Source organism: Lissotriton vulgaris, chromosome 2_1 (assembly GCF_964263255.1).
Source record: "Lissotriton vulgaris chromosome 2_1, aLisVul1.2, whole genome shotgun sequence".
Taxonomy (NCBI): Eukaryota; Metazoa; Chordata; class Amphibia; order Caudata; family Salamandridae; genus Lissotriton; species Lissotriton vulgaris.
Genome location: NC_141687.1, coordinates 1,588,969 through 1,661,057, shown reverse-complemented (window position 1 = coordinate 1,661,057; position 72,089 = coordinate 1,588,969).

Below are 72,089 nucleotides of genomic sequence, written 5' to 3'. Positions count from 1 at the left end.
AAGTGTTGTAGTGTTTGCGTAGTGTAGGGTCATGCTGGGGGTAGTGTTTTAGGGTTTTGGGTAGTGTTGTAGTGTTTGCGTAGTGTAGGGTCATGCTGGGGGTAGTGTTTTAGGGTTTTGGGTAGTGTTGTAGTGTTTGCGTAGTGTAGGGTCATGCTGGGGGTAGTGTTTTAGGGTTTTGGGTAGTGTTGTAGTGTTTGCGTAGTGTAGGGTCATGCTGGGGGTAGTGTTTTAGGGTTTAGGGTAGTGTTGTAGTGTTTGTGTAGTGTAGGGTCATGCTGGGGGTAGTGTTTTAGGGTTTAGGGTAGTGTTGTAGTGTTTGCGTAGTGTAGGGTCATGCTGGGGGTAGTGTTTTAGGGTTTAGGGTAGTGTTGTAGTGTTTGCGGAGTGTAGGGTCATGCTGGGGGTAGTGTTTTAGGGTTTAGGGTAGTGTTGTAGTGTTTGCGTAGTGTAGGGTCATGCTGGGGGTAGTGTTTTAGGGTTTAGGGTAGTGTTGTAGTGTTTGCGTAGTGTAGGGTCATGCTGGGGTGTAGTGTTGTAGGGTTTTGGGTAGTGTTGTAGTGTTTGCGTAGTGTAGGGTCATGCTGGGGGTAGTGTTTTAGGATTTAGGGTAGTGTTGTAGTGTTTGCGTAGTGTAGGGTCATGCTGGGGGTAGTGTTTTAGGGTTTTGGGTAGTGTTGTAGTGTTTGCGTAGTGTAGGGTCATGCTGGGGGGTAGTGTTTTAGGGTTTTGGGTAGTGTTGTAGTGTTTGCGTAGTGTAGGGTCATGCTGAGGGTAGTGTTTTAGGGTTTAGGGTAGTGTTGTAGTGTTTGCGTAGTGTAGGGTCATGCTGGGGGTAGTGTTTTAGGGTTTAGGGTAGTGTTGTAGTGTTTGCGTAGTGTAGGGTCATGCTGGGGGTAGTGTTTTAGGGTTTAGGGTAGTGTTGTAGTGTTTGCGTAGTGTAGGGTCATGCTGGGGGTAGTGTTTTAGGGTTTAGGGTAGTGTTCTAGTGTTTGCGTAGTGTAGGATCATGCTGGGGGTAGTGTTTTAGGGTTTAGGGTAGTGTTGTAGTGTTTGCGTAGTGTAGGGTCATGCTGGGGTGTAGTGTTTTAGGGTTTTGGGTAGTGTTGTAGTGTTTGCGTAGTGTAGGGTCATGCTGGGGGTAGTGTTTTAGGGTTTAGGGTAGTGTTGTAGTGTTTGCGTAGTGTAGGGTCATGCTGGGGTGTAGTGTTGTAGGGTTTTGGGTAGTGTTGTAGTGTTTGCGTAGTGTAGGGTCATGCTGGGGGTAGTGTTTTAGGATTTAGGTTAGTGTTGTAGTGTTTGCGTAGTGTAGGGTCATGCTGGGGGTAGTGTTTTAGGATTTAGGGTTGTGTTGTAGTGTTTGCGTAGTGTAGGGTCATGCTGGGTGTAGTGTTTTAGGGTTTAGGGTTGTGTTGTAGTGTTTGTGTAGTGTAGGGTCATGCTGGGGGTAGTGTTTTAGGGTTTAGGGTAGTGTTGTAGTGTTTGCGTAGTGTAGGGTCATGCTGGGGTGTAGTGTTTTAGGGTTTTGGGTAGTGTTGTAGTGTTTGCGTAGTGTAGGGTCATGCTGGGGGTAGTGTTTTAGGGTTTAGGGTAGTGTTGTAGTGTTTGTGTAGTGTAGGGTCATGCTGGGGGTAGTGTTTTAGGGTTTAGGGTAGTGTTGTAGTGTTTGTGTAGTGTAGGGTCATGCTGGGGGTAGTGTTTTAGGGTTTAGGGTAGTGTTGTAGTGTTTGTGTAGTGTAGGGTCATGCTGGGGGTAGTGTTTTAGGGTTTAGGGTAGTGTTGTACTGTTTGTGTAGTGTAGGGTCATGCTGGGGGTAGTGTTTTAGGGTTTAGGGTAGTTTAGTTGTTTAGTGTATGCTAAAGGCATATTCGTTCTAAAAGTTTTCGTTATTTTAATTTGCGGCCTAATAGTACATGCAGGATTTTTTTTGCGGACTGATGGTATGCGGGATTTCGTCATATATTCGCTAATCATACTTTCTATGGCAAAATGAACCCCCTCATTTTGTTCCTTTTTAAATTAAATGTTTTAAGAGTTACCACTTTATTCCAATCAAGATGGCTTCAGGTGTGCCATACCTTTGTAATAAGTAGGACTGTTAGCACTCTAGTTGTTCTTTAGAACACTCTGGGACAATCTGTCATTGGGCTATAGTTGGGCTACATCTGGCTGATATTTGGGCTACATTTGGTTTTTTGTCTCTGGTGGCCATCTTTGGGCTACATTGGGCTACATTGGGCTACATTTGGGCTCCAACATATATATAGCCCAATGTAGCCCAATTTATATTTTTCAAAGTAAATTTTCGTAAAAACCACTGGAGCCTATATCTTGAGACATAGCAAAGGCACATCGGGCTACCAGTCCCTACAATTTTGCCAAGTTTGGTGTAAATCCATTCAGCCGTTCAGGCTAAAAGTGAGGCCAACCGCCCTATGGAAAATTGCATGGGAAAAACACGTTTTGGGACCCCCCTTTTTTCTCGGCCCCCCCTTGACGAAAACCCCCCAAATTTTCAGGGGCTGCTCAGAAACAAAATGTTCCATTTTCCTGAAAATTTCAGCCAATTCTGTCCTCATAAGCCAAAGTTATTCGACATAGAATTTTCAAAAATCCCATAGGAAAAAAATCCTAACTATATATACCTACTGGCTATCGCCAGTAGGTAATTACCTACTGGCGGTCGCCAGTAGGTAGTTATAGTTAGGATTTTTTTCAATGTTAAATCTCAAAATTCTATTTGGAATAACTTTGGCGCCGGTTGACGAATTTGCCTGAAAATGTCCTCAAAATGGCCTTGTCAAGCTCCGGTCCTTCCCTGGAAGTTTGGGGGGGCTGCGTCAAGCGGGGGCCGAGATAAAAGGGGGTCCCAAAACACATTTTCCCCATGTTAATTTCCATAGGGCGGTCGACCTCACTTTTAGCCCGAACGGCTAAATGGATTTCCACGAAACTTGGCAAAATTGTAGGGACTGGTAGCCCGATGTGCCTTTGCTATGTCTCAAGATATGTGCTCCAGTGGATTTTGAGTAATTTAGGTTCAAAAAAATATATATATCTGTAAGCGTGCCCCGGTACGCGCACCGGGGAGCGCACCGGGCGTGCCACGCGACTTGCGCATGGAAAGCTGATTGGCTGTTGGGTGTCTGTAAACATTCTAAACAGTCCGGAGCGGCCGCCATCTTGTGTCTCGGTAAAATCGAGACATGAGAGGTTGCCAAAACAAAGGGGGAAATTACCATAAGGGGTCAGAGTAGACCCTCCCTGACCCCCTAGGTTTGATGTGGGGGTTTTAAAAGGGCCCCGCAGGGCCCAAAAAAAGTAAAAAAAAATTCGTTTTTTTTTGCGGGGGAGCGCCCGGTACGCGCACCGGGAAGCGGACCGGGGAGCGTACTATGGGGAAAAAAGAATGAAAGACTTTTCAAATATTGTATGTTTATTAATTGTTCTTTTTGTTGTTTTTTTTTGTTTTTTTTTATTTAAGTACCAACATGTAGGTACCAATGCAGAGTCTAACATTTTATATACACTGTCTCCTTTGTAGATATCTTGCATGTTGTTACAGAAGTTATTGTGGTATATGGAATTCATACCATAGTCTGTCAGGAAAGCAGAAACAATATGGAGGCAGGAGATGATAAAGAGATGTTCAATACACATTGGAGATAATATAGTGGGAGAAAGGAAGTAACTATGAGCAAACTTACTATGTAACACAAAAAGGTTGCACAGTATATTTTAAGTCTCACTTTATATTATATCTTTTTGGTTACTATTTCATAATTTACATATAAAAAAGAATAATGTCTCAAACAATTTAAACTTTTTAAATTTAAATTTATTGTTGTGATTTTTCAAAATCTAAAAGTATTTGCAACATTAATTTATCAGGTATGTCCTCCTTTTCATTCCATGATTCAATTTCTTCAACACATTTAATTACGTCTTGGTCTACAGTGTCATCCAAAAAGTCTATTTCTTCTTTGTCTTCCTTAGTATTGTTTTCCATATTAATTTGAAATGAAATATTAATTTCATTTTGTTGTGCTTCCATTTTCTTGCTGTAAATTGCATAAAAAATAAATATATCAGTAGAGATAGGGCACCGTTGGGTTTTAGTTCAGACAGGTACTTGTGAGTTTTTAACAGAGAAGTTTTCTTTGGGCAGTGTATGGTATCAGGCTGGAAGTAGAACTATTAAACAGTGCCTGTGATGAAGCCTAAGTAAATTCATAATTATACCAGAGAAGCCTAACTCAATCAATAATTTAAATAAATAAGCCTTTCTCAATGTCTAACTCTTACAGAGGGACAGTATATAACTATCTGAAAACGTTTTCCCAAATTAACTTAAAGTGCATAACATAGTTCTCCTTTCAAATTAACAACTTACCTTCTTCAAAGTAGTTGAAGTTTTCTGTGAATTTTTTTTCCAAATGTACCTTAGGTAGTGTTAGTCAAAATGGCTGTGTTTCCCTCTCATTTTTCATATATATTCATGTACTTAACAAATCAAATGTCAGCACATAAAAGTACGAAATGTAAGTAACATTTTAATTGGTTGAATATTCAAACAGTTTCATATGTGTTTCTGTCATGTAATTTACCTCAGGATATTTAGACAGGGCTACAGTCCAAATGGCTCAATGGAATACCACCAAATTTGGGTAAATGTTAGGGACTGCTATGTAGTAGGGCCTATTCTATATTTGGTGTAAGTGTCTCCAGTGGTTTTTCTGTAAATTACTTTCCCACCTTTTTTTTGGAAGCGCTTACCGGTGCGCGCCCCGGTACGCGCACCGGCAGCGTTACGGGAGTCCTCCATTTTGTGTTTCGGTAGAATCGAGACACAAGATGGAGGACGAACAACATTGGGAATGGGTAGAAGGGGGTACAGTAGACACTTCCTGACCCTCTAGGTTTTCTGAGGGGGGCTTAGGACGCTCATGTAGGCAAAAAATAAAAATAAAAATTTAAAAATTTCTAGGGGGGAGCGCCCGGTACGCCCACCGGGGAGCGTACTTTGGTGAAAAAAAGTGAAAAAAGTTTGAAAAAGATAAACGTTTTGAATGATCAGAGGTAGGGTAGCTCTGAAAAGAGCTTTTGGGTTTTCTGGCTGATTTAGGTAGCTACAAGTAGGTTCCAATGCACAGTCCTAAATTCAGGAGGATTATTCTATTCCCCTCATCTGAGAAGTGCACACCATCTCCTCTGTAGATGTCTTGCATGTTGTAACGCAAGTTGTTGTTGTATATTGAACCCATTCCAAAGTCTCTCATGTAAGCAGAAACAGATTTATTCACATGTTTCCGTGCTTTCTCAAATTGTGGACAAAATTGGTTGGACCAGTTCCATTTCTGTTTTTGGCATATATTGGAATATACCAAGGCAGTTTGTGGAAAAAGTGTTATCAATTGATCAAAGGTGTCCTTTAAAATCATTTCCACCACAGTGCACTATTAAGAGGTCAGGGTTTGGCAGATGCAAAAAGGTTTTCACCAATGGTATCAATTGATGACATCTCAGTCCTCTCTGGCCAATCCACTTGATTTCCACATTTGATAAATCAAGGTTGTGATAATTTCTGCTTGCTGCATACCTTTGAGCCCAGTGGATGTAGCTATGTCCAATAATCCATACAGAATACATGATGTGAGAAGGTTCAGGTGCAGTCAGATGAAGTGTGGGAATGAAATGGCAGTTGGAACAGTAGGAGTTTACAAAAAAAATAATTGTGGAGTTTCCCTGCTGTTGAATCACAAGCAATGATTGGTGGATTCAGTTAGTTGAAAACAGAAAGTTAGGGTGCAAGGTTGTGTTGTGTGTAAGAAGCAATTTGAATGGTTAAGAAAAAGTCACTAAAAGCAATAATGCCCTGGATAAGCTGGTGTATTGAGAGGTCAAACATCCTTGCTGACTTAATTTGCAACATTGTAGAATAAACTTTTGAACCTGAGAGTTCAGCTAGGAGGGAGTTGCTATGGTAACAGATTGAAAGGTCTGAGAGGGGGAAGGGTGTTGGTTTGAAAATAGTGAGGGAAGACTTTTGATTGTTTGAAATAAGGCATATGTGTGTAAAGTTAGAGATTTTCTATGCCAGTCTTGGTTTCAGTGTATTGAGTGCACACCTTTTGCTCTGCTAAAGAAAAATTGGTGTGTGTGTCTGACACTGTTTTCAATCTCCCAAAGCATTTGTAAATGTAAGTAATGATTTATTTAATTTAGATAGAGACTTCTTTGCTCTATGGATAATATTTGGAAGTAGATAGTTAAGTTTCAGTAGTGAAATTGAATGCTTGTACATAGGTCCTGTGTTGTGTTCCTAAAATGTTATTCAAAAAACGATTTTGGGGGCAAATCAATGGTATTTTCATTTGGCCCTTATTTATGATTGCCTTGTGCTGCTGGTACATCACTTTAAACATGGGAAAAAAGTGACGCTCTGGTGACACAAGGCCTTCATAAATAAGGTCCTGAGTTTTTTTGTTGTTGGTTAGTGTGTTGCTTTTTGATAATGCTTGTTATCAACATTTGCAAGATAGAGGATTAGTATTTTGTGAAATAGTGAGGTTTCAAAAGTGATATTGAGTGGTTGTACATAGGTTCTGCGCAGTGTTTCTTAATTGTTATTCCAAAAACGATTTTGGGGGCAATCAATGGTATTTACATTTAGCCGTTATTTATGATTGCCTTGTGGCACTGGTGCGTCTCTTTTAACATGGGACGCACTGGTGGCGCAAGGCCTTCATAAATAAGGCCCTGAGTTGCTGTGGTATAAACTTTAATATGTTGTAAATTAGTGTTTATATTGTTTTCTTTTTGTCATTACTTTGTTGTTTGCTAATAGTGGTCTTTAATGTGTTATTTTTTTCAGAACCACAGATTGAAATCAACATTTTAAAAGCAAGCAAAAATGCCATCAAGGCAAAGGAATCGAAAAATCCCATACATAAAAGAACAAAATCATCAAAGGAATTAAAAGAATCCTCTACAACAAGTACTTCAAAAAACACCAGAAAAGCTCCTGGTAAGACAATTAAGTCTTTTCTTCACAATTTATGTAGATCAAAAAGTAATGTTAATGTTAATAAGAAGATCCAGAAGCAGAGAACAAATCTAAAAAGGAAAGAGAGGCCCTCAAAAAATGTCTCTATTGCAGCAGGAGATAAGACTATGGTTAGCAATAGAAGGTTAAATCAATTTAGGGACATTCGTAGACGAATGTTTCGCAATAGGGTAGTTTTAAATTTGCTAAAAAATGAAAAGAAAGGTAAACAGAGAGCTGCTTTTTACAAGAAAAAGAAAAGTGTAGAGAAGATTGTTGATCAGGCTTTTGAAGTTAAGAAAAAAATATTTATTTTAGTAATCAATAGAATTAGGATACTTAATAAGGCAATTGATGTTTTCAAATCGAACAGTAGATGGAAAAGAATTATTAATCGGACTAATTTTTGTGAAGTATTTTCTGGAGAATGGATTCATAGTTCAAGTTCTGAGCGATTTTTTAATGAGGAGAGTTACTTTCAGGAAAATGATTTGGTGCATGCAGTTGACACCAGTGGTCGAGCATATGAGGTGAAAGATGGTTGTGTGATGGAAAAAGAGAAACTTGTGTCTAGAGATGCAGAAGAGGTGTTAGCTGATGAAGTTTTAGGGAGACGTACTAAGGGTGCAGTGTACATATGGAAGTGCAGTAGTATTTGTAGTGTGCGACAGGATTCAATCGATTTGCTTCGAAATTTCTTACGTACATATAGTAAGAAAAGTCTAAAACAAAAAATGAAGATTTTGAAAGAGTTACAGCCTGATTCATCAAGCCGAAATCGGCTCGCAAAGGGCCAGATTCTGAGAATCTGGCCCTTTGCGAGCCCTATTTTTGCATTTGGGATTCATCATCCCAAATGTAAAAATCGCTATTTAGAAAATCGCAATTTTGCGAGGAATAGCATTTAAGGAATCTCTATTAGAGATTCCTTAAATGCTATTCTTGAAACATTTTAAAATTGCGAATTCGCAAATTTCGGCCGCTATTTACCGTAAATAGCGAAAACTTAGAAAAATGCTTTTAAAAGCATTTTTCTAAGTTGCATGTTGCACACACACATGTCCTTTGGACATGTGTGTGCGCAACACCTGTTTCAATTTTCATTTAAGGGGTGCTACAGGGTGTCCTTTGGACACCCCTGGCACCCTTTAAATCGCTATCTCATTTGCGATTAGCTAATTGCTAATCGCAAATAAGGAATACTCCCCATTCATTCCTATGGGCCTTTTGGCCCATAGGAATGAATGGGGAGTTATTCCTTATTTGCGATTAGCAATTTACTAATCGCAAATAAGGATTGTGTAGGAATCGCAAATCTTTTTGCGATTTCTACATGAATCCCGTTTTTGCGAGTCTGTAATAGCGATTCCTTATGAATCGCTATTATAGACTCGCAAAACGGGTCTATGATGAATCAGGCTGTTAGATCCTTGCAGAGTGAGAGAAAGCACAGGTTTGCATGGGCATTCACTGGCTTGTCTTTCTAGAAAAGTATGTCAGAGTGTTTTTCATCATTTTAGGATGTTAGCAGTGCATCATAATAAGGTGAGGAAATTAGTGAGAAGGTTGTATTATGCGAAAAGTCCAGCACTTAAGCTTAAACAGTTAAACAGTGCTCTTTTGCATGGATCTGAAGTGGATGTGAAGACTATTTGTGAAGAAATTGAGTTTTGTTATTTTGGGAACAAAGAGGACAGTGTAGAAATGGATATAGTAATGGATGATAATGTGGAAGACAATGGACAGATTTCAAGTACAGAAAAGTTTGACGAGGAAATTATCAAGTTTAAGGTGAAATCAAGTGAAAGGCCTAATTTAACTTGTGTGTGTTGTCGACGGACTCATTATAAGATTCAGACTAGGTTAGTTGATTTATATGCAAAATGTGAATTGGAAAATAATAGTGAATGGAAGGATTTTGTAAGTTATTTGTTGGTGGAGAATTCTTTTGAATTGAGTTTTGATCAGCGTATTTGTAATTATTGTTTGAAAAAATTAAATGAAAATAGAATGCCTTCTAGAGCTGCTCATAATAATCTTCAGTTGATAGATATTCCTTCTGAATTGATGGATTTAAATACTTATGAATCAATTTTGATTCAATGTGTCCATCCTTTTCAAGCTATTATTCGCAAGGAGCCTAAGATAGGGAAATTACCTCCTACAGATTTACAAAGAGGATTAAAGGGAAGAGTTGTTTATTTGCCTCTAGATGTCAAGAAAAATATTGATACAATTGGTGTAGAAAGAGTAGAAGAGGATCCTCTGGTTATTCTAGTTATTGGGGTTCCAACAAAGAGTAAGAAAATCTGGCAAGATTTAGTGGATGTTAGGAAAGTCAAAAAGGCAACGTTGTATTTGGTCAAAAACAATGAGTACTACAAAGATGTAAGTGTTGGAGCAGAGGAAACAGCTACAGAAGAAGACAGTGATTGTTCAGTTGGCGAAATTGAAAAAGTTGATGTGTCTAGAAGTGAAGAAATATATGAACATTATACTGTTCATCCTTTGCATTCCAAAGAAGTAATGGGGAATGCAATTGACTTGTTTCAAATGAAAGCAGCAAAAGGAAGTCCCATTAGTGTATGGGAAGAAAGTTTGGAAGCTCGTTGTTTTCCACAGTTATTTCCAACAGTTCGTGGTGGACGATATGACGATCGACCAGTTCAAATTCCTGCAGCTGAATACCGGACTTTAAGATTATATGCTGAAGATCCAAGGTTTCGGCAATGCATTCCGTATTTGTTTCATCTACTGTATGAAAGTGATTTGTCTGGACTTTCTTATGCAGTTAATCATATATTGAAAAGTGGAGCTCATCTGCAAAATGTTTCAGCAAGGGACTTTATGGAGAAAGTAAATCTGCAAGACAGTATTTTTGAATCTCAGCTAATCAATCTCATGGCATGTCAGCGTGGAACAAATGGGTATTGGTTCCGTCGTCATGGGGAATTGAAATGTATGCTAAGCAACTTAGGAACTCCTACTTGGTTCCTCACTCTTAGCTGTGCTGAGTATGCATTGGACGACTTACTTCAATTTCTACGAGAGGCAAATGGAAACATACAAAATATAGAATTGAAAACACCTGGAGAACTGTGTTCTTTGGATCCAGTGAATGTTTGCAGATATTTTAATCATAGATTTGAAGCTATGATGTCTTTTATTACCAACAAAAAAAATCCTCCCCTTGGAGAGGTTTTGGATTTCTTTTGGAGGGAGGACTATCAAGCGAGAGGTGCTCCTCATATACATATGCTGTTATTGATTAAAGATGCACCCAAATTTGGATTAGATTCGGATGAAACAGTGATGAGTTTCATTGAAGAGTATTCAACATGTGCTGTTCCAAAAAGTACTGAAGAAAACAGTTTAAGGCAACAAGTTTTACGTTTTCAATCTCATCGTTGTGGAAAGTAGTGTCGTCGAAAATTTAAAAACAAGGAAAAGTACTACACGAAATATCGTTTTGCGTTTCCACGATCAGTGATTTCTAAGGGAAGAGTAAATAATTTGATGTCATCTCTACGACATACTGTGACGAGAAAATCCCCCTAAAATACATATAATTTAAAAAGGAAAGAAGAGTCCAAGTACATCAACGACTACAACCCAGTGATTTTGTCCATGTGGAATGCTAACATGGATATTCAGTTTGTTGCTGACAACTCTATTGCTGTGGCTCGATATATGACATCTTACATCACAAAAAAAGAAAAGACAGAACTGAAGGAAATGTGGGAGGACATTTCACATGAAAAGAGTCTAAGCAAGAAATTATACAGTTTCAGTCTGAAGATGTTGTCGCATCGAGAAATTGGAGCATATGAATGTTCTGATCGGTTATCATCAGCAAGTCTCTATGCCAAATCAAGAACAATCATTTGGGTGAGTCTAGGTCTTGCTGCAACACGAAACCGAGTTTTGAAATCTGTACAAGAAATTGAATATTTGGCGGAGAAAGAACCAAACAGTACAGATATTTTGAAGACAAATATGTTGGATACATACTATCCAAATAGAAGTACTCACCTTGAGAACACTTGTTTGTATGAAGTTCTGCAAAACTACAGTTATAAGAGGAACATCACAGAAGATATCAATAATGGAAAATATGCACTCATTGGCTATGAAGGATGTCTAGTGAAGCAGAGAAAAGGCCATTTGATTAATCATCGAAAATTGAGTTGCGAAGCTCCAGACAAAAGAGAATTTTACTATTTAGCTCTTTTGCAACTCTTTAAGCCATGGCGTACAGAAGAGGAACTACTTGTAGATTTTCTCTGTTATGAAGACTCTTTTAATGCAACCAAGGATACCATAGAATGTCCTGTTTTTCCAAATTATCTGCAAATGTTGAACGAAGAAATAGAGCAAGAAACCACAATTGCTGAAGAGATTGCTAGAGACAGTTCTCAAGACAGTCAGAGTTCTACTTCATTGAGTCAGGATCCACTAGAAGGACCAATTATCCAAAATGAAGCTGCAACTGCCATGGATGAGGTAGAAAGAGCTATGGAACAAGCTCAAGAGGATGGAGTTAACTTAGAAGATTTGGTAAAGCAACTAAACGTTGAGCAGAAAAAGATATATGATGAAGTCACAGAACAGATTGAACATGGATTCAGACATGAGAAAAAAGAGTGCTCATGTACATCATTTGAGCCTGTCCGACTGTACGTAAGTGGAGAAGCGGGGACAGGAAAAAGTTTTCTGATTAAAGTCATTTCAACTTATCTGCAGAAAAGGACTGATTCACCGCTGTCTTGTGTTGTAACTGCTCCAACTGGTCTGGCAGCACATAACATTAAAGGGATTACTCTACATCGTTTACTGATGCTGCCAGTTGAGCATGATAATAAATTGCATTACAACAAGTTATCTGGAGATGCGTGTTCTGAAGTTTCAAGAGTCTTGAAGAAAATGAAACTTCCTATCAATGATGAAGTAAGCATGGTCTCAAATCTAATGCTTGCTTTTGTGCATTTGAGAATGCAAGAAATTCCTAGAACAGAGTATGATGTGTTATTTGGAGGAAAATACATTATTGTTTTTGGAGATCTATTGCAGTTGACTCCAGTAAAAGGACAACCAGTGTTTAAAATGCTCACGCATGAAGATACCAGGAAGTCCCTTGGAAGCATTGGAAAAGTTAATATATGGTTAAATTTTAAATATGCTGAACTGCTTCAAAATATGCGACAGGCAAAGGATGAAGATTATAAAAATATTCTACAAGATGTAAGAATTGGAAAAGTAAGTAAGCTTGGGAAAGAAGCTTTACATGCTCGATTAATTTCAAATTTGTATCCAAATGAAAACATTCTGCCAGAGAATATTTTCAAAAAATTGACTGAGAAGAAATCTGGGATATGTTTGATGCCAACTCTGCAAGAATGTTCCATCTTCAACAACAAAATGTTAAAGTTAGAAAATGAAGAGATTTTGAAAATGGAAACAATAGATAAAATAGAGCATATTGGTGCAACAATTGTTTTGTCAGAAAATTTGAAAACAAAATTGGATTCATTAGAGAAAAGTATTTCTAAAACAGCTGGTTTTGAAAAGACTCTGAATGTGTGTTTAAATTGTCGTATCATTTTGAGAAGGAATTTAAATGTTGAAAGAGGTCTGGTAAATGGAGCAATGGGTCATGTTGTTGATTTTGTGAATTATAGAAATAGAGATGGAATTGAATTTTTAAAAATAAAATTTGATGGTATTGAGCAAGTACAACAAATCAGTCATTGTTCTGCTAGATTTTTACTTGTAAAAGACTTATATGTTCGCCGAAAACAGTTTCCTGTTTGTTTGGCATATGCAGTAACAATCCATAAATCTCAAGGTTTAAGTGTAGATAGTGCTTTGGTGAACATTGGAAGATCTGTGTTTAAAGAGGGTATGGCATATGTGGCATTATCCCGAGTCAGAACTTTATCAGGATTGTACTTGATTGAGTGTGATGAGACAAAGATTTGTGCAGATCTAGATTGTGTTAAAGAATACAATAGGTTAAGAAGAGAGTATGCTCCACATTTGCCTCAATATCCTCTGTTTGAAAAACGTGTGGTAGGCCGAAAAAGAAGAAATGAGAATAATTGCAGTGAGGTAGTAGCAAAAAGACAAAAAGTAGATGAAACTGTAATTCAAAACAGAAACAAAAAGGATTGTGATGAAAATGTTGTTGGATTTCAGTTAGAAAATAGTTCTGGTGTCAACTGCTATGCTAATGTAGTGGTTAATGTTGTTTTTTTTCTTCAAACTTTACAAGAACAGATTGTTGAAAATCGGGATCAAAGATTGTATGGTTTATTGAATTCTGTGTTTGAGAAATGCAGCAGTGATAGAGCAAAAATAGAAAGTGTAACAGAAATTCGAAATATTTTAGATATGTGTTCTGGTCAAGATAAATTTTCACAGAACATTCAGCAGGATTGTCAGGAATTTTTAATGTATATGTTTGGTGTTTTGGAAGATGAAGGTGTAGATGTAGATAATCTTTTCAGCCTTTCTTATCAATGGCAGCATGACTGCCACAATTGTAGTTCATCAAGTAATACTTAATATAGACACTGAAATATTTATATATTTGACTTTACCAGACTGTAAATCAGTGTCATTTAAAAATCTAGTTAAAGCAGCAGATCATAATATGGTGTGTACCCAATGTAAGTGTCCAATGCTATCCACATTATTTATACAAAGTTATGGTCAGTATATCATTTTAGTTTTCCAACGATGTAGACCTGATGGAACTAAATTGACAACTTGTATCAAAAATGTTGTGGCTTCTCAGTTATCAATTTCAGGAAGAACCTTTACAACTGAAGCTATTATATATCATGACGGTCCTTCGACAACATCAGGACATTATACATGCTACTTAAAATGTAAAAAAGGTTGGACTTACTGCAATGATTCTCATTTGACTTATAAACAATGTTTGCCTTATAACTTTAAAAATTCTTACCTAGTTTTTTTAAAACCAAAGTTTTAGTAAAAGGAATTGGCCTTTGAAGATGGGAATAGTTAATAAAAGTTAGTTAGTTAGTTATTCTAATGTTTTAAATTATTTATCTCATATAGGTACTGTAAGTGGATCTCATAGTAAAAAATACTCATATATCTGACACAATTTGGCCGTAAGGAAAGTGTAAGGTATGATGTTCTTAGATCTTTTTTCATAGGAAGTCGCAGAAATGGAAGTTATAGAGAACAGCAGACTTTTTTTCCACCAAAAGGACCTTCACTATCTTCTATTTGGCCTCACGGAATAGTAAGCGAATCAAAGATTAGTGTACATTTATGAGTTGTAATTTTTTAGGGATTTTTTAAACACAATCTTTTAGATTGTGTTTTTTTTTCCCGCTGTTATATGATGAAGAGTTTGAACTCACTAATTTAAGTGAAATTCAATATATTCTGAGGACAGCAAAAATAAACAATGTAACATATTGTAGAAGTTATTCTATAGTTTGCATTGTGTAATTTATATTGTATTCACATTGTCTCACACTCATTTTCCTTTTTCACCCTTATTTAGCTCTCTTTACTCATTTACACTGCCTTTTTTTTACTTTGTTTCATCGCTGTTCCTTTACTCCACTTCATTCACAACTCCTCAATCCAATTTGAACAATCTGCATTTCCTCTCTCCCTTCCACCACTTTTTATCTTTCTCACATTCTCTCAGTACCACTGCTTTAGTTTTCTTCCCCTCTCTTTCTTTCTTTTTCTCCTTTACTCTTTTTCCTTTCTCACTCATTGTACTGCATTTCACTCAGTCCTTCCCTTTGTTTTTCTGTGTACTTACTCTCTCACTCCTTTTTCCTCCATCGTTCTTTATTAACCTCATTCTCTTCATCCCTTCACTCTGTGACTCCCCTTCACTCAGTCTCAGTCATCTTCTATTCCTCTTTCTTATTAATAGTTCCTCATTTAGACTCCTCTCCTTTTCACTCATTTTCCTTTTACTTTCTTATCTTTCCTGATTTCGTTTTGGTATCTCGCATTCTTTTAGTATCTTACTTACCTTCAGTAATTTGTTCTCTTTCTATTTCTTTTTCCCTCTTTTTTCTCTTTCTACATTACTTTATTTCTGTTTTTGTATCCTTCACTATTGCTTTATTTCTTAGTACACTTTTTTTGATTTTTTACCTCTTGACCTGTTTCTTCTATTTTAAAATATAAATTTTACTAATTATAACTTGTTTTTTCTTTTGTCTTTCACAGATACAAGTAAGTTTTCATTAATTATATGGTAAGTGTGTCTACAAAATGTAGTTTGTCATCACCATTTGCTTTAACCTCACTACTTTTCTCTCACCCTACCTCACCCCTGTTTCCTTACTCTGCTTCCCTCACTTATTCTTATCCTCCGTGTTTACTTCACTTTTCCTTACTTTCCTACCACATTCAACTTCTTTCAGTGCCCCTGCTCATCCACACTCCTTCACTTACCTTTTTTACTGGTTCACTTAGTCCCTTTCTGACACTCCTTCCTTTACTCTCTCTCTTCTTTCTCTCTGTCACTCACCATTTCTTACCCTTATTCACTTTTATCCACCCTCTTTCACTCCTCTTTACTTACACTCACTGCTATTTTCTTTCCCTCCATCACCGCTGTTCCTTTTCTCTGGTTCCGTCACTACCTTTCATTCCTCATCCTTTACATTCCTTCCTTTTACTTTCATCACCCATTCACATTCTCCCAGAACCTCTGCTTTAGTTTTCTTCCTCTTTCTTCTCTTCTTTTGCTCCCTTATTCATTTTTCTTTTCTCAATTACTTCCTCTTACACCTTTTCTCTGTTTTACCATCTATTACACAGTCCCTCTGTGTTTCTCCCTCTAGCTCTCTTTCTCTTTACACCACTCTCTTTGTCCCCATTCCTCATGCTCACTCCTTCATTATTTTTTTTTAAAGTGCGCTGACGGAACGCGCCCCGGTACGCGCACCGGGAGCGCTCCAGAGTAAAATATAAAAAAAAAATGAATACACTTTAAAAAATATATATTATATTAATATACAACATAGGGTTCATTTTTAGAAAAACATACCTTTCTCAGCTATAGACATTTGCGAAAAAATAACCTTAGAAATTCACAAAAAAATATATAGGTATGAAGCCCTATAAAAAGTTAGGAATTAGCAGTTAAAAAACCTAAGAAATTCACAGGAAAAAAACACCGGTTTCACACCAGTTATAGTTAGGAATTAGCAGTTAAAAAACCTATGAAATTCACTGAAAAAAACATAGGTTTCACACCAGTTATAGTTAGGAATTAGCATTTAAAAAACCTAATAAATTCACTGAAAAAACCATAGGTTTCACACCAGTTATATTTAGCTGGAAATTTTACTGACATAAAACCATTGAAATTCCATGTTATAGTTAGTTGGACTCACTATAACTTGCGCGTGTAATGCACTGCTGATGACGTCATATATTACATCACTCATGACATGGTCAGTGACATCACTCATGACATCACTGATGACACCATCCAGTGAATGTGTGTCTTTCTAAAAATAAATATGTTTTATATAAGTATATGTTAAGGTTGATGGAAGAATAAATGTTTAAATAAGTGTCTTAATGGATGTTTTTTTTAAAAAAAAATGATTGGTTAACTTGCTTGTTAAGTGTATCTTAGTGAATACATATATTAGCGAGTATTGTTTAAATATTTAAATGTTTGTATCAGTGTTTCACTTTGTGTATAAGTGGCTGCATGGGTTGGTGAGTAGCTACATGTGTGTGTATATGTGTTATTAGATATTTTTTTTAATATCAGTATAAGTGTCTGTATGGTTTGGTGGGAGTGTTCCTTAGCACATAGATGCATCAATGACTAACTCACTGTTTGTATGTGTTTTGAAGACAGCATATGTGCAGGACTATATGGGTGGAAGAGTGTGTATATGTGTGTGTTAGTGAGTGAATGACTGTCTCAATAGTGTCTTTATGAGTAACTACATATGTTTTAATCTAGTATATGCGAGTATTGATGTATATAAGTGAGTATATATGAGAGTGAGAGATTGAAAGAGTTCCTGTTTAAAAAAGTATGTGTTTCTATAAGTGATTGTTTAAGAGAGTAAGTATGTGTAAGTTTCCTTAGAAGTAATGTGCTAGTGTGTGTATAGCTGTATATGCAAATAAATAGATGTTCAATAGTTTATTTGCATGTGTGAGTATGTGTGTGAGTAACTTTTGGAAGACTGTCGGTGTGTTAACGGATGTAAAGGTGTCTCACTACATATGATAAGTGAGTATATGTATGAATGACTATATAGAACTGTTGGTGAATGAAAGGATGTGTATATAAATGGTGGAATTACGGAATTGGTTGTTGTAACTGGTATAGGTATCTCCACTTTTTTGTAAATGTTAGTTTCTATTTTTGAATATGTGTTTCAAGGGTTACATTACACTGAAAGGAGGTCTGCCACTCTGTCACAAGGATGGAGTCATCAGTGATGTCATAAGTGATGTCACTGACCATGTCATGAGTGATGTAATATATGACGTCATCAGCAGTGCATTACACGCGCAAGTTATAGTGAGTCCAACTAACTATAACGTGGGAATTTCAATGGTTTTATGTCAGTAAAATTTCCAGGTAACTATAACTGGTGTGAAACCTATGGTTTTTTCAATGAATTTAATAGGTTTTTTAAATGCTAATTCCTAACTATAACTGGTGTGAAACCTATGGTTTTTTCAGTGAATATATATATATATATCACTGAAAAAACCATAGGTTATAGACCATATATAGTTAGGAATTAGCATTTAAAAAACCTTGAAAATTCACTGAAAAAACCATAGGTTATAGACCATATATAGTTAGGGATTAGCATTTAAAAAACCTTATTTTACTCACACAAAACCATTGAAATTCGCATATATAGTTAGTTGCACTAACTATATATCGCGCACCCGCAATCCCTGTTGATGATGTCACATATTACATCATTCATGACATGGTCAGTGACATCACTGATGACATCACTGATTACATCTCAAATGACATCACTGACAACATCACTGATGACATCATTCATGTGATAATACGATGAACCTCTTCAGACTCTAATATAACCTTAGATACACTCAGTGTAAACAGACACTCACAGATTGTCACTTATCCATAGAGTTACTCATGCACCTACTCAGTCATGCAAATAATCAATCACACCTCCATTTCCTCAACTATACAGTTATACACACCTTACTAATTCAAACATATTCTAACATATATTTACTCTCTTATACAATCACTGATACAAGTTTTCAATGATCCATGCAGCCACTCACACATTCAGTGGCTCTTATACACAGTAATTTATATATGTCAACTCTCACATGTACTGTGTTTTACAAATATATTTACTTTGACATGTAGCACTGAGCTATCCATTCACTCACCAATACACTCATGCACACAGTCAACCACCCATACAGCTGTTTCCACATGCAGTTTTGAACCAATACTTCTAGTGAATCAACTGTTCACACATCTATGCAAAGAGTCACACACCTCCCAGCCACCCACACACACACACTCACTCTCCCATACAAATACTTGGGCAACCAATCAATAACCCATATAGTTACTCATATAGCTATTGATCAACACATGCAGCAGTTTACAGAACAACAGATTTAATGATGCACAAATTAAAACAGTTTAGTCACTAACCCATGCACTTAGTGAGACACATTTAATCACTCTCTCATACAGTCAGTCATGCACCTACTAAATCCTTCATCCACACACTTATACATCCACTCATTGTTCAATATGTAAGACATATTTTAACTTTACAGAAACTTACAGTCACTGGATGATGTCATCAGTGATGTCATCAGTGATGTCACTGACCATGTCATAAATTATGTAATATGTGACATCATCAGCAGTGGATTGCGGGTGCGCGATATATAGTTAGTGCAACTAACTATATATGCGAATTTCAATGGTTTTGTGTGAGTAAAATAAGGTTTTTTAAATGCTAATTCCTAACTATATATGGTCTATAACCTATGGTTTTTTCAGTGAATTTCAATGTTTTTTTAATAGCAAATATCAAAAGCTGTAAAATGTATTCTTCTTTTAAAGTAAAAATATATTTTATATGTTTTTAATATAATTTTTTTATGCATCTGCCAAACCCTGACCTCTTAATAGTGCACTGTGGTGGAAATGATTTGGGCACTTTGACTGGGGTTGGTCTGGAAATGCTTTTAAAAGACACCTTTCATTAATTGATGACACTTTTTCCCAAAACTGCCTTGGTATATTCCAATATATGCCAAAGACAGAAATGGAACTGGTCCAACCAATTTTGTCCACAATTTGATAAAGCACGGAAACATGTGAATAAATCTGTTTCTGCTTACATGAGAGACTTTAGAATGGGTTTAATATACAACAATAACTTGCGTTACAACATGCAAGACATCTACAGAGGAGATGGTGTGCACTTCTCCGATGAGGGGAATAGAATATTCCTTCTGAATTTAAAACTGTGCATTTGAACCTACTTATAGGTACCTAAATTAGCCACAGAACCAAATAGCTCTTTTCAGAGCTACCCTACCTCTGATCATTCGAAACGTTTTTCTTTTTCTAACTTTTTTCACTATTTTTCACCAAAGTACACTCCCCGGTTGGCTTACCGGTGCGCGTACCGGGCGCTCCCCCCACAAATCTTTTTTTACATTTTTGTTTTGCCTATATGAGCGTCCTAAGCCCCCCTCAGAAAACCTAATGGGTCAGCAAGAGCCTTCCTTGCCCCCTTCTACCCATTCCGAACATTGTTTGCCCTCCATCTTGGGTCTCAATTCTACCAAAACACAAAATGGAGGACTCCCGTAATGCTGCCGGTTCGCGTACCGGGGCGCACACCGGTGAGCGCTCGCTAAAAAAAGGTGGGAAAGTAATTTTCAGAAAACCCACTGGAGACATTTTCATCAAATATAGAATAGGCCCTACTACATCGCAGTCCCTACCATTTACCCAAATTTGATGGAACTCCATTGAGAAAATCATGCTGTAGGCCTGACTAAATATCCTGAGGTAAATTACATGACAAAAACACATATGAAGTGTTAGAATTGACAACCAATTAACATGTTACTTTCATTTTCTACTATTATTTCAAGACATTTGATTGGTTATGTACCTGAATATATATAAAGAAAGAAAGAAAAACACAGCCATTTTGACTACTACTTCCTGAAGTACATTTCAAGAGCATTTTCACTGACAACTTTAACTTCTTTTTCAAAGGTAAGATATAATTTTTAAAAATTGAAAGGAGAACTATGTTATGCACTTTAAATTAATTTAGGAGAACGTTTTCAGATAGTTACATACTGTCCCTTTATAAGAGTTAAACATTGAGAAAGACTTAATTATTTAAATTATTGATTGAGTTAGGCTTCTGTGGTATAATTATGAATTTACTTAGGCTTCATCACAGGCACTTTTTAATAGTTCTACTTCCTGCCTGAAACCATGCACTGCCCAAAGATAACTTAACTGTTAAAAACACACAAGTACCTGTCTGAACTTAAACCCAACAGTGCCCTATCTCCACTGATATATTTATTTTTTATGCAATTTACAGCAAGTAAATGGAAGCACAGCAAAAAGAAAATACAATTTCATTTCAAATTAAGATTGAAAACAATCCTAACGACGAAAAAGAAGAAGTAGACTTTATTGATGAAACACTAGACCAAGAATTATTAAAATGTGCTGAAGAATGTGATTCTTGGAATGAAAAGGAGGACATACCTGATGATTTAATGCTACAAATTCTCTTAGAGTATGAAAAATCAGAACAATAAATTTAAATTTTAAAAGTTAAAATTGTTTGAGACATTTTTCTTTTTAATACGAAAATTATGAAATAGTACCCAAAAAGATAAAATATAAAGTGAGACTTAAAATATACTGTGCAACTTTTTTGTGTTACATAGTAAGTTTGCTCATATTTACTTCCTTTCTTCCACTATATTATCTCCAATGTGTATTTAACATCTCTTTATCATCTCCTGCCTCCATGTTATTTCTGCTTTCCTGACAGACTATGCTATGAATTCCATATACCACAATAACTTCTGAAACAACATGCAAGATATCTACAAAGGAGACGGTGTTTATTTATTTTTAGACTCTGCATTGGTACCTACATGTTGGTACTTACATAAAAAAAACAAAAAAAATACAACAAAAAGAACAATCAATAAACATACAATATTTGAAAATTCTTTCATTCTTTTTTTCCCTATAGTACGCTTCCCGGACCGCTTCCCGGTGCGCGTACCGGGAGCTCCCCCCGCAAAAAAACGATAATAAAAATTATTTTTTTGCCCTGCGGGTCCCTTTTAAAGTCCCCTCATCAAACCTAGGGGGTCAGGGAGGATGTACTCTGCCCCCTTATACTCATTTCCCCCCTTTTTTTTCCACCTCTTGTCTCGCGATCCTACCGAGAGACAAGATGGCGTCTGCTCCGGACTGTTTAAAATGTTGACAGCCAATAAGCTTCTCCTCAGACTCCCGTTACGCTGCCGGTTAGCTGCCGGTTAGCTGCCCGGTTAGCTCCCGGGTGCGCGTACCGGGGGGCGCTTACAGATATATATATTTTTTGGAACCTAAATTACTCAAAAACCACTGAAGCACATATCTTGAGACATAGCAAAGGCACATCGGGCTACCAGTCCCTACAATTTTGCCAAATTTGGTGGAAATCCATTCAGCCGTTCGGGCTAAAAGTGAAATCGACTGCCCTATGGAAATTAACATGGGGAAAACGCGTTTTGGGACCCCCCTTTTTTCTGGCGCTTGCCAGTAGGTAGTTATAGTTAGGACCTTCTTTACATAGGAAATCCACAACATTCTATTTGGAACATAGGAACATAGGAAATCCACAATGTTCTATTTGGAACAACTTTGGCATCGCTGGACGAATCTTCGTGAATTTCTCCTAGAAAATGGCCTGCTTAGTTCTGCTCCTTCCCTGAAAGTTTGTTATTGATTTGTTAAGTTGGAGCCGAGAAAAAAGGGGGGTCCCAAAACGTGTTTTTCCCCTGTTTAATTTCCATAGGGCAGTCGATTTCACTTTTAGCCCGAACGTGTTTTTCCCATGCAATTTTTTATAGGGACCTGAAGTAGTGTGGCTCACTGGTTAGAGGCGGCAGACCCTAGAGCAGAGGACGGCCCGGGACCAGGGTTCGATTCCCGGCGCGGCAGGTTTGTGGACCAGGGTCAGCGGACTCGATAATTCTCTCGCCTCGGTGCCCACTCTGATCAGCGATCACACTCGGCAACTCTGGGCATTAGCTTGCCTCATCTTCACTAACGGCCCCACCAGACCGCCGGGGATGCCTGGTCTCACCCTGGAGATACCCATTAAGGGACCATCTCTCAGGGAAGCCAGGAAGGGTTTCGCAGCGGTCGAAGCGCGGAGATACTCCCCCGGGAGTGATTCTAGCGCTATATAAACACGCAAATTAAATTAAAATTAACCAGGGCTACAGCCCAAACTGCTGAACGGAATTACACCAAATTTGGCAGAGAGGTAGAGTTTGGTTCGCATGCTTTTTGTTAAATGGTGTAAATCCGTTCAGTAATTTCTGAGAAAATTACAAGTAAAATCATAGAGATATCTAGAGACAGAGTTCTGCACCAAGCATGGGCTGAAAATTCGTTCCGCTCGCGGAATTTGCGGATTTTCCACGATTTCACGATCCGCGAATCTCGCGAAATCGTGATAAAATCAGTGAATCAGCGGGGACGAATTTTCAGCCAAGCACTTACAGGGTTACAGCAGCAGGTGCAAAAGTTGAAGCTAATTTTTGTAACCTTTTACAAAAGGGTTACAAAGAAATTAACTTCAACTTGGGCACCTGCTGCTGTAAGCCTGTAAGTGCATCCTGGCGCCTTGTTGCCTACTTGGAACTATTCTCTGACCCTGCTCTGACCCTTGAAGCAGGATCAGAGAATAGTTAAAAGTAGGCAATGAGGCGCCTGTCACGAAAATTAAACCTCAACAGGAAGCACTGACAGATATAAAAACAAGCATTTGCAATGCAATAGGTCTCGCATTAGGAAAGTTTGAGCTATTGGTCTTGTAAATGACAATTTTTTTTATTTATGTGTTGGTTTTGAAAATAGCTAAATTAATAGCTTTGTCATTTACAATGCCAATAGTTATAACTTTCGCAAATGTGACACCTATAGCATTTGTAATGCAACATGTTTTGTATTTACGTGAATTAGCTGTTTTGATATTACAAATTACAATGGCTTTTAATTTTTTAAAATAATTAATACTTAAATAAAAGTGATTTTAATTTATAATGGCAACGGTAATCAATCAATCAATCAAAGAAATTTATAGAGCGCACTACCTACCCGTAGGGTCTCGAGGCGCTTGGGGGGGGGGGGTTCCGCTACTGCTCGAACAGCCAGGTCTTGAGCTTTTTCCTGAAGGAGAGGTGGTCTTGGGTCAGGCGCAGGTCGGCCGGGAGGGAGTTCCAGGTCTTGGCGGCCAGGTAGGAGAAGGACCTTCCTCCAGCAGTGGTTCTGCGGATGCGTGGCACGGTGGCGAGGGCGTGGCTGGCGGATCGGAGGTGGCGTTTGGGAGCGTAGAAGTTGATTCGGTTGTTGAGGTAGCTCGGGCCTTGGTCGTGGAGAGCTTTGTGTGCGTGGGTAAGGAGGCGGAAGGGGATTCTCTTGTTGACCGGGAGCCAGTGCAGGTCTCTTAGATGTCCGGAGATGTGGCTGTGACGTGGGATGTCGAGGATGAGTCAGGCTGAGGCGTTCTGGATGCGCTGGAGTCTCTTCTGGATCTTGGCGGTGGTTCCGGTGTAGAGTGCGTTGCCGTAGTCCAGTCGGCTGGTGACGAGGGCCTGCGTGACGGTCTTCCTGGTCTCTGTGGGGATCCACCAGAAGATCTTCCGAAGCATGCGCAGGATGTTGAAGCATGACGAGGAGTCGGCGTTGACTTGCCTGGTCATGGAGAGGGAGGAGTCCAGGATGAAACCCAGGTTGCGTGCGTGGTCTGTCGGTTTGGGTGCGGTGCCCAGGGCGGGGGGCCACCAGGAGTCGTCCCAGGCGGAGGGCGAGGAGCCCAGCATGAGGACCTCCGTCTTATCTGAGTTAAGCTTCAGGCGGCTCGTCGTCATCCACTCGGCTACCTCTCTCATCCCTTCGTGCAGGTTGGCTCTGGCCGCGGCGGGGTCGTTGGTCAGGAGAGGATCAGCTGGGTGTCGTCGGCGTAGGAGATTATGTTGAGGTTGTGTTGGCGTGCGATGGCCGCGAGAGGGCTCATGTAGACGTTGAAGAGAGTCGGGCTCAGTGAGGATCCCTGAGGGACGCCGCAGATGACTTCGGTGGCCTCTGACTTGTACGGTGGTAGGCGGACTCTTTGTGTTCTTCCGTCGAGAAAGGAGACGATCCATTCCAGCGCCTTCTCCTGGATTCCGACGTTGCTGAGGCGCTGTACTAGGGTGCGGTGGCAGACCGTGTCGAAAGCCACGGAGAGGTCTAGGAGGATGAGGGCCGCTGTTTCCCCGTTGTCCATCAGGGCTCGGATGTCGTCAGTGGCGGCGATGAGGGCGGTCTCGGTGCTGTGGTTGGCACGGAATCCGGATTGCGATGGGTCGAGGGATCCATTCGTCTCGAGGCGGCCAGCTGTTTGTTGACGGTTTTCTCGATGACTTTGGCTGGAAACGGGAGTAGAGAGATGGGGCGGTAATTCTTGAGTTCGGTGGGGTCTGCTGTAGGTTTCTTGAGTAGAGCACTGAGTTCGGCGTGCTTCCAGCTCTCGGGGAAGGTGGCGGTGTCGAATGAGGTGTTGATGATGTCCCGCAGGTGGGGTGCGATGACAGCGTCGGCTTTGTTGAAGACGTGGTGAGGGCAGGGGTCGGTCGGAGATCCGGAGTGGATGGAGTTCATCATGCGGACGGTGTCTTCGGTGTTGACCGGGGTCCAGGCGCGGAGGGTGGTGGTGGGTGGCGTTGCTGCGGTCGTGGCGTGGGTCGGATGGGTGCTGAAGCTGTTGTGTATGTCCGCGATCTTGTTGTGGAAGTAGGAGGCGAGGGAGTTGCAGAGGTCTTGCGAAGGGGTGATGTCGTTGTTTCCGGCGTTGGGGTAGGAGAGCTCTTTCACGATGTTGAAGAGTTCCTTGCAGTTGTGTGCTTTGTTGTCCAGTCGGTTCTTGAAAGCCGTCTTCTTGGCGATGCGGATCAGTTGGTGGCGTTTCCGGGTGGCGAGCTTGAGGGTGGTCCCGTTGTCCGGCGTGGGTTCCCTTCTCCAGGCTTTCTCGAGGGCGCGGCAGTTCTTCTTGGAGCTCTTGAGTTCGTCGGTGAACCATGGGGCTCTCTTGCTGCCGGGTCTGCTGGGCGGGGTCCTCAGTGGGGGGAGTTCGTCCGCGCAGTCGCTGATCCACTTTGTGAGGTTGTCGGCGGCCTGGCTGGGGTTCGCTGAGCTGGCCGGAGGGTGCTGGCTCAGGGAGGCGGCGAGCTGGTCGGCTGTGATCTTGTTCCAGCTTCTTCGGGCAGCCTGTTGCTGGTGGTGGTGGATCGTCGTTCTTCTGAAGGTGAAGTGGATGCATCTGTGATCCGTCCAGTGGAGTTCTGTGGCGTGGCTGAAGGCGATGTCTTTGCTGGATGAGAAGATGGCGTCGAGAGTGTGTCCGGCGAGGTGGGTGGGGGTGGACACCAGCTGCTTGAGTCCAAGGTTGGCGAGGTTGTCGAGCAGGGTGCTGGTGTTGCAGTCGTTGTTGTTCTCCAGGTGGAAGTTGAAGTAAATAGTAAATAACTTTTGTGAAGATTATGTTCAGTGTATTTTATTGTGACGAAAATCCTAGAACAGAAGTGAAATATTAACATCTTTTTGTGACATAATGTAATAAAGTTTGAAACATTGAGAGAACATATTTGAACCAGTTGTTGTTGAATGGTTGCGCAGATTGATGCTGGGGTGGCGCTGAGTGTGCTGTGGTGGTGCTGAGTGGTGCTGTGGTGATGGTGAGTGGTACTGTGGTGGTGCTGAGTGGTGCTGTGGTGGTGCTGAGTGATAATGTGGTGGTGCTAAGTGATGCTGTGGTGGTGCTGAGTGATGCTGTGGTGGTGCAGAGTGGTGCTGTGGTGGTGCTGATTGGTGCTGTGGTGGTGCTGAGTAATGCTGTGGTGGTGCTGAGTGGTACTGTGGTGGTGCTGAGTGGTGCTGTGGTGGTGCTGAGTGATGCTGTGGTGGTGCTGGCTGAGTGATAATGTGGTGTTGCTGAGTGATGCTGTGGTGGCACTGTGTGGTGCTGTGGTGATGCTGAGTGGTGCTGTGGTGGTGCTGAGTGATACTGTGGTGGTGCTGAGTGGTGCTGTGGTGGTGCTGAGTGATAATGTGGTTTTTCTGAGTGATTCTGGGGTAGCGCTGAGTGATGATGTGGTGATGCAGAGGGCAGAAAGGCACAAAAAGCAGTCTAATAAAGGGCAGAAGGGCAGAAAAACAAGGGAAAAACGAGTCTAACAGAGGGCAGAAGGGCACAAAAAACCTTTTTATTTAAACTTTATTTAAAATTGTATCCCAATTTTTATACTGTTTCCCAATATAGCACATAAAGCATTCAGTACAAAAAGGGAAAGAAAAAAAACAAAAAAAGGACAAAAGAAAGAATCATATTCATATACACTTTAGTATTATCTACATACCGTTATCAAATTTGATGTAATAATATCATTAACATTGCTTTCTAACTTTCTCCTCCTTTCTGCTTGCTCCCGTCTTGAATACCCTTCCTTAATTGTTACTATTCTTCCAACGAGCTAGAGGTTGCCAAATTTTTTCACCCAATGTTCTCGCCCTCCTGCCCTTTCTTTCATAGATAGCTTTCTCCAAATTGTAGGTAGAGATCAACCTTGCTATCCAGAGTTCAAAAGTAGGGGGGGGCCTTATCGAGCCATGCTCTTGCAATTCCGATTCGATACACCACCGTTACCATAAACAGAAATTCTTTATAATAATCATCTGTTTCTCCCGCGACTCCTAAAATTATTAAATCATCTGTCAATTTTCTTTTGATTCCCAGTGAGTTTGCCAGAAAGTTCTCAATTGCCCCTTTTAGTGTATGTAGTTGTGGACATTGAGCGAACATATGAACAATAGTGAGTCGCAACGTGGGCATGTGATTCCAGTGACCCCACCCCACTGTGCAATTCTGGCTGGCGTATGATATAGGGAATATATTGTTTTGTAGTGTTGTGATTTTAATGTCACCGAGCATAAAACTGTGTGCCCTAACTCCAAGGATGTCTGTAGATCCTCCGTGGAGGGGCCCACCTTTTCAGCCCATTTGGTGGCAAACTTCTCTCTATCATCGATTTTTAATGTATACAATTCTGCATAAAGCTGTCTGATTGTACAGTGATTCGTCTTCTCTAAATATTCCATAATCCTACTATGTTCCACCTCTTTTATCTGCTAGATAACTTCTTAGCTGTAAGTATTTAAAAAAAATATTTCCCCTGATACTATATTTTGTTTGTAAGTCCTGGAATTGTCTAATTGTCCCCTCCATGTCCATTAGGTCCCCTATCTTTTTAATCCCCTTGTTGTCCCATTCCTTCATAATTGTATCCCTGAATATATCCCCTGGTAGTGAGTGATTATTATATAGTCGTGTATAGTAGTTATATCGGCCGATACCCAGCTTTTTTGCCACCACTCTCCAAACTTCATATGCTGCTTGTAAAGTCTTAAATTTAGTATGTTTAAAATAGTTGTAATCCACTGTTTTCAACAGACCGTTCTCAGCTTCTTCCCCAACTAGGGCTCTATATACATTCGTGTCCTGTTCCTCGTTTCCCCCTCCACCTAATAACCCCTGTGTGTACTGCAAGGTTGCTGCCCAATAATAAAGTCTAAAATCCAGGGCTCCCCATCCTCCCTTCTCCCTCGGAAGTACCATGTATCGATACGCTCTTCTGGTCTTCCCGTGGGCCCAGATTAATCTATTAAGTATTGCTTCCAGTTTCCTGAACCAGGATTGTTCAAAGAACAATGGGATCGTTCTAAAAAGATATAAGAATTTTGGGAAAGTAATCATCTTAATAACATTTATCCTCCCCATTAACGTCAGGTGTAGGTTGTGCATCCTTTCGGTGTTTCTTTTTACCTTATCTAATAATGGATTCATATTGAGTTCTACTAACTTATCTAGGTCAGTGGTCACCTTTATCCCTAAATATGTGGCTTCGGAAACAATTCTATTATCTTGATGTATTGTATATTTATTTTGAACAATCTGGGTTTTACCTTTATTAATTGAATATCCTGCAATCATTCCAAAATTCGAGGCCTCCTGCTCTATTTCAACTAACGCTCTCCCTGGTTTTGGTGTTATAATGGCCACATCATCTGCATAGGCGAATAATTTGTAATCCCTCCCATGAAGTGTCACCGGATGGATGTTACTATTGGAGTCTAGTTTTCTTAAAAAGGGATCTAGATATAAAGCAAACAGCAAGGGCGAAGCTGGGCAGCCTACCTACTCCCTCGTTTGATCTGAACTTCCTTTGTATAACTTCTATTTATTCTTATCCTTGCTGTTGGAGTTTCATAGAGAGCCTGAATTGCCTTAATGTAGCCCTCGCCTATCCCGACCCACTTCATAACCCTCCATAAGTAGTCCCACGAGACCCTGTCGAAGGCCTTTTCAGCGTCGAGAAATATGGCTGCGACAGGGTCTCGCGACACCTCCCCTGCATCTAAAATAGTTATCATTTGTCTAGTATGTTGGGTCGTGCCTTTCCCGGGGATGAACCCATGTTGAGAGCTGCTAACTAACCTTTCAATAATTTTGCTAAGTCTTTGAGCTAGTGATTTTGAAAACATTTTTGTGTCTGCGTTTAAAAGAGTTATTGGTCTGTAGGACCCTGGCTCTAATGGTGGCTTGTCTTTTTTCAGGATCACTATTATGTCTGCACCTGCCCAAGAATGTGGGATCGACCTACCAGTCTGTGCCTGCCTAAGAGTCTCTAACATGTCTCCCCCTATTTGATCCCAAAAGGTTTTATAAAATTCTGCCGGGATCTGATCTGGTCCTGTAGCTTTCCCCGCCGGTAAGTTTCTCACAGCGTCCCTTACCTCCTGTAGTGTTAATGGAAGATCTAATTCCTCCTTAGCTGCAGTGTCTAATATCTCATGTTGTATCCCCGCCAGATAGTCTGTAATTTTTCCATCCACATTTCCTATGCTTGAATCATATAGGTTGCCGTAGAAGCTTCTAAAAACCTCCTGTATCTCCTCCGGTGTACTAACCACATTGCCTAGCCTGTCTTTAATTTCTTTTATATCCCCTGCTGATAAATTTTGTCGGGTGCGTATTGCTAATAAGTGTCCGACCCTTTCATTAAACTTGTAACACTTGTCCTTCTTTGCTAGGTAATTCCCTGCCGCCTTCTGTGCCAAGCTTGTCCCTGCCTCTGCTTTGTTTACTTCTCTTTCCAATAGTATTTCCTCTAGTGGGTCTCGCCTATGGATCGCTATGATTAATCTTTCTTCTAAGGCCTCCAGTTCCCTCATCCTGTTCTCTATCTTGATCTTCTCTTTCTTAGTACTTTGTAGTGTATAGCTTAATGTTTCTCCCCTGATTCCGGCCTTAAATGCGTCCCAGGTCATATTAGTTGTGGCAGTATTCCTATTCTCTTCCCAATATTGGGGTATCCATTCCTGCATATGTCTTATATATCCTGGTTCCCTCAATAATCCTCTCTCAAATGTCCATATACTATTTTTACTCGCATTCCTATTGATCATTGGTAAACTTAGCACTAATGGATTATGGTCCAATACCACTCTAGGCAATTTTACTAGTTTAGACTCATTTATGATTGATCTAGATATAAAAAAGTAGTCTAATCTGGCTACCATCTTATGAGGGGCTGAGTAAAATGTACTCCCTGTCCCTATTGGTTTTTTTTCCGCCCAAACGTCTGCTAGCGCATTATGCCGCGCCATATATTGTATGGCCTTGCGAGTTTTTTTCTTTCTTCCAGTGTATCCTCCCCTGTTCAACAAGCTCATCCCATCTAGTCCATCTAGTCTATTAATGTTAAAATCTCCACAGCATACTATAGGTTCAGGCCATAATGCGAGTTCTCCGTCTAACATTTCAAATATTTCTGGTTCATCATCGTTTGAAGCATAAACTGACACCATTGTATAGCATCCACCTTGTGCTTCCACCTCCGCAATTACCCATCTTCCCTCTTGATCTTCTTTTTTCCCTTTAAGTTTTACGGCCCCTTTTTTAGCTAATATTGCCACCCCTCTTGTCTTCGTTTCTTGTCTTGTATGGGCAAGAATGTCAAACCCCATTTGTTCCAACAAAATTTTTTCTTTACCTGCGATGTGTGTCTCCTGCAGACATATTATCTCTAATCTGAGCGATCTCAACATGGCAGGAACTTTTTGTCTTTTATCTCCATTGTTCAACCTGCATACATTCATGGGGATTATCCTTAAAGCCATTTACATTTCTCTAGAATTTCCCATCTCCAGTGACATGCTCTTTTCGCTCTAACCCTCAGAGCGCTTATTGATACTTCTTTCTCTCTATTGTGTTCTTTCTTCCCCCCTTTTTCAGCTATTTGTGCTCTTATTCTCCATATTTCAGCCTCCCCTTTACCCCTCCTCCCTCCCCGCACCCCTCCCCCAGGACTCCCACCCCCCCCCACACCTTTCACAGGCAAATAGGTCACACATGACCTATATGGGACTGCTGTGTGGTGCAAAGTCGCTTCCCTCTCCCTACCCATTTTTTCCCGCATTCATTGTCTTTCCTTTCTGGCCCCATCGCCTTGTGTTGCTTCTCTATCCTGGCTTTACCAATTAAATCATTATTTTTTTCCTCTTCCCTTACTTTTCTCTGTCAGCTCTGTTAAGTATTCACTGGCCTTTACCTCTGAGAAAAACATCTTAACATGACCACCTACGATGGTCTTCAGTTTTGCAGGAAACATTTAGTAATCCTCTGCCCCTTGCTGCTGAAAAGGTGTTATCATTTGCCTAAGTCGCCACCGTCTCTCTACCGTTACATCACAAAAATCGGGGTGAGCAAAGAAGGTTACTCCCTGTGCCGTTTTTTTAGCATCTGGTCTGGCTTTTTCCATTATTTCTTGTCTTGCCAAGTAGTTGCCACAGAAAACTAGCATTGCCCTGGGCAAGTTATCCTGTCTATCATCTTTCCTCTTTTTATTAAACAGTGGGAACCTGTGTGCTCGTTGTATTTCTAATTCCCATTGCCAAGGCACTTCAGGGAAGGCCTCTTTCAGCAACTTAATGACAAAGTCTCTGGGGTCCTGCCCCTCCACCCCTTCCTCCAGTCCAAGAAGTCTCACGTTACTCCTTCTCTGCCGGTTCTCAAAATCTTCAATTTTCCAATGCAAGTCTTTTGCCACTTTAGTCTGTTTCGTTTTGAATGCTTGCCAATCTGTAATCTCATCCTCGACTCTGCTAGTCCGTTCCTCTACAAGCCCAACTCTCTCTTCAACTTCCTCATATTTTTTGTTCATTTTCCTAATTGAGGCTTGAATTTTCTTAGTATCATGTCTGGCTCTTCTGCTCTCTGCTCTTGCTTCAGCCTGCATTTGTTTTAAAGTGCTAAACAACATATCCATTGTAACGTTCTGTGAGTTTTCAGGATCCCCACCTCCTGCTGCTCCACTTTCCCCTAATATAGTTTCTTGATAGGTACTTGCAGTCGCCGAGTAATCCCATAGCAGGTTTTTATTGCTCTTATCTGGGGAGCCTCCTCGCCTTACAGTTTGTTTCCTCTTTTTTTGTGTTTCTCCCCCCACTCTCTTCAATGTCTGTACTAGTTTCTGCTGTAGATTCGTCTGTAGATTTACCTATCTCATCACTTGAAGTAGTATCCGATCCTTCATTCACAGAGAAAAATGTATCCCCCCCTCTCTCTCTCAGGGATTCGATGCTTGCAAGGCTGTCCCCCTTCGCACAGTTACTCTGTCCCAGCTTATTAGACAGCTCTTCTTCCATTTGCAACAATGCGTCTAACATCCTTTCATTATTCACGTTTCTTACCCCTTCTGTCTCTGTTAACGGCACCGGCACCTGTCCCTCCTGCTTGTCCGAGCTGCCAGCACTCTCTTCCAGCTCTGATGCTGCGCCCGTTGAAGCAGCGCCGCCCGCATCCAGGTTCTCTTGTTGCTTGGCTACCGAGACGCTGGCATCCACGAGGACGGCGCCCGGCTCCCTCACGCCTCCGCTGGCGTTCTCGCTGCCGTTGTTCTCCTGTGGTTGCCCCTCCGAAGGCTTCGCTACTGCTGCATTTATAGCGGTCTTTGCACAGAAGGATTCCGGCAAAGTAGGCTGCCTGAGGGTCGCTTCTTTACCCTCTTTTAGGGCCGTCATCCTGTTTCTTTGTTCGGGTGCATCTTTATTTAACCCAGGCGCTGTGGATTGTGATTCATCCCTCGTAGCCGTGATTTTTGATCCCAGCTTCTTCTCTTTATCTGCTTTGCGTTGCAGGGTTTTCTGAGCCAAAATTAAAGTTAAAGCTGGTGCAGGAGTCCCGCGTTTGCCAGGGTAAGGTATTTTAGGGATCGTGCCTGTGAGGTAATATGAATTTTTATGGTCAGTTGTGTCCCCTAACGTGAACCCCACCGTCTCCATGTATGTGCTTCAAGTACATGTATGTTCCCTCCTAGACCAGCTATGAAGACGCAAATACATTTGCGTCCAATGTCAACATGTCCTTTTTCAGACCCACCATGAATGGGTCGAATATTCTGTTCCTAAGTATGCCGTGCCACCGTCTTTACATGGTGCACTTTCATGTTTTTGGCTCAGGCGAGTTAGACCCTGATTTCTGCCATCGAGTCTTTTCTGCCTTCTGCCTCTGGATGCTACAGCCTGGACCTGCATCTGTATCCCTGAACTTTGACTTACTCCCTGCGCGGCAAGTGGTGCCCGGCTCGGCCTGTTTGCCTGCCAAGACTGTATTCAGCCTTCAAGTTATCTGCTCCGCTCCTCGAAAATACATTCCTGTCTAGTAGTTTAGGTAAACATCCTTCCCAGCTGCAGAGCAAAGGGCCCGGCCTCACTGTCTCCATGCAAGTAATTTACTGCTCCCGTTACCATGGTAGGCCCATGCCCCCTCGCATCTCATGTAGACACGTAGACGCTCATGCACGCACTAACAGTCAGTATAGAATAGCCTCTGCCCGAGAGACCTTTCCTACCAGATAATACAGTTCCTCAAACACAAGATATTAGATATGATTTGGGATTAGGTTGTTCTGACACCCCAGACTTCTGTCTCCTCATGTGAGGCTAAATGTCAAGTCCCCTGCACCCTCTAGTTCCACGTCAGTCACACGTCAATCACACGTCATGCTGCTGCGCGCGCATCTATGCCACATGTTTCTGCTGACACTGCAGGATTCTCATATGGATCCACCCACTTGTGACACCTTTATGTGACGTTTCTAGCACACACCTCCGTGTACGCCCTTGTGCACGCCTTCTGTTACGTACACGTGTTCTTATCTCTTCTCTCAGCTGTTACGCCTTCTGCTTCCATCACCACTGTAATGCATTGACTATATATATGATATGCTGTTAATAAAGTATTGTCTATCCCTTCCTGAACCTTCGTGGTGATGGATGGTGATTGCCTTGGTTCGAACCAATTCCTTTATAAGGAATAAAACCCCTTTTAAAACCTCAGATACCACGTATCCTGCCTCTTATTTTTTCTGAGTTATTCTTATTGAACTTTACCGCATAAATTAAGTATAGGTAATTAAAATTTACCACATAATTGGCGCCCGAATAGGGACCCCTCCCCCACCTTACGCGCCGGCGGTGCGTTGCAGGCCCGGTCCCCTGCCACAGCCGTGACGGACAACTACGCGTACCCGCAGGATTTCCTGTACCTCCCTCAGGCCAACGGAGGTGACTGAGACTGCGATCGACACCCAGACAAGGCGGTGAGGAGTGCGGAGGATCCCGACCAGAGCCTAGCTGAGAGAGCAAGGTCCAAGGTATTCAGAAGCCCACCAGGTTCCGAAGTCCTGAAGTACCTACATCACGAGTCGAGTCCAGTCCGGTCCAGTCCGGTGTCGAGTTTCCGAGGCCTTCCGTTCCGTGCTTCCCGGTGAGTACCGTTGCTGGGGACGCATCTAGACGAGCGCATTAATTTGTGCCGGTCAAGACGGGTTTGGGTACAGAGACCCGGTATGCACTGTTTTAGCGGTGTATCTGTACTGTTTAGCAGTATATCCAGTATGCAGTTAGCTAGTTTCATTCTAATCATTATTGTTCGTTTTTAGAAATGTTTCAATGTGTCTTAAATGTCGTGGTATGAGTGATTGTTCGATCTTCATTACTGTGTTTATTGTATTAGCTGTGTTCAAGTTCGAGTAAGTATCAAGTATCAAGGTTCAAAAATGCCGCTGTTCAGTAAGTTAAGACAAATAACAACTAGGAAAGGGATACTTGAGGAAGCTGTTCCCATCCCACCCAGGGACACTCCAGGATATTTTATGTATCATAAGCACGGCCTAGATGCCGTATTATTCCTTGACTTGTGGGTGGATTACACCAAAGATTTAGCAGAGAATCAGAGATGGCCCGTTACGGGGACATGGGATGCCGAGTGCATCATGAGAGTAGAAGAAGCGTTATGGAAAAAGAAAGCCAGACAGTCACAAAAAGATGCCATTGAATTATGGCGTAAAGAATCACATAGACGCACAGAGAAAGCACTCAGAAAAGCAGAGAAAAGTAGAGAGGGTTCAGACAAAGCCAAAGAAAACGTATTAGTAGAGGAAGGTATACGAGTTAAAGCAGAACAAGTAGAGAGACAACGAAATACTCTTATGAATGGTATGTATCCTCTTCTGACCGAGAGTTTACCTAAGGCCACCCCGGAAGTACCAAAAGATCTGCCACCTCCATTACTCCCGACTAAATTACATCACAAAACCGCAAAGGACATATTCCTTTCTTCCTATTTAGACGATGTTGCTCCCGAATATGTTAATATTCTGCCGCCACACACACCACCTGTTGACGGCACCCCATCCCGAGATAATCAGCACCCACTTCCGCAACATCAAACTCCTCCTCCCGCTCCACATCTTCCACCTGCTCCTCCACTTCTCCCGGCACCTATTCTTCCTGGCATGAATCCACTAAATCCTTTCTCACCTGGCACCTCAGGAGGTGCGACAGGAGGTTTTCAAACACCGCCACAAACACACCGATTGACTTATAGGGATTTAGCACAACAACGTACACCTCAATCAGCAAATTACGATATACTCAAAGAACCTCTTACAGACTGTAGATATGATCCAGTACCCGGTAAAGACGACAGAATGATGCTCGCATCAGTACGTCTACGACGAGTTGCCAACTATTTAATGATACTACCAGGAATGATTGATCATCTAGACAGAATATATCTTTTTGTCCAAACGGGGCAAGGCCCGGAAAGTATTGGCGAGGCCATGGCACATCAGAAAGTTGACACTCAAAGAATGATATTACGTTTCTTTATAAACTGCTAGATAAGAAACCAAGATAGGCCTGGTGCAGACCAGGAAGAAATGAAAGGACTTAACAAATGGGGTCAGAATATAACAGACGGAAAACATGATAAACAGAGTTGTATAGAAAACATGTACCGAAGGATCCGAAAAGCAGTAATACAAATACACGAAAGAAGACAGCCTGAAAGAGAAATAGATTCAGACAAGAATGAATCCTCGGAGGAGGACGAACAACCATAAACCACAGCAGGAACATTGCAGTTACCAGCTAGAGAAATGATAGCATACGTAGGTAAAGGAAGATCCTTTAATAATTCAATACGTCCGGTACGTCCAGAAAGTAAGAGACTTTTCCAAGCAGCTATGACAAATCCGAAGACTCCTAAACATCTGTTTCAGGCTACCGATAGAATACTTCAAGAACGAATGGGGTACCATGTACTCGATTCCATGGACGAACAAGAATTAGCCAGGTCAGCAGTACAATGGGCTGACAATTCCGATAAATATAGTGATGATGCGTTAGCTCAAACGTTTTTGAGCCTTTCCCCAGACGAACAACGACTAGCTGGTATGTACATGATACAGCACCTCCTTCTATTGTATAAAAGCCAACACTCTGATCCTGGTCCCCTGCCTGATATATTAATAGAACTACTCATGAATAAATGGAGAGGCTTAGGTACCGATTTAATTAAAGTAATTCTAGAACATCGGCACAGATATAGTGCCTTCCTGTGTCCGCAGTCTGTTCCAGCTCCACCCGTTGAAAGAAAAATGTATTACATAGACAGACAGAATCCCTTACGAGAAGTGCACCCAGTTAGGAATGAAGATAATACTTTTAGACGCATGTTTGTGTACACGCCCATAACTAAAATAGAACTATTGGAAATGAAGAAGTTAGTGCCTAGCCATGACAAAGATCCAGCAGGTTTTCACCGTGAAATAAAAGACATGTTGGGTGATTATACCTATCCCGACATCATGAAAATATTGAAAGTATTATTGCCTGCCGGTATTTACGAGAAACTCAAAGAAAAAGAATGGGAGGTGGGAGAGCAAAAGATTGATTGGGCTGCATTAGAAAACGAAGAAAATACTCGAACTCCAGGCCTAGGCTTGGGGACAAAACTAAAGCATTACCAGGATTATTAGTACAAGTATTGCCACGTTTATTAGCAACGAAAAAGGAAGACTGGGGTGCAATCTCAGCCTGCAAACAGAAACCCGATGAAGACACTAGTGATTTTTATTCCCGATTTGAGAAATGTTTTGGTATTAATAGTGGCCTGAAAGCAAGCAGTGAGTCATATCCACACCTTTTTGTTACTAAGTTAGTTGAGAATTCCTTGCCCCAGGTTAAGAACAGAGTACTGAAAGTCGAGAGCACCTGGCAAGCAAATACCCCTTCACAAATGTTACAAATGTTACAGTATCACCAGAATAGAATTAGAGAAGAACATGAGCACGAACAAAGACGTATGAAAGACACGAAAATGAAAATGCTAGTTGCTCAGTCAGTTCCAGCTGACAGTCAGAAAAAGGGTATGACCCAGTCCAGTAATTCGGCAGCTCCTGTTAAAGGGACATGTAACTACTGTAAGCAGCCAGGTCACTATATAAATGAGTGTGCAGTTTTAAAACACAATATAGCTACAGGTAAAACTAAAGAGAGACCGCGTCCACCTAGACAAGATCAGACCCAACAACTAGTACCACAGAATGTACAACCTATGCATACTTCACAACAGACAGTACAGACTGTAGCAGTACCACAGCCACAGCCCATTGCCGCAACTCAAAACACAACACAACAGATGTACCAGTATGTACAAAATGATTATCCAGATTATCAACGATACACATGAAACAGCCTAGAGAGGGAGGTTGGCTTGCCTCTTATTGAGGTTCCTGTAGATCAAGAAGGTCCTTATGTACATAGTCAAGTATTAGGGAAAGACAGAAAGTTTTTAATTGACACAGGGGCAAGTCGCACAACTATAAGTCACGACGAGGTTCCAGGGGCACCCCTCTCAGGCTCACAGAATGTTTCCCTTGGATTTTCAGGAAAGCCTATTGTTAATGAAGTATCGCAACCACTTCCCCTTGCAGTTGGTCCATTGACACGTACTACAGATTTGTTACTTACGAAATCATGTCCAGAAAACTTGTTAGGTATAAAGACACTGAAAGCTCTAGGAGCTGTTATTTGCTGTTCTCCGGAAGGAGTAAGATTATTCTTGCGCGACTTTAAGGGTCACTACGTGTTGAGAGATATTGATCCTAGACTACAGAATATACCTGCACATTTATGGGCACAAGGCCCCACTGATGTAGGTTGTATGCACATTACACCATATCGAGTCACACTCAAGCCAGGAGTAGTATTACCACGCATTCGACAATACAAGTTACCCCCAGATGCTGTAGTGGCTTCACTGAAAATCATTGACGAGCTCATTGCACAAGGAGTGGTTGTGGAAACCGACTCCAATCTTTGTAATTCACCTATCATTCCGATTCTTAAACGCACCGATCCAAATGCACCCCCAGTTTATCGATTAGTTATCGATTTACGAGAACTAAATAAATGCATTGTACCACAGTATCCTGTGGTTCCAGATATCTCTTCATTATTGACTGCTATTGATTCAGAAGCAACGTTCTTTACTGTAATTGACCTCAAGAACGCCTTCTTTAGTGTCCCAATCGATACAGAAAGCCAATATCTGTTCGGATTCTGTTTAAATGGACGAAGCTTCAAATTTGCACGCGCACCTCAAGGATTCACAGAAAGCCCCAGCATCTATAGCCAAGCACTGAAAAGACAACTTGACAGTATTCACATGCCTGAAAACACTGCCCTGCTTCAGTATGTCGATGATCTACTGATCACCGCCCGGAGCGAACCTGAATGTGAACAAGCATCACTGACGGTTTTACATTTTCTGGCCTGCAAGGGGCACAAGGTGTCCCCTTCGAAGCTGCAATTCTGTGTTCAGCAAGTTGTGTACCTTGGGCACTTGCTGTCCAAAGGGGGGAGACAGCTCACACCTGACCGTATCCAGTTAATCGTAAACATGTCACAACCCAAGACACAAAAGGAGGTACGGGCCTTTATAGGCCTCACTTCTTACTGCAGACAATGGATTCCCCAGTATGCATTTTTAGCAAAGCCACTCATTCAGTTGACAACCCAGGAGGCAGCGACATCGACTGTCCTCCCTTGGACTCAAGAACATACACAAGCTTTTGAAAACTTAAAGAAAGCCTTATGCCAAGCACCTGTTTTAGCAACACCATGTTACAGCAAACCTTTTACACTTTTTGTTACAGGAACAAGCAGGTTCACACAAACCGTGTGCTTACTTTTCTAGTACATTAGATCCAGTAGCCCAGGCTCTGCCTGCGTGCTTGAAATCAGTAGCAGCGACAGCTCTAGCGATCAGACAAAGCGATTCCATAGTGTTAGGACACCAATTGACAGTGCAAGTTCCACACTCCGTGGAAGTTCTTTTAAACCGAACACAGACTCAGCACTTGACTATAGCACGACTGACAGGTTATGAATTGACATTGTTTCAGCCACACATAGAAATCAGACGCTGTAATACACTGAATCCTGCTACACTTCTGCCATTAAGTGAAACGGACCCATTGGCACATGATTGTATTGAAATCATTACTATTACGACGAAACCCAGACAAGACTTGACAGACACTCCACTACCAGACCCAGACCTGACACTTTATGTGGATGGTTCATGTATGAGAACAAGTACAGGAGAGTTAGTGGCCGCCTATGCAGTCACGACAGAAACTGAAGTCATAGAAACGAATTGTATTGACACCCTGTCAGCCCAAGCAGCAGAGCTCATCGCTCTGACACAAGCCTGTATTCAAGCCAAGAACAAGAGAGTTAACATATACACAGATTCACGTTATGCATTCGGAGTTGTACACGACTTCGGTGTACTCTGGCGAGAGAGAGGTTTCTTGACTTCTCACGGTGCCAAAATTCAACACGGTCTCCTCAATCAAGCTCTATTAGACGCCATACATCTGCCTACAGCCATATCCATCATGAAGTGCAAGGCACATACGAAAGTCACAGATACCATTACACAGGGTAACGACCTGGCAGATCGCACAGCCAAGAATACAGCTCAGACTCGTACTCACGCAACTGATATGACAAAGACAATAGTCTCGACACCGACACATTGCATGACAGTTAAGGATCCTGCCCTAGATGTAATTGACATACAGACACATGCTACACCAGATGAAATAAAGAAATGGACTGAACTAGGAGGGATCCAGACAGATCAGGGATGGATGACAAAGGGAAAATCTACATGGTTTCTCCCCGACTCTATGGTTCAAGTTATCATTAATACAGTATATAGTCCTGCACATCTAGGAGAAAAAGCCATGTTAGACAGTATTCAAAACCTCTGGTTCAATAAACATTTACGAGCAGCAGCCAAACAGAAAGTGCGTACTTGCATGATTTGTTGTCAGTTCAACCCAGGTAAAAGCATTCCTGTAGAGCAAGGTGGATTTCATCCTCCCGATCACCCTTTTGAAGTCCTCCAGATGGATTATATCCAGATGGAACGCTGTCGAGGATTCAAATATGTCCTCGTAGTTGTATGTGCACTTTCCCGTTGGACAGAAGCATATCCAGTCCCAGATTACACTGCCCCGACCACTGCCAAGCAGCTGGTTCGTGAATTCTTCCCCCGGTATGGTTTGCCCCGTATCGTGTACTTAGATAATGGTCAGCCATTCTCGTCCGAGTTAATGAAACAGGTATCACTCCTGCTCGGCTATCAATGGAAATTCCACTGTGTCCGACATCCCGAGGCAGCAGGTCTCGTGGAGCGCCATAATCAGACCCTGAAAATACGTCTTGCTAAAATCTGTAGGGAGAAAGGCGTCGACTGGATAGTAGCTTTGCCAGTTGCGCTCTTCTATATGAGGATGGTAGCGCATTCTCGAACAGGGCTATCCCCGTACGAGGTGGTCTTCGGTAGGCCACCGAATATGTGGGGGACGCCTCTGCCTCGTAAAATTACCGATGTTGACTGTACTATGCTGACAGATTACCTTGCTTCCTTGATGTCTGCACTACAATCTTGTCGTTCACAGGTAGCTGCAGCCTTTCCCGACAACACCGAGGTGAAGCCCCATGAAGTTGTTCCAGGCGACCTCGTCTTCGTACAAAATTTCGATCGGAGGAGTCCGCTGGAGCCCCGTTGGCAAGCGCCAAAACTAGTACTTTTAACAACAAGGACAGCGATTAAAGTTGAGGGCCGCAAGGGCTGGCTTCACTCGAGCCACGTCAAGAAGTTTCATGGATTGCCGCCAGATTTGAACTCTCAGCCCTACCCTCCTCCACAGACTGACTCTCCCTCCCTTTCTAAGGACTGCCCAGATTCTAGTGACTCTAAACTTCCCCTGGCAGAGAAAACGTCTTCGCAAGAATATAAATTGAAATTGAGGTCTAGCAAGTCAGACAGTTTAATTGTTTAAGTCCTCCCCTAGGTGAATCGGTTAAATTAGTCTCTGACATGTATCCCCTAGACCCCAATAGAGAGAGAGATAGACAGAAACAGCTCAAGAAACGTGAATATTGTAAATCACTTCGCAGTCACTGTATAGTGACATTATTGATCATGTTCTTTCTGAGTCTTATGATTATTGCTGCAAGTATACTGCTACACTTGTACTGTCCTATATTCAAGCGTGCACATTCTTCTGCTAATGACACTATTGAGCACACTTTCAGTGAATTACCCCCGCATGAATTGTCATACCGACTTGCGCTGCGCAACAATACATTCATCAGTATGTTACATCATTCTCTACAAACCAGCAACGCTACTAATTGTTGGATATGTGGCCGACTCCCTCCTTATCAGAAATACAAGGGAGTTCTGCCCCTCTTCCCGTACCCGTTCACACACAATGGCACCTGTGGCGCATGGTTTAGTTTGATAAATTCCTTAGACTCTAATTCAGTAATCTACAAGGGCAACTGGGTATGGGGAAACCTGAACACGGTTCTGCATAAAGTATGTTTTCCTGACAAGGAGGGTCTTCCAAAAAGGACAGGGACTGATCTAGAAAACGAAGTATATGGATTAGGTAACTTTACACTTAACCTCATGATTCTGAATGTTGAATCCGAAACCGAACCAGTCCTACCCGCTATGTCCGTATTACCAGTCAAAGGTGAATTATGTGTCAGAAAAAATGGTTCAGTACGCCTAGGTCATAGTAAATGTACCACTGTAGTCGAATTCAGTGATAAAGGCAAGTCTACATTCAAAGCTTCACGTCATTCTTACTTCGTTTGTGGTCATACCGCATATATACGCTTACCTCTAGATTGGGATGGCACCTGTTACATTGCATTCCTTCTGCCACCTGTTTTTCTAGCCCCTCCTGATTATCATAGGAACTCCCATCTAGTACCTAATAGACCCAAGAGAGATCTCCCGATTGTCGACTATACTGAAACGGCATGGGAGCAATACACAGACTTCAATAAAGGTTTCTTTCCCTATCTAGGCACTGTATCGAATAGTAAACTGATACGTCACTTGACCAGAACCCTCAAAGCAGCAGTGAATGAAACTACATCCGCCCTAGGTAACTTAACAGAGGAGCAGTCTGCTATGCGGATTGTTGTTCTTCAAAATCGTCTTGTTCTTGACGTCATCTTGGCCGATAGGGGCGGAGCCTGTAGAGTCATCGGATCGAGTTGCTGTATTTTCATTCCACAAAACGCACCTTCAGTATATAAAGCTATTACACGTCTCCATAAGATTGCAAGTCAGTTACATCAGGAACCCGGTACATGGACATGGTCCGGTTGGTTCTGGAGCGTGTTGTCAGCCTGGGGTTGGAAAGTCCTATCCTTCCTCGGAATAGCCCTTCTCATAGTATTCAGTTGTTGCCTATGTCTACAATGTGGGCCAGCGATTTGCGGCTTGTGCGCCACATCATGTATTCCCCATTCAAGTTCAAGTCCGAATTCCCGTCAGAAAAAGGAAGAGCAACTGGTGTTGCGTGAACAAATTGATAGATTAATGAGGATTGAAATATCATGAAGGGTCCGTAGGGGACAAGGAGGGAATGAGGTAATATGAATTTTTATGGTCAGTTGTGTCCCCTAACGTGAACCCCACCGTCTCCATGTATGTGCTTCAAGTACATGTATGTTCCCTCCTAGACCAGCTATGAAGACGCAAATACATTTGCGTCCAACGTCAACATGTCCTTTTTCAGATCCACCATGAATGGGTCGAATATTCTGTTCCTAAGTATGCCGTGCCACCGTCTTTACATGGTGCACTTTCATGTTTTTGGCTCAGGCGAGTTAGGCCCTGATTTCTGCCATCGAGTCTTTTCTGCCTTCTGCCTCTGGATGCTACAGCCTGGACCTGCATCTGTATCCCTGAACTTTGACTTACTCCCTGCGCGGCAAGTGGTGCCCGGCTCGGCCTGTTTGCCTGCCAAGACTGTATTCAGCCTTCAAGTTATCTGCTCCGCTCCTCGAAAATACATTCCTGTCTAGTAGTTTAGGTAAACATCCTTCCCAGCTGCAGAGCAAAGGGCCCGGCCTCACTGTCTCCATGCAAGTAATTTACTGCTCCCGTTACCATGGTAGGCCCATGCCCCCTCGCATCTCATGTAGACACGTAGACGCTCATGCACGCACTAACAGTCAGTATAGAATAGCCTCTGCCCGAGAGACCTTTCCTACCAGATAATACAGTTCCTCAAACACAAGATATTAGATATGATTTGGGATTAGGTTGTTCTGACACCCCAGACTTCTGTCTCCTCATGTGAGGCTAAATGTCAAGTCCCCTGCACCCTCTAGTTCCACGTCAGTCACACGTCAATCACACGTCATGCTGCTGCGCGCGCATCTATGCCACATGTTTCTGCTGACACTTCAGGATTCTCTTATGGATCCACCCACTTGTGACACCTTTATGTGACGTTTCTAGCACACACCTCCGTGTACGCCCTTGTGCACGCCTTCTGTTACGTACACGTGTTCTTATCTCTTCTCTCAGCTGTTACGCCTTCTGCTTCCATCACCACTGTAATGCATTGACTATATGTATGATATGCTGTTAATAAAGTATTGTCTATCCCTTCCTGAACCTTCGTGGTGATGGATGGTGATTGCCTTGGTTCGAACCAATTCCTTTATAAGGAATAAAACCCCTTTTAAAACCTCAGATACCACGGATCCTGTCTCCTATTTTTTCTGAGTTATTCTTATTGAACTTTACCACATAAATTAAGTATAGGTAATTAAAATTTACCACACCTGTTCCCTGTAGCTTTTTTGTACAACTGGCCATAAGCGCTGCTTTTTCCTTGTCTTTGTCTTTGTCCTTGTCGATCTTCTCTCTCTTTCCTTTCTGAGACATCGCAGTGATAATTACTTCCCAATACCTTCGTGTATTTTTAAGCACTATTCTGGCCGTTGACAGAGCACTTCTTCTGAGATTCCTTTCTGTGTACTTAGGTTCGCTGCTCGCCACCCTTGTTAGCCACCAGAGCAGCCTCATATCCAGTACCAGGAACTCCTCAGGGCATCATCGATACCGTCCAGGCCGGGGGAGGGAATAGATGTGACTGTCCACTACACCACACTGGCTGCCAAAGGGCAGAAGGGCAGAAAAACAAGGGAAAAACGAGTCTAACAGAGGGCAGAAGGCCACAAAAAACCAGTGTAACAGAGGACAGAAGGGCATAAAAACAAGGGAAAAAACTATTCTAACAGAGGGCAGAAGGGCACAAGAAACGAGTCTAACGGGGCAGAAAGGCACAAAAACGAGTCTGACAAAGGGCAGAAGGGCACAAAAATCGAGTCTAACAAAGGGCAGAAGGGCACACAAACAAGGAAATAACAGAGGGCAGAAGGGCACAAAAAAACGAGTCTAACAGAGGGCAGAAGGGCAGAAAAACAAGGGAAAAATGAGTCTAACAGAGGGCAGAAGGGCACAAAAACGAGTCTAACAGGGAGCAGAAGGGCAGAAAAACAAGGGAAAAATGAGTCTAACAGAGGGAATAAGGGCAGAAAAACAAGAGAAAAACGAGTCTAACAGAGGGCAGAAGGGCACAAAAAACGAGTCTAACAGGGGGCTGCCCTGCGTGTTTTTCCACGAAGATGCCACCTTTTTGTGCAATACCTCTACTCAACTGGAGTACTTTCTACTGTCTAATCAGTAAGTGCTCCCTCGTTAGCTAAATGTATAGGGGCAGATTTACAATAACTGGCACATCCCCAGGGATGCGCCAGTTATTGTGCGCCGCAGCTCCGCCACCCATGGTGCGCCACATTTACAATGCGGCGCACCATGTGGCAAAAATGGCACAGATGCGTCACGCATCTGTGCCGTAAAAGCAGCACATTGCTGGAGCTGCGTCGTGCTTGAGACCCAGCTCCAGCAATGCTCTGGGGGGCCCTATCTCCCCAATGCTGCATCAAGCCATGCGCCTGCTTCAAGCAGGCGCAGGGTTTTGACGTAGCATTGGCCTAAAAGTGACTGAGTGAAATCTTGTAGATTTCACTCAGCCACTTTTAGGTGGCGTTCCCTGCGTCGGAATGCCTGCTGATGGCGCAGGGCTTTACAACGTGACGCATCTCTCAGATGCGTCAGGTTGTTAATACCCGGCACCATGGCGCATCTTTTGTGCTGCCGCAGCGTCACAGGAGGTCTCGGTAGAGGGTGGCAGTGGTGAACCAGAGGGTGGCAGTGATGAACCAGAGGGTGACAGTGATGACCGAGAGGGTGGCAGGGGTGAACCAGAGGGTGACAGGGGTGAACCAGAGGGTGACAGTGCTGAACCAGAGGGTGGCAGGGGTGAACCAGAGGGTGGCAGTGATGAACCAGATGGTGGCAGGGGTGAACCAGAGGGTGGTAGTGGTGAACCAGAGGGTGGCATGGGTGAACCAGAGGGTGGCAGTGGTGAACCAGAGCGTGGCAGTGGTGTACCAGAGGTTGGCAGTGCTGAACCAGAGGGTGACAGTGGTTAACCAGAGGGTGGCAGTGGTGAACCAGAGGTGCTGTGATGAACCAGAGGGTGGCAGTCGTAAACCAGAGGGTTGCAGTGGTGAACCAGAGGGTGGCAGTGCTGAACCAGAGGGTGACAGTGCTGAACCAGAGGGTGGCAGGGGTGAACCAGAGAGTGGCAGCGCTGGACCAGAGGGTGGCAGTGGTGAACCAGAGGGTGGCAGGGGTGAACCAGAGAGTGGCAGTGCTGAACCAAAGGGTGACAGTGGTTAACCAGAGGGTGGCAGTGGTGAACCAGAGGTGCTGTGATGAACCAGAGGGTGGCAGTCGTGAACCAGAGGGTGGCAGTGGTGAACCAGAGGGTGGCAGTGGTGAACCAGAGGTGCTGTGATGAACCAGAGGGTGGCAGTGGTGAACCAGAGGGTGGCAGTGGTGAACCAGAGGGTGACAGTGGTGAACCAGAGGGTGACAGTGCTGAACCAGAGGGTGGCAGGGGTGAACCAGAGAGTGGCAGCGCTGGACCAGAGGGTGGCAGTGGTGAACCAGAGGGTGGCAGGGGTGAACCAGAGGGTGGCAGTGGTGAACCAGAGGGTGGCAGTGATGAACCAGAGGGTGGCAGTGGTGAACCAGAGGTTGCTGTGCCCATACACGACCGCATGGGTAACTTCGCCATGCAAGCGGCCCGCGAACACGCAAAAAGACCCGCGAACACGCAAAAAAACCAGCGAACGTGCAAACAAACAAAAATCTGCAAATTTGCACGAATTCGTAGATTTTGAAGATTGCGAATTTGATTTTGCTTGAATTTGCAGAACGCGAATTTGCAAATTTCGCCCATATTTATTTTGAACGCGGACGGAGATCCGTTCAATTACGAGTGCAAGCTACATGCTGATTGGATGTGAACTGTCTGTCAACACTCAAAACCAGGAAGTGTTGGTGGCATCTTGTGCATCGGTAGAACCGAGTCACAAGAAAACAGTAAAACCAAGTTGAGAATTAAGGGAAGGGGGCAGGCTAGAAACATTCTGACCCTGTACGCTTGCTCAGGGGGTCGTACATGGATGTTTAGGCTCTTTTTTTATTTTATTTTTAAAAGGAAAAATCCCAGCTTACGCATACGGAAATACGTACAATTACGAGCAGGAGCTGCATGCTGATTGGTTGTCAATACTCCAAACCAGGAAATGTTGGCAGCCATCTTGTTTGATGCGGGAGCCGAGTGAGAAGAAAACAGTAAAACAAAGTTGAGAAATAAGGAAAGGGGGCAGGGTAGAAACATTCTGACCTATAGTCTTGGTCAGGGGATGGTACATGGATCTTTAGGCTCAATTTTTATTTTTTTGAAAATAAAAAATGTCGGGGTACTCGTGCAGTACTTGTACGTGGTGGAAAAGGTGAAAAAAAACTAGAAGTCCATTTTATTCATTAGGTCCCGGGGGGGCAAATTACGGGGGCACTTTTTTTGCATAATGGGGGCTTGTAAGGTGCCCCGAGCACTGGGGAACGGCACTCTGCTGGTTTTATTTTAAAGTATGCGAAGGGGTTACGGTCCTACTCCCTGCAGTCTCGGTGAGCGGCAACCCTCGGGTCTTTTTAAAAAAATATATTTTTGAGCTATGCCTCTCTCTCTCCCGGTACACGTCACAGGGAATGCCACCGTTCGGGGGAAGTAATATGTAAAATGACCTTCCAGCTCTGGGTACCTGCATTGTCTGGGGTTTTTTATTAATGTTGGGAGGGTGGGCTTGATAATACATCCTCGTTAATTCCCATAGAAGCCTATGTTCTGGTAGTAACATGAGCTTCTATGGGAAATAACAAGGCCGTATTATCAAGCTCATTATCGCCGTTTTATCGACAGTTTCCTGCCAATAAAACGGCGATAATTTTAATACTGGTCCTTGATAATATGCACCTAAGTTTACTGGTGAAAAAAGAGCATTGGGCCATATTATCAACAAAAGGCGATACATTATCGCCGCATTTATCGGCAGGAAATTGCCGATAAAGCGGCAATAATGGGCTTGATAATATGCCCTTGTGAATTCCCATAACAGCCCAGGTTAACATCAGAACCTGGGCTGCTATGGGAATTTACAAAGGCCTATGCTTTTTTTATTAATGTTGGGAGGGTGGGCTTGATAATACGTCCTTGTTAATTCCCATAGAAGCCCATGTTCTGGTGTTAACATGGGCTTCTATGGGAAATAACAAGCCCATATTATGAAGCTCATTATCACCATTTTATCGGCTGCTATGGGAATTTACAAGTGCCTATTATCAAGCCCATTATCGCTGTTTTATCGGCGGTTTCCTGCCGATGAAAGTGGAGATAATGCCCCTTCATTTCTATGATAGTATGTAAAACTTTCCTTTTTTTTGTGTAACAGTTGTACTCTCTACGCATGCGCAGCCTCGTTTTGATGCCCACGTTTTTTTCTTTTTCTTCAAATTCAACAAACAAACCTTTATTTATTTCAGGTAGTAAATTTGTGGCTTTCTTTTCCCGGGCCGTGTCTGTGTGTAATCCGCTGCTGTTATTTTTTAATATAATAATAAACATTTTTTAGCTATATTTATTTGAAACGTAGTGCCGAGGCACCAAACGTTGATTATGTTCTCCGTTCACTGCCATTTTAGTAGTTTTTCACAGTTATATTTATTATATCTGTTACTTTCATTTTACAGTCCTCCGATTTTCTCAGTGATCGATGAGATTTCGTGCTAGAGACACCACAGTGTTTGTCCTTAACCTCTGATGTTATCAGACTTGGTCACTCGTAGAACTAAAAACTAATTTGAAGGACGTAAGCCACAGCGATTACAACACGTGTTTGTCAACACAAAGACATTATTACGATTATGCGTTTATCATGCGTGGTAAATGGATAGTAGTTGTAAAAGCATGCGTGGTAAAGGCATGCGTGGTAATACCATATGCGTGTTAATGGCTTCGTGGTGACGATCACTCGTGGTTATGACTGCATTGTAATGGCTGTTTCCCCAAGGACACTGCAGGAGCCGGGTCTGGGCATTGTGGACTCTAGGGCAGTAGGCAGAGTGCAACGTAGCTCCTCATACAATATAGAAATCTTTGTGGGGTGATTGTTTCCGTGGTTCGAGGGGTGTGATTGAGGCCCACACATTTAATTTTGTAGCAGGTAAGTTTGCATGGGAAAATGTTGCAAGAGGTTTGTAAATGTGGTACACATTGTTTCGTATTATTTTGATTTCTTTTCTAAGTTGTAGTCTATCCAGAGGAAATAGAACTCAGTAGTTTTCAATCCTAGTCTTGAATATCTTACTATAGTATTTCAACATTATTTTTATTGTGGACCGTCATACCCCCACCCCCCCACAAAATAAAAGAAGTATGTAGTTTTTTTAAATTAACTTTTATTAAAACAATACATGTAAACAAAACTCAATTATACCTATATTAGAAGCAACTAGAAAAATAACTTTAACAACAAACAATATTATAAACAAATTGTTAAATGACTCCAAAAGATGTCCGATTGGTAATCTGCAAAACAAAAAAGAAAATTAGAGTTTAGAATTATGTGGATGCGAGTTAATGAGCTGAAGCATTACAAGTCTTGGTAACTCTACGGTTTTACATGTGCAGTGTGCCTCGTACATTTCAGTTCTGTTATAGTGCCGCGTTCAAGTGGTGTCTATATGGAAGTGCCTACTGCGTTACTGACGCAAAAGTGGCATAACGGAATTTTAAATATGCCGACTTATTTCTAATGAATTGCTATGAAGGCATTGTATATGTAGGCTGCTGTGCTTACCGTTGTATAAACACTGTGGACAAACACTTCAGCCAGTTGAATTCACAACTTCTTTTCAGCAATTCTTCTACACGTCCAAGCATAGAGCAGTGTCTATATGTTTAAGAGAGAAAGAGAAATGATATCACAGAGAGTGAGAGCGAGAAAGAGAGAGAAAACAACATTAAAACTGTGTCGCAGAGTCTGGAGTTGAGTTTTTTTTCTGAAAAGTCAGACGTAGATTTATAAGCTCCTTGCACCACTGACTTTACCCATGTTAAAAGTGACTAAAAAGTGGCGTAATAAGGTTGTGGATCTGTTTGTCAGACTGTTGTAAGCTATCTGTTGTCACTGCTCAGAGGTAATCATAGATTTTACAGAGAAGCTGCTGTACACTACGCACTCTGTCCTTTCACACATAAAGGTAACACTACAGTTTTACGAGTGCAGTGTACCGGTACATTTCACTTGTTATAGTGCTGCGTTCAAGTGGTGTCTATATGGAAGTGCCTACTGCGTTACTGGCACAAAAGTGGCATAAGGGGATTGTAAATATGTCGACTTATTTCTAATGCAATGCTATGAAGGCTTTGTAGATATAGGCCTCTGTGCTTACCGTTGTATAAACACTGCGGCCAAACACTTCAGCCAGTTGAATTCACAACTTCTTTTCACCAATTCTTCTACACGTCCAAGAAGACAGCAGTGTCTATAAGTTTAAGAGAGAAAGAGAAATTATGTCACAGAGAGAGAAAGAAAGAGAGAGAAAACAACATTAAAACTGTGTCGCAGAGTCTGGAGTTGAGATTTTTTCTTGAAAAGTCAGACATAGATTTACAAGCTCCTTGCGTCACTTTACCCATGTTAAAAGTGACTCAAAAGTGGCGTAATAAGGTTGTGGTTCTGTTTGTCAGACTGTATCTGTTGTCACTGCTTGGAGGTAATTAAAGATTTTACAGAGAAGCTGCTGTACACTACGCACTCTGGGCCATAATATCAAGCCTGGGCGACAAAATTATCGCCACTTTATCAGCAGGAAAGTGCCGCTAAAGTGGCGATAAGGGGTTTGATAATATGCTCTATGGAATTCAAATCGAAGCTCATGTTAGATGTCCTTCATATCTAACATGAGCTTCGATTGGAATTCCATAGAGCATATTATCAAACCCATTGTCGCCACTTTAGCGGCACTTTCCTGCCGATAAAGTGGCGATAATTTTGTCGCCAAGGCTTGATAAAATGCCCTCTCTCCTTTCACAAATAAAGGTAACACTACAGTTTGACAAGTGCAGTGTACCTGTTACATTTCACTTATTATAGTGCCGCGTTCAAGTGGTGTCTATATGGAAGTGCCTACTGCGTTACTGACGTAAAAGTGGCATAACGGCATTGTAAATATGCCGACTTATTTCTAATGCATTGCTATGAAGGCATTGTATATGTAGGCTGCTGTGCTTACCTTGTAAAAACAGTGTGGCCACCAGAGTTCACCACTCGACTTGAACTCTGCTTCTATACGTCAAAGTATATTCAATACGTTGCAGACAATTCCATTGCTGTTGCTCGATAGGCCGTGGTTTCTTCTGAAGTATGTTTTGTGAAGGAAACAAAAGGACATTTTGATTAGTCATCGTAAACTGAGTTGCAAAACTACTGTCAAAAGTGAATTTTAATGTGGGTTCTTAATATTCCGTACTTAGACTGTTGCAGCTCCAGCTGTGGCCGGTATTGGGAGTACAGGCCGGGAGGTGATGTGGGGAGGGGGAGGGGATGGGTGGGGGGTAGTAATGTATGGAATACGGACTTTAACAGGTAAGTAAGCATACGAATAAATACATTTTATTTTGTTGCGCGCACTGCATCACCAAATGCGATGCAGTGCAAGCAAGGAAAATCATTTTATTTATTTTTATGTTTACTTACCTCTTAAAGTCCATATTTCATACATTACTACCCCCCACCCTACCCCTCCCCCTCCCCACGTCACTGCCTGGCCTGTACTCCCACTACCGGCTGAGGCTGTTATCACCGCTTTTATCGGCAGGAAAGTGCTGATAAAGCAGCTCTAATGGGCTTGGTAGTATGTCCTTGTGAATTCCTATAGCAGCCCAGGTTAACACAAGAACCTGGGGTGCTATGGGAATTTACAAGGGCATATTATCAAGCCCATTGTCGTCGCCTTATCAGCAGTTTCCTGCTGATAAAACAGAGATAATTTGAACACCGGTCCATGATAATATGTCTGTTTGTATTGTGAATACATTATGGATATTTCAGCGATTATAAAAACTTTACTGCTATTGGGTAAAAAAAATTAAATGTGTAAATTTATACATTATATAGGAGTGCGTTCATCTAGAATATTAAGACGCATTTTTGTATGTAGTCAGCTACAACCCTTTGACTCCTTCTGATGCGTACTCAAGTGCCACTGCTCACCTTTTGTGGAAATGAGTTTCTTCATGATGTACTCACGATCGCCAACAAAGTAGTCTCATACATGTTACCTATATGGCTCATGACATACTCCTGCTCCCATCATCATCATCTCAGGTTCTTCACCCGCTCAGTGCTTCATGCACTACTAACTCAGTGACCAAAGAGGCCACTCATGTAGTAGTGGGCCCTTTGTTCGGTGCTTTGGGGACAACTCTAAAATGGCATACAACACGTGCGCTCAGTCTTTTTTATAGATAGGGTCACGTGTGTAGTGACTGATGCGCTGAATGGGTGTGGTGTGGGTGTATACCAGCCACGAGGGAGTGTGTGTGTCGAAATGACAACTAGACCTGCAACTTAGAAATCACTACAATGGAAGTTTGGGCCTTGTACTTTTGTTGTGTTTTCCTGGTAGCGTAAGAGTGGCCTTCTTTTTTCTATGTGATGTTATAGAGTCACCATGCATGTAACCTATTTTGTGACGCATTTTATTGTACAATGCGTTTGAAAAACTAGTTGTGGTAGGCTGTTTTTTAAATTAAACTGTGTACTCTGGTTACGAGTTTGTTGAGTGTAGAAGTATATATATTTTTTTCTATTTTGTATTCTATCATAATTGTGCTGACTTTTCTGCTTTAGCGTGCAGTACTATATTATTTTATAAAATGTATAAAAAACTGTTGAAATCATGTTTGAAATTAGAATGTAAGCATGTAAGCTGCTCTCTGTGAGGAATTGCAATGCCGGCTCCCGCAGTAAGTGGGAAGCCGGCTGGGATCGTGGAGGCCTTGTGGCTGTTCCCATGGTCTGCAACGTTAGATTTGAGCCCTGGGGTATGGGGTCCTCGGGAATTATAGAAAATTAGTGATAAAGGCTATTTTTCTTCATGGTAGATTTATCATACGCGTACCAAGCACGTATGGACGACGTACAGCTGGAATATTGGAAGTCGTCCTGTAAGCGTACCTAAGCAAGAAAAAGAAAAATATTTTTAGATATTTATGAAGTGTATTTGTTTATGTGTTGTGTGGCTCTAAAAAGAGACGTTGTGTTTATTGGGAGATTTTAGTACCTACAAGTAAGTACCAATGCAGAGTCTTAAGTTTATGAGGAAGAAGCCCTCTGCGACTCCCTAGCTTCATTCTTCCACAACAAAATTGCAGTCATCCACAACAGCTTCGACAACCAACCCGGAGACCAACCCACCCAACCATCTGCTGGACCTTCACCCCCCTCGAACATCCTTAATGACTGGAACCCAATCTCCAATGAGGACACCATCCGCCTGATGAACTCCATCCACTCAGGATCCCCCACAGACCCTTGCCCTCACCACATCTTCAACAAAGCAGACTCCATCATAGCACCGCACCTCCGAGACGTCATCAACTGCTCCTTCAAATCCGCCACCTTCCCGGAAAGCTGGAAACACGCCGAACTCAGCGCCCTTCTGAAAAAACCCACAGCGGACCCCACCGAACTCAAAAATTACCGCCCCATCTCGCTCCTCCCATTCCCAGCCAAAGTTATCGAGAAAGCTGTCAACATCCAGCTCGCCGCCTTCCTCGAAGCCAACAAATCCCTCGACTCCTCACAGTCCGGCTTCCGAGCAAAACACAGCACTGAGACCGCCCTCATCGCAGCAACAGACGACATTCGAACTCTACTGGACAATGGTGACACAGTCGCCCTCATCCTCCTCGACCTCTCCGCAGCCTTCGACACAGTCTGCCATAGCACCCTTCTACAGCGCCTCAGAAACATCGGAATCCAAGGAAAAGCACTAGATTGGATCACCTCGTTCCTCAGCGGAAGAACCCAGAGAGTCCGCCTTCCACCATTCAAGTCAGAGGCCACTGAAGTCATCTGCGGCGTACCACAAGGATCTTCACTCAGCCCCACCCTTTTCAACGTATACATGAGCCCCCTCGCGGGCATCGTCCGCCAACACAACCTCAACATCATCTCCTACGCGGATGACACTCAACTGATCCTATCACTCACCAATGACCCTAGCACCGCCAAAACTAACCTACATGAAGGAATGAAAGAAGTAGCCGAATGGATGAAACACAGCCGTCTGAAACTGAACTCAGATAAAACAGAAGTCCTCATCTTAGGTACCTCCCCCTCCGCATGGGACGACTCTTGGTGGCCAGAAGCCCTTGGAAAAGCACCCATCCCGACTGACCACGCACGGAACCTGGGCGTCATCCTGGATTCTTCACTTTCAATGAACAGACAAGTCAACGCCGTCTCCTCATCCTGCTTCAACATTCTTCGCATGCTCAAAAAAACATTTCGTTGGATCCCCACCGAAACTAGGAAAACGGTCACCCACGCTCTGGTCACGAGCCGACTGGACTATGGAAACACCCTCTACGCCGGGACTACCGCTAAACTCCAGAAAAAACTCCAACGAATCCAAAACGCCTCAGCCAGGCTCATATTAGACATCCCGCGTAAAGATCATATCTCTGGTCACCTGAAAAACCTCCACTGGCTTCCCGTCAATAAGAGGATCACTTTCCGGCTCCTAACCCACGCACACAAAGCACTCTACGAAACCGGACCAGACTGCCTCAACACACGACTGTCCTTCTACACCCCCTCCCGCCAGCTTCGATCTTCCAACCAAGCCCTTGCCACTGTACCTCGCATCAACAAAACCACCATGGGAGGTAGATCCTTCTCCTACCTGGCAGCTAAAACCTGGAACTCACTTCCCACTTACCTTCGCCTTACCCAGAACCACCTAGCATTCAGAAAGCAACTTAAAACGTGGATATTTGACAAGTAATTCCCCACCCTCCTTAAGCGCCTTGAGACCCTCTGGGTATGTAGTGCGCTATATAAATTCTCTGACTTGACTTGACTTGAATTGGAGTCTGTTGTTTGCTTTGGGCGAGAGTTCTCTTTGAGGTAGGAAAGCAGATTGTTTTTCGTCTGAGAGAGCAGTATGTAAGGTAGTTTCTCTGACCAAAAGCAATGCCGGCTCCCGAATGATGCAGGGATCCGGCTGGTACCGTGGTGGATTTGGGGCTCTACCTACGGTCTTGAAGGTTATGTTAGAGGCTTGGTGGATGGGGTGTCTGGTGATTGTCAAAAATGAGTGATATATGATATTTTTTTTTTACGGTATATTTATTGTGTGCGTACAGTGCGAATTTTGAAAGTTGTTCCATAAGCGTACGTAAGCAAGAAAAATGAATAACAAATACATCTTTTACAGATATTTATCAAGTTTATGTTTTTATATCTTTGTTGCTTGTAATGAGACCTTTTTGCATTATTGGTACTTATAAGTAAGTGCTTATGCATAGTCTAAATTTGTTGAGGAGCAGTGTTTTATACAGTGCTGAACTTGTGACCTTTGTTGACAGTTGACTTTTGCATGATCTGTTGGGGGTAGGGTGGAAAGTTATGTCAGTTGGAAAGGTTTGGAATGTTAAACCAATAGAAATGTGTGTTTTGTTTTGAATTAATGTGTACAGGATTTTAATTGGGTATTTATATGTATGTATGTGTAAAATGAGAGGGAAAATGTTCCATTTGACGGTTCTGCTACAAACACGGAACTAGAGAGATTCTGTATAAGAATATCCACTGTGTGAGTGGTATCCTTCTTAATCTACAAATCAATTTAAAAGGTGAGTTGATAAGTTGTATGGGAGTGTTTGCGGTGCATCTTTGTACATTAAGAAATTATGGGGTGTATCAAGACAGGCGATAATATTATTGCCGCTTTATGGGTAGAAAACTGCTGATAAAGCGGCGATAATGTTATCGCCTGTCTTGATAATATGCCCCTATATTCATCCGTTGTTAAACGTTTATTGTAGTAAATGTGTTTCGCTATAATGCATGCTGTTATGTTTTTTTGTTTAATATCAGTTTGTGCGTCTCTGTACATTAAGAAATTATGGGCCATATTATCAATAAAGGGCGATACATTATCGCCGGTTTTATCGGCAAGAAACTGCCGGTAAAGCAGTGATAATGGTCTTGATAATATATCCTTGTGAATTCCCATAGAAGCTCAGGTTATGGTGTTAACCTGGGCTTCTATGGGAATTCACAAGGATATATTATCGAGACCATTATCGCCGCTTTAACGGTAGTTTCCTGCCGATTAAAGCTGCAATAATGTATCGCCCTTTACTGATGATATGGCACTGATGGGCATATTATCAAGGACCGGTGTTAAAATTATCGACTTTTTATGGGCAGGAAACTGCGATAAAACGGCAAAAATGGGCTTGATAATACGGCCTTGTTAATTCCCATCGAAGCCCATGTTCTGGGGTTAACATGGGCTTCTATCGGAATTAACATGGGCGTATTATCAAGCCCAGATGCAGCCCGTAGAGGGATTTGCGGTAGGACAGGCGGTGCGGGGGAGGGGCATGGTGGGGGGTGATAAACAACGGAATCTGGATGATTGCAGGTAAGTAAACAATTACATTAATAAAACGAAGGGCCATATTATCAACTTTTATCAGCAGGAAACTGCAGATAAAGCAGCGATAAGGGGCTTGATAATATATCCCAGTGAATTCCCATAGCAGCCGAGGTTAACACAAGAACCTGGGCTGATATGGGAATTTACAAGGGCCTATTATCAAGCACGTTATAGCCGCTTTATAAGCGGCGATAATGTATTGCCTTTTGTTGATAATATGCCCCTTCATTCCGTGCCCTGCATCGCATTTTGCGATGCAGGGTGCGCTACGAAATTCTGGGCATATTATCAAGTACCGGTGTAAAAAACTATTGCCGTTTTATCAGCAGGAAGCTGCTGATAAAACGGCGATAGTGGGCTTGATAATACGCCCTTGTTAATTCCCATTGAAGCGCATGCTGTCACCAGAACACGGGCTTCCATTGGAATTAACAAGGGCGCATTATGAAGCCCATTTTATTGGCAGTTTCCTGCCTATGAAATGGCGATAATTTTAACACCGGTCCTTGATAATATGGCCTTTCATTTTAATAATTTAATTGTTTACTTACCTGCAATCATACAGATTCCGTTGTTTATCACCCCCCACCCTGCCCCTCCCACGCCTCGCCTGCCTGCCCCATCGCAACTCCCTTGACGGGCCGCGGCTGATGAAGCCCATTATCGCCGTTTTATCAGCATTTTCCTGCCGATAAAACAGCGATAATTTTAACACCGGTCCTTGATAATATGCCCCTATATTTGTCCCTTTTTTCAATAATTTGTAGCCTCTGTTTTTATAGTTTCCTCTGTCTCCTCTTACTCCTTTCTCTGTCTCTGTACTACTGTCTTTTTCTTATATTGTACTCTGTGCTGATATTGTCGTTCTTTGTGTATATATTTTCTTGTCTCTCCTCTTATTCTTTCCTTCTCTACATTTTCTTCTCTCTCTCTTCTTATTTCATTTTTTTTATACTCCCTGTTCTGTCTTCTTTCTCATTTCTATCCCTCTGTATAGAAGCTCCTTGTGCATCTTTGTTGTTTTATTGTGTTAGTTTTTTTGATATAATAGTGGCAGAAATAATGTAGTAAAATGCATATGTATTTGGAAAATGAGTCAGTGTTGTTCACTGATATTTATTAATTATATATATGGAATATGTATAGTCCGTTAAACGTTTTTAGTAGTAAATGGTAAAATACATGGTCTGATTTTTTTTGTGTAATATCACACTGTGCATGTGTGTACATTAATGATTTATGGGCCATATTATCAAGGACCGGTGTTAAAATTATCGTCATTTTATCGGCAGGAAACTGCCGATAAGACAGCGACAATAGGTTTGATAATACACCCTTGTTTATTCCCATAGAAGCGCATGTTAAAACCAGAACATGGGCTTCTACAGGAATTAACAAGGGCGTATTATCAAGCCCATTATCGCCATTTTATCGGCAGTTTCCTTCCGATAAAACGGCAATCATTTTAACACAAGTTCTTGATAATATGCCCCTACGGAGCAGATCATCAAGTCTGGGCGTTAAAATTATCGCCAGTTTATCGACAGGAAACTAGATGAAGTTGCGATATTTTGCTTTATAATATGCTCTATGGAATTCCAATAGAAGCTCATGTTAGATGTTCTTTCCTGTCGATAAAGTTGCAATAATTGTATCACCCAGGCTTGATAATATGCTCCCATATTAGCTCCTTATTGCATATTTTCTACGCTCTGGGTCATATTATCAAGGCCTGGTGTTAAAATGATTGCCGTTTTATTGGAAAGAAACTTCTGATAAAACGGCGATAATGGTCTTGATAATACGCCCTTGTTAATTCCCATAGAAGCCCATGTTATGGTGTTAACATGGGCTTCTAAGTGAATTAAGAAGGGCGTATTATCAAGCCCATTATCGCCGTTTTATCTGCAGTTTCCTGCCAATAAAACGGCGATAATATTAACACCGGGCCTTGATAATATGGACCTCTGTTGTCATACTCCCTCCTCTCTTGTCTTACTCCTTCCTCTCTCATTATACTATCTTCTTTTTCTTATATTCTGTTCTCTTTTTATACTTTTTTTTTCATACTTGCTCCTATTTTTGCATGTTTGTGCTACTGTTTATATTGTCTTTTGTCTTTATATTCACCACCGTCATCATAGTTGTTACTGTCTTCTCGTAGTACTCCCTCTCTGCTTATACGGTCAGTCTTCCTTTATATTTGTCTTTTCTCTATATTTCTGTCTCTGGGTCTTTTTACATTCCTTCGTCTTTCTTCATATATACTCTTCTGTTGTTATATTCTATGTTTCTTCTTATTCTTGCTGTTCTTTGCAGGTATTCCCTATTTTTTTCTCATACTTTTCTTTTTTTTCTAATACTCTTGTGTCTGTTTTCACATTTTTTCTGTCTTTTCTTATACTTTGCAGTCTCTACTAATATTATTGTCAATTCAATTCAATTCAAAAATAGCTTTATTCGATTTTTGCATAAAAAAATCATAAAAGCACAATTTAATACAGCATAAAATTGAGTTCAAAAGCTCAGGTATAAAAACATAGAAAGAAAAAGTTACGAGAATCTTTATACTGATCGAAGGTAACTATCAGAAATCAGAAATAGATCAGTTCATGGACGCTCTGCACCTTACTACAAATTTCAAGAAACTGGCAGCTGCAGTAATCGTGAGTTCGTCCTCAAGCATGTATAGTTTGAGTAAGGCTGGCCTGCATTGTCTTAAGCCCCACAACTTCAGGAGTGGGAGTAGATGTTTCTTTCTTCCCCAGTCATAAAATTTGCAAAACAAAACGACGTGTATGTTGGACTGCTTGGAAACGTTGTCGCAAGGGCAGACCACCAAGTTGGTAGACCAGTCGTTTATGGTGGGGAATGTTAACAGACGGTATAAGCAGTCCGTCCTCATCCTTGTTAACAACATTCTCGTGTAGGTCGAAAGAGTCGGGGAAAGATAAAGGGGAATGCCTGCATCGTGGAGTAAGAGATTATGGTGGACAATCGTTGATTTGTTTCCTTCAAGGTAGGAACGCCTGTCCCCGAGCAGGCCTAAACAACGGGCCTTGAGGTCCTTTTTTGAAATTGTTAGACACGAAGTAGGATTATCATACAGATCAGCTAGATCCAGTGATGTTATAAAATTTTTGACGTAGACAAGCCAGGGTATTTTCCTTGAGTCAGTTAAAGCCATACAGTCCTTGATCACATCTCGATTGAGGACTGTCTTTTCCGAGGACCATATTTTGTGCCATAGCAGGATTGGTGTGGACTTGATTATGTCAGAAATGTGTGCCCGGGCAAGCTCGTTGTGGCAGACTGTGGTGGAGATGGAACGAGGGACAGCCAGCAGATATCTCAGGAATGCGTTCTCGCTGGTTTGTATCTCTCGGCAGTCCGCCACGCCCCAGATTCCAGCACCATATGTTGCTGTGGAAACGCATTTGGCTGCATAAATGTCCAGCAAAATCCCAACCGGTTTCCCACCTAGTTTTGTTGCAAATTTCTTTAAGGCTCCAATTTGTCTGATGAAAGCCAGATTGCGAGTATGAATGGCTGTGTTCCATGACCCTTTATTATTAAAAAGTACACCCAAATAGCTAAAAGTTTTCGTAAGGCTAATCTTTGTTGCATTAATAAAGATGTTACATGAAATGTTCTTTTTGTTGCTGCAGCACATAGTGAAGGTTTTGCTCACGTTAATCTTAAGGCCTCTCGAGCCCATGAATGTAGAAAAGGCTGACAACGCTTTTTGTAATCCTAGTTGGGTCCTGGACATAATAACAGTGTTGTCCGCGTATAAGAGGATTGGGACTGCATGGCCATTTATTTTAGGATAATCAACGTCCAGTTTCGCCAGGCAGTCAGCAACACGGTTAATATAAAGGTTAAAAAGAAAGGGGCGAGGATGCAGCCCTGCCTGACCCCCTTTCTGATGGGAAATTTTTGTGTACAGGTTCCGTCCTTTCCATAGCGGACCTTGGCCCCGGCTCCTCGATACAGTTCCATTATAAAGGCAAGTATATTAGGATCGACTCCCAGGTCAGTGAGGGTAGACCAAAGTATGCTATGATTAAGACAGTCAAAAGCAGAGCTTAAGTCTACGAAGGTCATATATATATTGCTCTTCTTTGCCATTAAGTTTTTGTCAGTGATCAGGGCTAAATTAAGGCATTGCTCCACTGTCCCAAGGCCAGAAACAAAACCATATTGAAATTTGGACAAAACGTCATTTTCCTGGGCCCATGCTTGTAGTTGGTTCAACAAGACTCTCCCAGCCACCTTCATCATAGAGTCCAGTAAGGAAATTGGTCTATAACATTTTGGATCCATTCTTTCACCTTTTTTAAAGATAGGTATTATTATTGCTTCTTGCCATGTTACGGGGAAACCTTCAAGAGTATATGAATTGAGAACGTTTGTAATAATTGGTGCCCAGAGTTGAATATTGTCTTTGAATAAGTCAATGGGGATTCCGTCCGGACCAAGAGCTTTAGCATTAGAGCTTTCAAGTATGGCCAATCCCACCTCTGGATAGTTAAAATGGGTGAGAAGCGGAAAAGACTCTGTCTGGCTTCTGTAAGGGTCATTTCTCTCCACTGGCAGTATTTCAAGGTTGAGTGGTTCGATCTGCTCATCTAGTTTATACAGTTCAGTGAAATAGTTTGTCCAGGCTTCCTCTGTGATGGCGATTTCTATGAGGTCAGACGTCCTATCGTTAAAAAAGGGGGCGTTGACCTCCCTCCAAAAGGCTGTGTTGTCCCTTAGGGTGCTTGCTTTCAACAATGCCTCCCAGGCGGCATTTTCAGTTCCTTTTTCCTGTTTTTGATTGCCTGTCTGTAAGCAGCACGAGCATATCTTATTTCCAATAGGTTTTTGGGAGATTTGTTTAGTATGACCTTTAGGATGTTATGTGCTTTTGAACATTCATGGTCAAACCAGCCTGGGCTCTTGGACACAGTACTTTCTTTGTGTTTTCTGGTTAGATTTTTCCTGATTTGTATTGCAATTTGATCAAAAGCAAGTATAATTGCTTGTGGATTAGGAGGGTGTTCAAGACAGGTCTGGAATAGATCAGGGTCAGACATTATCAGTTTTTCCAGGAATTTAATTGTATCAACTTTAGCCCATTTTATGGTGTAACCGTTTCTCGATGATAAGGATATGGAGTGTGAATAAAGATTTTCTGTAATGCCCCCGGATTTATTTCCACTGGAAGGAGTGTATATTTTAGCACTAATCGGATAGTGATCACTCATAACTAGATCTTCTCTACTAGCTTCTAGGGCGTCGCCATGGTGACTATTGGACATCAGGATGAAGTCTATTGTCGTGAAAGACCCCCTTCCATGAAATGTAGGTAAAAAGTCAGTCGAGGGCACAGTTAGATCATTAAAGAAGCCCAGATCCCACTCGTGTAGTAGGTTGTTCAATTGAGACCCAACAGTTGTGTGCTCGAAGTGGGTGATATAGTCACCATTGGGGGCTCTTAGATCACAGGCCCTTGTTCCGCTGTATGGGCATAGGTGGCAATTAAAATCTCCTAGAATCACTATACGTCTATCCGAACCAATCCCTCCCATTCCCTTCTTTAAAAGTTTAGACAGATGCTCTGTAAATTGGAGTTGGTCATCCCTTGATACATTGTTATATAAGTTAATAATGAGGGAACTAACAACCTCTTTCCCAGTCAGTCGAAAAGCCTGTAGGGAGAGACCAATTTTGTTTGAGCTGGGATCAGATGAAGCGAGCTCTACACATTCTAGAGATACATTGAACCTATTTGAGACATATAGGCAAAGACCTCCCGAAGGTCTGCCTTTACTAGACTGAATGGCTGGAGTAAAGTGTGTGCTGAAGCCATCTAGATTGGTAGGTGTCAGATCCCAGCATTCCTGAAGCGCTATTATATCAAAGGTGTTTATAAAATTCAGGAAGATTGGGTCATTTGCTTTTTTTGAAAGACCAGCGATGTTCCAAGTTAAAGGGGACATATATTGGTTTGGATCAGAGTTGTTCGATGGGGAGTTGGAGTGAGTTTGACCAGGGACTGAGTTCGGAGGGAGGGCTGAAGATCCATCAGATAGAACATTCGTGCACCCAGAAATGGACATGTTAGGAAGGCCCACAGTGGAAAATTCCGCAAAAGGTTCGCTGGCTTGACTTGGGGATAACCCTGGGCTTGCAGATGGCAAATGAATTTTAGTCTTGTTCTTAGAAGGTGTTTGGTTACTTGATGGTCAATCAACCATTTCTAAGACTGAAAAATAATTACTGGTCGGTGCCCCTCTCCAACCCTCTATATAAGGTTGCTCTCTTCTAGGATTCCAAGGGTAAGGTTCCCAATCCCTTCTTCTACTGCGTGTATCTACTTGGGTCCAGCTCCACCCAGGGGATTGGTTCCAACTAAGGGGGTAGTCTTGTTCATGAGGAAACCTCGGAGGGTAAAAGAAGGACAGACGATTAGCATCTATACCTCCCTTTTTCTCCAAAGTTGTCCAAGAACATATATATCTTACTGTCTCTGGGTCATCGAAGTTGATGATGATGCAGTCCCCCTGTGTTCTTTTTCTTGTATCCCCAATCCAAGGGACCCTACGTACCATGGAGAATCTACTATTACAATTTGAAGGAAGGGGTCTATTGATGTTAAGCCATTGCATAACTTTGTTCGTTAAAGACCAGGTAGATTCCCTCATGTTTTCCTCTAATTCTGGGACCCCCGTGAGGATCACAGTATAGGGGCTTGCCTCTGGGGGGAGGTGGATAGGCCTCTTAGGTCTTACTGGTTGTTTTGTAGTATCTCCACCCTGCTGGAGATCTAGAGTTTTGGGGGGAAAAGGCTTTGGTTTGGTTTTAAAAGGGCCGGCGGGTATTCCCATCTTCCCCTGTGCTTGCTGAGTAGTATCCTTGGTCTCTATTGGATTCACTTGCAAGTTGGTAGGGATCGTGGGAGTTTTAGATGTTAGTGATGGAGTTTTAGATGTTTGTGGTGGAGGTGCAGGTTTCTGTGCAGTAGCTGCCTTGGTGTTGTTTGCATTAGTGGGAGCTGGAGGAGCTAGAGTGCTTCTAATAGGTTTTTGGTGACTTGAAAGGTTGATAAGCCTGGCAATTTGTTTCTCGATGTTAATTAAGGATCGTTCAATTGGTATTAGTTGGGTTTTTATAAGATCCTTAATAGTGGCTAACACTTGCGCGTTTAGTTCTAAGTGGTTTATATTGCCAGCAGCGGATCCCCTCTCGACAGCATCCGAAGATGCAGCTGCTGCAGAGAGTTCGTCCATATTTGCAGGTAGGGAGTTTGTAGAAATATTTTTTTGAGAGGTACAGGGAGATTTTCTAGATGTTTTATGCTTTGGAGGGCAGTGTTGTTTGTTTTTATCTGTTGGCCTGATGCCATTTTGTTTAGGGATTTCTCCCTCCCTTGTCCCCTTGTCTGTTATAATCGGGGGAACTACTAACGTTTGCGGCTCTACCAAGGTTTGCGGGACCATTTGAGTGGGGCTTATCACCATGATCGGTGTTTTCTCCAAGTCTTCCAAGGTGACTTCGCCCAGAGAGAGACGAGTGGCAGATAAATCAACACTCATTGGGATGGTATGTATGTCTACACGAGCTTCATGCAATAATGGGACGTTTGTTCCTGACTGAATAGGTGTTGTAGCTAGAGCCAGAAGGCCCATTGAAGATCTTCGCGCCGCAGCAAGATCCAGCGAAACGCGTCTTTCTAGAAGTACAATCCCCTGGTTGATTGCATCATTAGCTTTGGTAATGAATTGGTCAATTGGACCGGTGACCTGGCCCAAGCCCTGAGCCGTCTTGCTCCTGCTACCCCTTGTGGACATGGTATCGCTGTAGTAGCACGTTAGTAGGTGGAGATGAAGGAAATAGCAGAGGAACAGCTACCAGGGTGTAGGAGGGATGTAGAAAAGCAAAGTGAAAAAGGGTAGGCCCAGACCAGTCTTGCACAGGCTTGTATGGGCTTAAACGGGCCCGCCCTTTGCCCGGGCTTAGCCCCGGGCGCTCCCCCGCACGCTCCCGCGCAACGGTTGCACGATGTGTAATAAGTCCCTGGTGATGGGGTAGGCGGGGGGGGGCGGGGCCGGCAGGGAGAGCAGGCCAGCTGGCAGTGATCAGGCCCACGCAGGGACTCCTGGTCCACGGAGTCCCTGCTCGCAGCTCGCAGCCCTGCCGGTTCACTCGCACAAGCCCCTCCTCCTGGTCAACTTCAACTCCCGCGGCGATCCGCGCTGCGGGACCCGTGAAGCGGGTCCGGCGAGTTTTTGCTGGTGGCAGCCCTGTTACCTAAAGGGCCAAAAGACAAGTTGCTGCTGTCAGGTAAGGTCCGTAGCGGTCGCTGAAGCAGAGTCCAAACCTCTCTTTTGACTCCGTGGGCGGGGGGGGCGGGGCCGGCAGGGAGAGCAGGCCAGCTGGCGGTGATCAGGCCCACGCAGGGACTCCTGGTCCACGGAGTCCCTGCTCGCAGCTCGCAGCCCTGCCGGTTCACTCGCACAAGCCCCTCCTCCTGGTCAACTTCAACTCCCGCGGCGATCCGCGCTGCCGGACCCGTGAAGCCGGTCCGGCGAGTTTATGCTGGTGGCAGCCCTGTTACCTGAAGGGCCAAAAGACAAGTTGCTGCTGTCAGGTAAGGTCCGTAGCGGTTTAAAAGCAGAGGTGTCTATTGTCTATTGTTATTGTCTTTTCTTATTGTGACATTTCTCTCCTTATTTTACCCCCTGTTGTTATACTGCTCCCTGTTTTCATATTCTCCTCTTTCTTCTCTTACTTCGTAATGTGTCCTCTTACTAGTGAGTTTTTCTGTCTGTGTTCATATTTTCCCCTGTCTCTTCATATTTCATTTCTATTTTTACTTTCTGTCCTCTCTGTTTATACTTCTTAAATCTGTTCATATTGTTGTCTCACATCTTTTAATGCCCCTTGATTCACTGTATACACTCTGCAGCACTTTCCTCATATTCTCTGTCTTTTCACACTGACCTCTCTCTTTATATTTGTTTGACTTGTCATACTTTTGCCTCTTTCGTCATACACTGTTCAGTCTTTATAATCCTACATCTGTTTATACTTCTTCTTTTTCTTTCAGACTGTATCCTCTGTTCTTCTTTACCCCTTTTTTCCCTTTACTCCACTTTTCCTGACATTGTTTTTGCTTTCTTCAGGTACTGTTCTCTCTGTCCTTATACATAGTGTCCTTTGCTAGTATTACTTTTTTGTTCTTATAGTTGCGTTTTTTTTCACATGTTCCTTCTTTTTTCCTTTAGAGTCTTTCTCTCTCTTCTTATAGTGTCCCCTCTGTCCTCTTACTCTCTTTTTTTCTTCTTATATTCTTTGTTCTTCTTATATTTCCATCTTTCTCTTCATACTCTCCCTTACCTATTCATACTTTCCAGTTTATCCATACTTCCTTTATTCTGTTATATTGCAGTGTCTATGTATACTCTCTTTTTTTATTATATTTTCCCTTGTTTCATACTCCTTCTTCTTCTGTTATAAGTCCTTTTATTTTTATAGTCCAAGGTTTGTCCTCATAATCCTCCCTCTGTTCTTGTAAGTAATATGATAGCATATTTGATATATTTATTTTTGTAATGTTATATATATATTTTTTTGTTATAGATTCTGTTTATCAATACTGAAAAAACTATACGATGCCTACTAAGGTTGAAAAGCAGAAACAACGAAAGAAACATGTGCATTTGAAGAGAAGTCATTAACGAGATTTGCATAAACAGGAATATGTTAAGAAAGAGAAAGAAACACTTTTTTGAGGAAAATATTAAAGATTAAGAGTACTGTGCACAAACAGAAAAATGTTACTAGTATATCAGCAACGGAAAAGAAAAATACAAATAAAAAGAACAATCATGGAAAATCAAGTGCAGAGAAAACTGTGTATAGTAAAAGGAGGAAAAATCAATCTATGGAAATTAGGAAAAAAATGTTCTATAATAGATATCTCTCAAATTTAAGTAAAGAAATTAAGGTATGTAAAAAAAACAGTATTTTATAAGAAGAAGACAGGAATTGAAAATGTACTTCAGAAAGCTTTGGACTTAAAAGAAAATTATTTATTTTAGTAATCAATAGACTTAGATCACTAGCTAAGCCAATCCATTTAATGAAGGCCAAAAGTAAGTGGAGAAGAGTAATTAACAGAAGTAATTTTTGTGAGTTTTTTTGGGTGAATGGAAACATAGTTCAAGTTCTGAACCTTTTTTTAATGAAGAAAGTTATCTTCAGAGTAATGATTTGTTGCATGCAGTTGACACTAGTGGTTGTGCTTATGAGGTTAGAAATGGTTGTCCTATTGAGAAAGAGAAAATTGTTCCTAGAAATGCAGAAGAGGTGTTAGCTGGTGAAGTTTTAGGGAGACGTTCTAAAGCTCCAGTGTACACTTGGAATTGTAGAAGTATTTGCAGTGTGCGGCAAGAATCTATAGATCTTTTACGCAATTTCTTACCTACCTATACTAAGAAAAGTGTTAAACAAAAGATTAAGATGTTGCAAGGACTAGAACCTTGCAGAGTGAGAGAAAATACTGGTTTGCAAGGTCATTCTCTGGCTTGTGTTTCTAAAAAAGTATGTCAAAGTGTTTTTCACCATTCCAGTCTCAGCTGTCAGACGTGGTTTCGCTGTCTGTTGTTTGTGTTCGCTGTTGCTGGGAGCCGTTGGTCAGCTGTGCCGCTGGTCGGCTGTGCAGTGAGCCGTGAGCCGGGAGGTCCCGCAGGCATCTGTTGCCGAGACGGTGCAGGGAACTGCGGGAAGCTGCGGGGGAGAACTGCTCGCTTTCTTCCTGCGGAGCAGAGCGGGGACGGAGACGGAGACGGAGGTTGGTGGTCCGGTAGCCGGGAAATTAGAGCGGACCGCGGACTGTGGACTACGGAAGCTCCTGACCCCGCCCTGACCCCTGCTTCGCATCAGAGCCGCACGGCACGGCAGAGAGGCTGAGTGACTGAGCGGCTTGTGAGAGACTGAGAGAGGAGGGAGACCTGCCTGCCGCTCACATCTAACCTCTGCTGAGCTTGCATTGCCGGCCAGTCGGTCGCCCAGACAGAGGTTAACTAACCGGAGATAAGCTCTTAGCCCATTGCCCACCGCCCACCCGTTTTGCCGTCTCGCCAGTTTGCCGATGTTGTCTACCTTACAGATTGCCCCAAACCTAGCGCCATTCTCTGCATCGATGGCAGGGGGCTGCTAGTCAAGAAGGGCAGGGCACGGCAGGGCAGCAGGCTAGTGGATGGGCAGTCCGGGTTGCTTGGGAGCTGGAGGGTAGGAAAAATGTAAGCCTCAAGATGAGATTGGGCTTCACTGGTTACACTTCATCTTCAGCCCCAGTTCATTGGCGGGGTGCCTTTTGGGGGCTTGTTTGTGCTGACAGTCATACGGGGGTCAAAGCTGGATAAAACCTCGAAAATATGCGCAAACAGCACCAACAGGGCACATAAGGAGATTTGTTCGCTTGGTCTCGCTTGACACCCTTCAACCTATCCTCCGACTCGTAACTAAGGCACCAAGGCCACAAAATGAGATCAGGAAGGGTTCTAGGAGGCCCAACGAGCAAAGGAGGAGCAAAAAACCACAAACAAATTACTAAGTCACCTGAGGAAACCAAAGAGTCTCCGCCAGCTAAACTTAAGCCCACGACACAGAGCTCCTTAATTGACATAACATCGGACAAGCCTGTTTCTAACAACTCAAAAAGCGACCACATGGTCAATACAGAAAGGAGCAAAAAAATAAATCAATCCTCATCCCAGCCCAAAATGTACACAAAATTCTGTTTTCTAAAAAACGCAGGGGATACCCTATTCTCAAAGATCAATGAAGTATCAGGATTACAATCGCCCCTGGAACCATTTCAGCTACCTCTGCCCTATCAGTTTAGCGGCACACAGTCCCTACAGGACAAGGACAAGGACAAGAGCAAAGGAAAGAACAGCACAACGCCTATAACCTCACCTCAAACAACATCAACACCCCAGCCTAATAACTGCGAGGCAGAGCAAAAGACCAGATCTGTGGGAGAACAGGGAGGAAACTGACCATAGACACCAACCTAATCCAAGTACACTGGTCAAACAATGCAAAGGATAGGTCACCAAGAACACCAGACGATAGCAGATGATAGCAGACTCAGCATCAGCGACAACGCCGAGGGCAACAGTACGAGGAACAGAAAAAGCCCAGAGGCCTCAAGCCGCATCGAGGAACTCATAAACAAGAAGGAAATTTGAATTGATTGTGAGGAAGAGAAGGATTTATCCCTGATAGTCGTGGACACTTCTTACAAAAAATAAGAGGCAGGAGATAAGAAGACGGAAAGGACTCATAGTGTCAGAGGAGATAGAAATATCCTCTTATTTGGGGAAGGAGGAGTGGGAAGAACTTATAGCTGCATATCCCCAAGACCATAACAGCAGCAGGACGGCTTCAGACATACGGTCCATGAGAACTGAAGGCATGCAGAAAAATCAAGCGGAACCAGGCACGTCAGAAGAAGCAGTAAACTGTAAGGGGCCACCCGGAAGCCAAGAAAAAATTCTAAAACATTCTGGGCAGGAAAGCGCCTGGCCTAGCCTCCTAAACACAGTACAACTCTTGGTGGATGCACTACACTACCAATCGGAGAAAATGGACGCCCAACTAACGTTATTAGACACTTTAACAGTGTATGTGGTCGCCATAGATGGGAAGCAGGGCACGTTAAACACGCTTCTCCAGAGCAAATTGGATCACCTACAAGACATAAACAGGAGCACCGGCAGTGGGTGCAGATGCGGCCCAATTATTGACAAGCGATCCATCCTCCCAACACTATTGACAGACCTGTGCACACAGCTCAAAAGACCTGCCCAGCAAAACACCACGCTGGGCAATGAGATACAGGGTCACCCAAAAACAAAAGACACCAAAATTGCTCTCTCTACACAAACAGAAGTGGTTGAAAAAGGAAAAACTGGTGAAGATCCAGAAGCCGTAAGAAAGATTGAACTGACGAGCACAGGCACACAAGTACAAGCTAAAAAGAATGATCTAAACAAAAGCACAGCGGGCAATGACATGGGACTAATGAGCCCTCTACCAACGAACACCATAGATGAAGATGACATCGATCCAAAATTTAACGCGAAACAGAGGCGAGCTAAAATGCATAAAGGCAGGAAACATAAGCTCTGCTCAAAACGCGAAGGATTTACACAACTCTTTGGCCGATCTACCATTACAGAGCAAAGCAAATTACAATCTGGGGAAGAACAAATCTCAAGTTATAACCCCAATGAAACGTGCCACACAACTGATAACCTGGAGAAACCAACTAACACCGGAGCAGACGAACAAAAAGCCCACTCTCAACACGGCCAATTAGCATCTGCCCAATCGACTAGGAACAGCACAACGCCTACTGATTCTAGCCTGCCAAACGTTTTAAAAAATAACATAAAGACCAGCCCCAATCCCACGCAAAACATACAACAAGGACTTACACTGGACAGAATAGACAAAAGAGTAGAAAGTCAAGGCATAGGCATAGGATTGACAGATAGCCAACTATACGCTATCAATCAAGCAACTGCGACATTACATATACGGGGAGACAGCACAACAACAGAATCGGCACCTGTAAATCTGACAGGCAGTCAGTCAGTCAATCACTTTTATTCGATTTTTAAGAATCATAAAAAGACACAGCATACAGATCATGAAATAGACAATAAAATACAGCAGTGAAACTATCTACATAATATATCATACATCAGACCAACAGATTTCATTAGTTCTTAAAAAATATATATACACAAGTTATACATCATAGTAAATTGGCCTGAATAAAAGGTCAATTCATGTAAAAAATGTAAAACATCACAATATGTTAAAATATATTAAAATATATTAAAATATTTCGTTTAGGATTTGTCCTTGTCTTCCTTTGTTACGCCTTTTGTTTATACGGACTCCTGCTACTAGAAAGTTTGCAACATGAAAAGTTATTCGTGCATTGTGCAAAAGTTGCAAAAATAAGACTGCTGGCCTAACCTGTAAAAAGCCAGCCTCTCGAAGAATTGGTAAAATATATTTTCTCCTGATTTGTGCGTAATGATCACAGAACATAATGAAATGTAAAGTGTCCTCAGATGAAAAATGATCACAGTCACAAGGATTTACATTATCAGTTGTATCCCATCTAGTATAGGTGCCTAACAAAAAGTGTATCAAATTTAAACGGAATCTAGTTAAAAGAAAACGGTGGAATGGTTTATTAACAAAGACCAGGTAGGGTTCTGGGCCTGGGACAGTAATGAGGGCATAATTTCTTCTAACAGTAGATTTTTTAAGCTCTGTTTCCTCCCGACTCTGCTATAAAGGAGTTTATCAATGATGTTTTTATCATCTTGACGTCTTCCTTTTGAATGCTATTGGGGGAGTAGAAAAGATCAATGCGTCCCAACTGAGATAACATGGTTTTTACATAGGTCAGCCATGGGATCTTTAGGGCTTCATCCATGGCCAAGCAATCTTTGAGGATTTGATGATTTAAGGAGATTTCCTCATTTAGCCAGGTTTTTAGCCAAGAGATGACAGGGGCAGATTTTATGTGGTCTGAAACAAACCCAGTGCCTAGCTCTGAGTGGATGGTAAAAGTGAGAGTGGACTGGGGGACGGAGAGTAGTGATCTAAAAAATCTATTTTTCGCCCTCTGTATAATAACTGGGTTTGTATATCCCCATATTGAGGCTCCATAGGTGGCGATTGCTAGGCATTTGGCTTTATATACCTTAAGAATAGCTTCCATTGGGCGTGACCCCATTCTTTTAGCAAAATTCAAAAGGGCTGCATCGGATCTGGTAACTGCATTTGATTTGGACTTGTGTTGAGCGCCCCAGTTTCCTTTATCATCAAAGATCACGCCCAGGTAGGTGAAGGAAGAAACCCTATGTACTTCCTTTCCTGTGCAACTGAAAGTTATGGGTTTCTTTTTCCTGCCCTTGAGTCCCGTAATCATGACGTGGGATTTTTGTGTGTTTATTTTCAAATCTAGCGAGGTCATAAAATCCCCAAAGGAAGCCAATAACTTATTAAGGGCCACGCCCGTTCGGGCCAATAGGACTGCATCGTCCGCATACAGGAGGACCGGGATGTTAATCTCTCCTGCACGTGGGACGTCGGTCCCCAAGGTGGAGAGCACTGGCTCAAGTGCATTTATGTATAAGGTGAAAAGGAGAGGGGCAAGGATACATCCCTGCCTCACCCCTCTCTGTGATTTGAAAAGTCCAGTGCATCTTCCATCTTGAGTTACTCTAACAGAGGCCTCTAGTCCTTGGTGAAGGTCTGCTAAAAATCCCACCAGTGGTCTCTCCATACCCATTTCCAAAAGGACTCCCCACAGCCTTGACCTGTTAACCAGGTCAAAGGCTGAGGAGAGATCCATAAATGCCATGTACAGCGCCCCTTCTTTCACTGTTGTATATTTACTAATGATCAGATACAGATTTAGGCACTGATCCAGTGTGCTTATTTTGGCCCTAAATCCGTATTGGGCATTTGATAGAATTCCCCTGCCTTCTAATCAAGATGTTATCCTACCCAAAATGACTCTGCCCAAGATCTTAACGGCAGAGTCTATTAGGGAAATAGGTCTATAGCAAGCAGGGACGCCCTTTAGGCCCTTTTTAAAGATGGGTATAATTATTGATCTTGC